The 51,557-nt window shown below is 41.2% G+C and overlaps 1 protein-coding gene and 2 long non-coding RNA genes across 4 annotated transcripts; 2 read left to right on the forward strand and 1 right to left on the reverse strand.

Annotated features, from left to right (window-relative positions):
• Positions 1 to 1,580: 1,580 nt before the first annotated feature.
• LOC117496089 lies at positions 1,581 to 6,201 on the forward strand. Its single transcript, XR_004557240.1, has 3 exons — positions 1,581 to 1,645; positions 5,657 to 5,781; positions 6,153 to 6,201. It is a non-coding gene; the product is annotated as an uncharacterized LOC117496089 (long non-coding RNA).
• A 6,996-nt stretch (positions 6,202 to 13,197) lies between these two features.
• LOC117495055 lies at positions 13,198 to 14,756 on the forward strand. Its single transcript, XR_004557149.1, has 3 exons — positions 13,198 to 13,253; positions 13,417 to 13,444; positions 13,544 to 14,756. It is a non-coding gene; the product is annotated as an uncharacterized LOC117495055 (long non-coding RNA).
• A 4,450-nt stretch (positions 14,757 to 19,206) lies between these two features.
• On the reverse strand, positions 19,207 to 49,965 carry rftn2 (raftlin family member 2). 2 transcript variants are annotated; one of them, XM_034146157.1, is made up of 9 exons: positions 49,570 to 49,965; positions 31,584 to 31,764; positions 27,855 to 27,963; positions 26,191 to 26,365; positions 24,402 to 24,620; positions 21,898 to 22,004; positions 20,713 to 20,816; positions 20,285 to 20,366; positions 19,207 to 19,837 (listed from the first exon to the last, which is right to left on the reverse strand). In XM_034146157.1, exons 1-9 carry the CDS (start codon positions 49,706 to 49,708, stop codon positions 19,628 to 19,630), a joined length of 1,326 nt encoding a protein of 441 aa, XP_034002048.1. In that variant the 5' UTR covers positions 49,709 to 49,965; the 3' UTR covers positions 19,207 to 19,627. The 2 variants fall into 2 exon arrangements, with proteins under 2 accessions (XP_034002048.1, XP_034002047.1); XM_034146156.1 differs by having other exon boundaries at positions 26,173 to 26,365.
• Between the last annotated feature and the right edge of the window lie 1,592 nt (positions 49,966 to 51,557).

Here is a 51,557-nt window from a genome sequence, read left to right on the forward strand (position 1 = left end):
AACACTATAGTCCCTAATATATTTGTAGAAAGGCAGGAAATGGAATTAAATTGAGAAAATATTTCATTGCGGAGGACCCCCTGTTTTGTGTCCCCCCCACTTCTCAAACCAAAGTTACACCCTTGAGCTCAAGGCATATATGCTCGAATGGGAGCTGCCTGGACGCTGCAATCATGTTGCGCGTACTATCCGTGCTGAGTGTGCTGACTTTTCGTACAATGTCCCACTGTCTGGCTACCTGCATAAAGTCAAGTGCTCGGCGCAGTTGTCGGCGAAATGTCATTGAAACAGCTCCTTATATCCGTTAGCGCAGCTAGCTAGCCCCAGATGCTAACAAAAACAACACGTAAGGTGTGCCTCGCTCGCGCAAGTCGCGCCACACATACACACTCCCTCCCGGTCCTCCCGATGGCCAGTCCGGGCCTGCCAGTGAGCGTGGAAGTGTGGTCTGCCACAAGCGGGCAGCAGGAGCGGGGCTGTCAGCATCAGCTTGTAGATGGTATTTTACACTCGATGCGCTCTGAAACTATGGCGGCCGAGGACAAAAAATACACTTGCGTTAATCGCGTTAAAATAATTAGTGGCGTTAATTTTTTTTTGCGTTAACGCGTTATTAACGCGTTAACTTGACAGCCCTAATATATATATATACAGGGTTGAGTGAAGTGTTTTGCCCAAAATACCCAAAATACCTCATCTGCACTTTTCCCCATAAAAATGAATTGTAATCAATACTTTTAGATGTAAATGGTTTATTGTATCATTACTATGGGTCTCTGAAACAATCAGACTTTTACCACACTGTTATCAGACTTTTAGCAGACCTTTAGCACTCTTTTCCCCGCAGAAACGACTTTAAACCATCAGTGTCACTATTTTGGGGATGTAGGAATGTACCTGTGTCTGGTGTGGAGCCTCCCTGCACTTTAAATCAATTGATTTGCCTTTTTACTTATCGTATTTTCTACTGTTAATGCACTGTGCTCATGTTGGGTGATGCGCTCCCTGGAGCCCTCCTGTGGGGAAACTTGGAACTGCACTTAAATCACTTGGTGCTTTTTAAGCCATTTAAAATAGTTTTCTCACTTTTAAAATACTTTCTGCCCTAGAAATGATGTTTAATCAGTATTACCATTATTTAGGGACTGCATGAACACGCATTTGAGCATCCCTGCACACTTTCCTCCTATTTAAAACACTTTTCAGTGAGGTGCTGCAGCCTGCTTCTCTCCTGTTTCTCTGCCCCTATTTAAAACACTTTTCCTCCTATTTAAAACACTTGCTAGAGGTGAAATCTCTATTTCAGCCCTGATTTTGGCACATCTTGTAAATTAGTTAAATGTAGCCTTGTGTTTTTATTGAAGTCGCTGTTCATTGTTTGTTATATAAAGCAGATTGAATTATATCCTATGGACGCTGATGTGTGGATGTTGTGTCCTTTTGATAACTTTGTTGAGCTTGTTTTTAGCTGCATGTCTTTTTCTATCTCACTGAACAGAGTGATGTATGTGAACTGGTTCAGCTGATAAGGCTGGTTATGAATCAGAAGGAGGAGCTGTAGACAGAGAGGGAAGTGAAAGTATTAAGTCAGACTTGTCAGACTGCCAGACGCCATTTTACAGCTCGACAGGAGGAGAACAACAGGGTGAGTGTTAACACCAGGGTCTGCTTTTTAACACATTTATTATTTACTCTGTCAAACTGGATGTCAGAAAATAACTTATTGGTTAACAATCTGGAGTCCAATGAGACTCCTGCAAGTGTTGTACACTTTTATTATTTCCTGTTTACTGATTCATCAGAGTTACATAACATGTGACAGCCCAGCGCAAAATGGAGAACGACCTGTCTGAAGTCTGTCTGACTGATTTCATGTATTTTAACCAAGTTTATTATTAAGATGGTTTTGTGTGTGTGTGTGTGTGTGTGTGTGTGTGTGTGTGTGTGTGTGTGTGTGTGTGTGTGTGTCTTACTGGGCATGTGTGTCTTACTGGGCGTGTGTGTGTCTTACTGGGCGTGTGTGTGTGTCTTACTGGGCGTGTGTGTGTCTTACTGGGCATGTGTGTCTTACTGGGCGTGTGTGTGTCTTACTGGGCATGTGTGTGTGTCTTACTGGGCATGTGTGTCTTACTGGGCATGTGTCTTACTGGGCGTGTGTGTGTCTTACTGGGCGTGTGTGTGTGTCTTACTGGGCGTGTGTGTGTCTTACTGGGCGTGTGTGTGTGTCTTACTGGGCGTTTAGACAGTAGCTGCCGGGCATGAGCTCAGCCCCCTCCTTTTTTATTTTACCAACTTCTTCTTTTTTTTAAAGCTCTATACCCCAAATCAGCACTTTTGAAACAGGAAGTGAAATAGAGGGATATGAGGCATGGCTAGAATGGGTGATCTGTTTGGTATTTTGAGCAAAACACTTCATACACATGTTTCTTATATATTTGTATATATCTGAGACCTATGCTATTGCCTAAAAATAGCATGATAGGTGACCTTTAAGGTACAAATATCTTTACTGCATCAAAGAGAGGACACATCTTTCTTAATCACTTCATAAAACAAAAACAAAAACATGTTTGAAAAAGTAAAATGTTTGGTCTCCATGCATAAATAATAGGATACATTATACAGTAATATAATTTAAAAAAAACATTGTGTGGTAGAGAAAAATAGGGAAATGATCATGTGGACGAGTAACGAAGGATTTCAGGGTTTTTAAAAAAGCCCTGAGAGACAAATGTGAACTAAAATATTCTTATGTCATTTTGACATCTGCTCTAAAAAAGTGTCTACACGTTCAACATTTTCACCTGTTTTATGTATGATTTTTTTTTTTACAAGTCGTTAACACAGGAGAGAAAGACCTAAGAAAATGGATCAGCAGAATTAAAATGTCTCACTTGTTTGTGATTGGACTGAGCCAGCCAGAGAAGCACTGCTGTGATTGGTTGTTTTTGCTGCCAGTCAAGAAATGACGCTTCGTGATTGGTCAGCACCCGACAGCGCAACATGTCCCAACTAGGGATGTTAAGATTCACCGATTCGCATCGGTGCACCGGCATAAACGTTCAAGATGCGAGTGCACCGGTTGAAAGAGTGCACATCGGCTACAGTTTGGGTTGAACTCGCGATGCATCGATTGTAGCGTCTTTGCATCGGTAAAAAAACGATTCATTCATATAATATCCCCTCATCTTGTCAGCACTCAGCAGAGACGATCTTTGATCTTTGCTTCGCCACTACGGAGGCCGAGAGTCTTAGTTATCAACACACATGGAAGTCGAGGAGAAAGAGAAACACAGCGCACCGAAAAATACCTACAAATCAAACGTTTGGCAACACTTCGAATTTTTCAAGAAAGACGGACAACTTGAAAAATCGCTCGCAAATTGTAAACGATGCCGTGCGGCTTTAAAGTACACAAGTAGTACGAGGAACTTAGCGACGCACATAGAGGCAGCATGGGGTCTGCGGCTGAAAAGAGAAACCTGAAAGTTAGACATATGAGTTCAATCACTCAGTGAGGTGTTCTGTCAGTGAGAGTGGTGTTTAGTTTACAACAGCCTGTGACTGCCAATAATAGTTTAAATGTCTTCCTTACAATTGTAAGCAGTTATGAAATACCTGTTTGTGAAAGGTTATTTTTCTTTATTGTTCCTATAGAAACCACTGCTTTCTGCTCACTGGTGAGTTAGCCTATGAATGAGTGTTAAGCACATCAGGCTGGCAGTTGTATGTGCATTGCACTATGGTAGTTGTTATTTGCACATTGTTAATCCTGGGCATCCTTAAATTGTTTAACTGTGAGGTGTTATAAAATTGAACTGTACTCTGGAGACAGAGAACACTACTACACTTGTGAAAAGGCCAGTTTGTGAAAGGTCCAAGTGTTTTTTTTTTTTTAAGGTAAAAAAGAAACAGCATGATGGGACGTGCAGTACTAGTAGAGAGAAGCAAATATGTGAAGCACTTTTTTGTTAATGTATGATTTGCTGCATATAAGGAATAAAACAAAATCCTCTGTCGTACCATATTGAATTGTATCATTATTTTGCATCGTGTTGAATCGCATCGTATCGCCCCGAATCGCATAATGTTGAATCAAATCGTATCGAACTGTATCGCAACAGGGGTGAATCGTATCGTATCGCATCGCCTGGTGTTTCAAAGGTATCGTTAATGTATCGTATCGTTGGTAGCGTATCGAGATGCGCATCGTATCGGCCTCAGTGATGGAGATGCACATCCCTAGTCCCAACACATCAACCGTTAGCTGTTAGCACTCAGAGCTCACTGCTCCTCATATCTGTTCAGAAACTGGACAAAAGTTAAACAAGTACAAACCACAGACTGTCTATGTCATGGCGAATACAGTCGCTGCTTTATTTATGTCTGTGTGACGCTGTTGTGAGTGTGGACGGAGCAGCTACAGGTTAGTTTAGCCTGATGGATCCGCCCCCTCTCCAGCACGTCTTGTTTGAATGACAGGAGTAAACACTGACAGCTGCGGTGAAACTCGAGCGATTAGAGCGATGCGAAAAAAACATGAATTAATGCTTTATTAATTCATGGTTTTTAAGGGGCTTATCTCCATGTAAATGCTATAGACTACCCAATATTCGCATCGCTCTAATCGCTCGAGTTTCACCGCGGCTGTCAGCTGTGTTTGCTCCTGTCATTCAAACAAGACGCGCTGGAGAGGGGGCGGGGCGTATCTCCATGTAAATCCTATGGGAGATACCAACTACAACAAAATGAACATATTGACCGTGATTTAATTGTAATACACGTTTCAAAGTGATGCCGAAGTAACTACATACTGATACCGGTTAGTAAAAACCATGAATTAATGCTTTGACAAGTCTGCAGACAAGACGGCAGGCGAAAAGCTTTTAAAATGCGTGTTTTCTGAATGGAATCGGATCCATCAGGCTAAGCTAACCTGTAGCTGCTCCGTCCACACTCACAACAACGTCATACAGACATAAATAAAGCAGCGACTGTATTCGCCATGACATAGACACTCTGTGGTTTGTACTTGTTTAACTTTTGTCCAGTTTCTGAACAGATATGAGGAGCTGTGAGCTCTGAGTGTGTGCTAACAGCTAACGGTTGATGTATTGGGACATGTTGCGCTGTCGGGTGCTGACCAATCACGAAGCGTCATTTCTTGACTAGCAGCTAAAACAACCAATCACAGCAGTGCTTCTCTGGCTGGCTCTGTCCAATCACAAACAAGAAGTGTTCTCCCTAGAGGAATACCCTTTCCGTCCAATGTGAAATGCTGTTGTGTTTTGTGAAATGCTGTGGTGTTTTGTGAAATGATGTGGTGTCTTGCACTTCCGGGCCACCGTACGAAACACTTCTCAAATAGAGTTTATCATATCAAAATCAAAGTAGTATCTCACCATGTTTGAACACACCAACACAATATTGCCAGAGAGCAATTACTAGTAAGATGTTCCTGTTATTTCCCCCAGAAATTTACTGTAAATAAGTAAGGCTAATATTCCATCACTAATGCATTGTACTAATAAGTGTGTGTGTGTGTGTGTGTGTGTGTGTGTGTGTGTGTGTGTGTGTGTGTGTGTGTGTGTGTGTGTGTGTGTGTGTGTGTGTGTGTGTGTGTGTGTGTGTGTGTGTGTGTGTGTGTGTGGAGAAGATGAGTGCTTTTAAAGATGAGGAAGAGGACAAATCTTCAGTCTCCAGCGGTCTGTCTCTGAAGAGTGAGCGGTCTATGGGTCTTCCTCCAGTCTTCAGTAATGAACCTGGACCCTCAGACACAAAGTAAGAGTTTCTCCTGTAAACTGACCTGAAGAGGATCCAGTTTGTTGGTATCTGATAATCTAAACTGTTTAATGAAACCCAGTATAGTACATTAACAAAGTTGAATTGATCTCTTGCTTCTTGTCATCATCAGAGATAGTAAATAATCTACTAGTGAAATCATCCTCACACTCTACATGTTGGACTTTGTGTTAAATTAAGCAAATAAAATACAAATATGTAAAACGTTTCACACTCGAATTAATTTTAACAACAGAAACCCACAATCACGACTCAACAACTCTAAACATCTTTAATAAGGTGAACAGTCATAGATCAAAAGCTGCTCTTTAAATAAACTAATGATGTTTAAACATGTGTTGTTTCCACAGACAGAGAGCAGGGTCTACGGTCTCCATGTGGTCTCTGAAGAGTGACCGGTCTAAACAGTGGCTTCCATACTTCAGTAATGAACCTGGACCCTCAGACACAAAGTAAGAGTCTCTCCTGTAAACTGACCTGAAGAGGATCCAGTTTTGATGTAATCTAATATATTAAACTGTTCTTTAATGATATCATGTGAGCAGTTTGTAAAGGGAAAACGCAGCAGAGTAAGCTAACATTATCTAAGGATATTTCAATATGCAATTATATTATCATTGTATCTGTGTATAAAATGGTTTTAAATAGCAACAATGTTGATAAATACTGATTTAAAAACTATATATATTGTCCAAAACATTATTTAACTACTTGGGCATATCTATGATATGTCTTTTTAAGATGTTTATTAATAATAGTGATAACCTGGTGAGCTGGTTGTGTTTAGCATTAGCAGGTAAAACAGTGTTTTGTGAAATCACATGTAGAGTCAATGCAAAGACCCAGATCCGTGCCTGGCAACACGAAGGAAGTGAAGATGTTAAATTCATATCACCTGCGTATTCGTGCAGCGTGACACATTTCAACTTGAGTGTAAAGTTAGTGACGCTCTGTTACAAAAACCTGTCAGTGTTGAGATTGTGCTCCTGTGGTCTCTGACGGTCTGAGGGGAATCAGAGAGGAGAACAGAGCTCTACAGCAGCTCATATTAAATCAGGGTTATTCATGTTCCTGTATAAACCAGAGACTGTCTGTGGTGCTAACAATATAGTGACTGCTGTACTTATGACTTCATGAAGTTACTCTGAGTGTTGATGGAGCAGCTAATGTTAGCCTAGCTTTCATCAAACCCATCTCTTCAGAAAAAAACATTTAAAACATGTTATGCTCGTTGTGTTGGAGACGGACCTGACAAAGCATTAACTCAGGCTTTTTACAAATCAGTATCATTCTGTTGTTATTTAGGCATCCTTTCCATATGTTTATTTCTATGAATTCACAGCAGATTCTATGCAAGTTGGGTTTATAGTGTACCAGGTTAATACAGCTGTGTGTGTAGATACAGGGAACATGTGCTCCTCTGGGTGATGAATCCAGACAGGAGGCTCTCTGGTTTTATGATCATGTGAATTGTAAGCTATCTACCTGATCACAAGGGTATATATTATATAGACCTTTTTTTAAATATCAAACTAGAATGTGCCCCCTTGTTGTACCTTTGGTGAGAATCAGCCCCTCTGAAGTAAAGTGCTATAAAGGATGTGTTCCTCTCCACAGAGGGAGGAGGAAGAGTGGTGTTCCTGTGGAGGAGCAGCTGTCCAGCTGTGCTCTGTGTCAGGACGTCCTGAAGGATCCAGTCTCTACCAGCTGTGGACACTGGTTCTGCAGACAGTGCATCACCTCATACTGGGAGCAGCGCCCTCCATCAGGAGACCCCTCCTGTCCCCAGTGTGGAGAAAGATCCAGAACCAGAGCTGGCCTGCAGACAGCCAGTCAGACCAGCTCTGTACGAGGTAAGAGGCCGAACTCATGCAGCGTCTTATTCCTCTTCCTGGTTCATTTGTTTTTTCTATTAGGTATTCTGTTGAAGAACATAGACATTAAAATGTTTATAAAACATTTAAACTCAGTCTGTTTTTATTAGTTTTATTGTTATATTCTCAAAAGCATTTTCTTATTCTCTCCTGTTTCCTTCTCTTCCAGCAGATAGTGGTCTGCAGGAGGTTTTAGATGAACATAGGCTCAGTCTGAGGAGGAGATGTGAACGTGTGACTGAAGGAACTGATCAAAGTGAAACCCTCCTCAACAGGATCTTCACTGAGCTCTACATCACACAAGGCCTCAGTGAAGAGGTTAATACCCAACATGAGGTGAGGCAGCTGGAGACAGCTTCCAAGAAGATGACCCTCCATGACACTCCAATCAAGTGCCAGGACATCTTTAAAGCCTTATCTGACCAACAGACTCACATCAGAGCGGTCCTGACCAACGGAGTCGCTGGAGTTGGAAAAACCTTCTCAGTGCAGAAGTTCACTCTGGACTGGGCCGAGGGTTTGGAAAACCAAGATGTCAGTCTGGTGATCCCGCTCTCCTTCAGGGAGCTGAACCTGATCAAAGGTGAGCAGTACAGTCTTCTCAGGCTGCTCCATGTTTTCCATCCAACCTTACAGAAGGTCACAGCAGAGCAGCTGGCTGTCTGCAAAGTGCTGCTCATCTTTGACGGCCTGGATGAAAGCAGACTTTCTCTGGACTTCAGAAACAAGAAGGTTGTGTCTGATGTCTCACAGAAGTCCTCAGTCAACGTGCTGCTGACAAACCTCATCAGGGGGAAGCTGCTTCCCTCGGCTCTCGTCTGGATAACTTCCAGACCTGCAGCGGCCAATCAGATCCCTCCTGAGTGTGTGGACAGGGTAACAGAAGTACGAGGCTTCACTGATGCCCAGAAGGAGGAGTACTTCAGGAGGAGATCGAGTGATGAAGAGCTGTCCAGCAGAATCATCTCTCACATCAAGAGCTCCAGGAGCCTCCACATCATGTGTCTGATCCCAGTCTTCTGCTGGATCACTGCTGCAGTTCTGGACCACATGTTGACTACAGACCAGAGAGGAGAGCTGCCCCAGACCCTCACTGACATGTACTCACACTTCCTGCTGGTCCAGACCAAGAGGAAGAAGCAGAAGTATGAAGAGGGACATGAGACGAGTCCACAGCAGCTGACGGAGGCTGACAGGGAGCTTCTTCTGAAGCTGGGGAGGCTGGCGTTTGAACATCTGGAGAAAAGAACCATCATGTTCTACCAAGAAGACTTGCAGCGTTGTGGTCTTGATGTCACCGAGGCCTTGGTGCACTCAGGAGTTTGTACAGAGATCTTCAAAAGAGAGAGCGTGATCTTCCAGAAAACAGTCTACTGCTTTGTTCATCTGAGCATTCAGGAGTTTCTGGCTGCAGTCTACTTGTTCCACTGTTACACCAACAGGAACACAGAGGTACTGAAGGACTTCCTGAAGAGAGACTGGGACTATGAGAACAGTAACCGCATAGATCAGGATTACCCATCCCTGGATGTCTTCCTAAAGGGAGCCATGAAGAAATCCCTCAGAAGTGAAAATGGCCACCTGGACCTGTTTGTCCGCTTTCTCCACGGCCTCTCTCTGGAGTCCAACCAGAGACTGTTAGGAGGCCTGCTGGGTCGCACAGACAACAGTCCAGAAATCATCCAGAGAGCCATCAGAGGCCAGCTGGGTCGCACAGACAACAGACCAACATTCATCCAGAGGCTCTTCAGATGGCTGCTGGGTCGCACAGACAACAGTCCAGAAATCATCCAGAGAGCCATCAAGAACCTGAAGAAGATGAGCAGTGATAAAATCTCTCCTGACAGGACCATCAACATCTTCCACTGTCTGACAGAGATGAAGGACCTCTCAGTACATCAGGAGATCACAGAGTTCCTGAAGTCAGAGAATAGATCAAAGAAGAAACTCTCTGTGATCCACTGCTCTGCTCTGGCCTACATGCTGCAGATGTCAGAGGAGGTTCTGGATGAGTTGGACCTGACTAAGTACAACACATCAGATGAGGGACGACGGAGACTGATTCCAGCTGTGAGGAACTGCAGGAAGTTCAAGTAAGTCCAGATGTGATTAACTTTATAAACTAATGTGGATCAGAAGTTTAATTATTCAAATAAACACTATGACATTTCTGCTGTTTAAATACTGAGAGCAAAATAAACCAACACTGTTCTTCTATTTATTTATAATAATAGTTAAACTGAAGCGTTTCTCTCTTCATATTGAGTGATGGAGGCGACATGTCAAACACATGAAGGACTTGAGAGGTTTCTCAGCATGTGATCACACCACACAGCAGGACTTACAGTTATCAGTTATTATTACTTTCTAGTAGTTTCTTTATCATTAAACACACACACGTTTTTATCACAATGTGTTAGAGTTTAAAATCAGATCTATATCATATCCCACCAATACCAGAGTTATGTCTTAATACTCATATAGTGAGATCATCTGATGGTATTCAGGTTAAAATATTGAAACTTTATTGGTTTGTTAACTGTGTTTGTGTGCACAATACATTTCCAGATGCTCAGAGAAGCCAAAACATCCATCATTCACATCTAAATATTAATTAACATTTAAATATGTACATCTCTAATATTGTCAAGTGATTTATTTAATTTCTGTTTCTTTGGTAACAGTCAGTGACAGCAGGAGCACAGACCTGTGATCAGATCACACTGACAATACATTACACTCTATTATCATATATTATTATATATAAAATGGACTAACAGCAAATCTCAATCAGAACATATGTCAAATATTTTTTTCATCAAATGCTTGAGGTCATTATGTTTCCTCTTTTTTAACACATGTTGTAATATATGTGTTATTATAGACTTACTTACTGTGGACTCTCAGAGACTCACTGTGAAGTCGTGGCCTCAGCTCTGAAGTCTGACCCCTCCAATCTGAGAGATCTGGACCTGAGTCAGAACCATCTGCAGGATTCAGGAGTGGAGCTGCTGAGTTCTGGACTAAAGAGTCCAAACTGCAGACTGGAGGATCTCAGGTCAGTTCACTGACTGAACTTCATCTGTTTGTATTTATCATTTTCTGAATTTGAAAAAAATACATTAAAATTATTTTTCCATTTTTGCTAATGACTGAATATTGATCAGAATAACAAAGAGAAGGTGAATGTGTGAGGGAGAGAGTTTGAGCTTCCACAGACTCACTCTGTGCTCCATGAGTCAGTGGAGATGCTGTCAGTACTGATGAGCTGTGAGGGAGATGAAGGAGTTGTTAAACATCTGATCAAAGTTAAAGTTCCAGATTATCAATGGATTGTTTCTACATCATCTCTGACATTAAAGGTCTCCTATCATGCAAAAGTCACTTCCTGATGTCTTTTCTTCATCACCATGTGTCCCCGGTGTCAGGAGACTTACAAAGTGTCAGGAAACAAAACCCTCTCTCTTTTCCTCCGTACACACATCTCTAAAAACGGGGGAACAGCTCCACCTCCTTTGTTTCTTTGTTCAAGCTCAGGACCCGAACCTGCTCTTCTCTAACAGCTGGAACAGAGGGATATGAGGGATTTCTAAAATGCATGATCTGTTTGGTATTTTGAGCAAAACACATCATAGACATGTTTTTATATATTTGTATATATCTGAGACCCATAATATATGCCTAAAAATAGCATGATAGGAGACCTTTAAAACCCTGTTTGACTCTGATCAGATTATTAAACCTGGAGTTATTTCAAACAGGAACATTGTTTTCTAAAGTTACATCATGTTTTCTTTATTCAGACTGGAGTTCTGCAGGTTGTCAGAGATCAGCTGTTCTGCTCTGATCTCAGCTCTGAAGTCCAACATCCATCTGAGAGTTCTGGACCTGAGTCTCAATGATCTGAAGAATTCAGATGTGAAGCTGCTGAGAGATCTTCTGGAGAGTCCAGACTGCAGACTGGAGGCTCTCGGGTCAGTTCACTGACTCTCTGTTACTGCTGGAGATCTCATGTTTCATTAGTTATTCAACCTGATTCTTCTACATAATTAACTTACATCTATAAAGTTGTAAATGTTCTTTTATTCATACTTTCATTTGTAGGTACTAAAGTAAGAACTGCAGAGATAAATGTTGACTGATTCTTAAAGGAACTGTAATAGATGTTAGTTGTTAAAAGTAAATCTATGTTTTTAATATTTAGTAAACGATAACGTCTGAATAAAGTTCATCTGAAGTAATATTAGTTTTACAGGATAAAGTTGACTTTCTGAAGAAGACATATGTTTTTGTTCCCATTCATTTCAATGTTGAGTAACACATCTGATTATAAACTGATTTGTATCCTCATCATGTTTTCTTTATTCAGACTGGAGAACTGCAGTTTGTCAGAGATCAGCTGTTCTGCTCTGGCCTCAACTCTGAAGTCCAACATCCATCTGAGAGAGCTGAACCTCAGAGGCAACGATCTGCAGGATTCAGAGAAGCTGCTGAGAGATCTTCTGGAGAGTCCAGACTGCAGACTGGAGACTCTCTGGTCAGTAAGGGGTCTCTGCTGGTTCAGCAGTATTGTATGAACCACAGGGAGGTGTTTCTCTCACTGGGGAAACAGATCAGTGATGTTACCCACTGACTGCAGGCTCTTTCATTCTTCCATCAACTATAGAAGGCCAGCTGAAAATGCAAAGCCACACTTTAGTAATCAACTCTCTAACAGACATATGGGGTTTTACAGAAGAGTGGGAAAGGTAGTCTGTTCTTATGGGATGTTTTCAGTTTCTAGCCCAGGGGTGTCCAAACTGCGGCCCGGGGGCCAAATGCGGCCCTCGGAATCGGCCCTCAGCAAATTCTGAAAGTATAATGAAATATGGCCCACACATGAAACTTCTGCTTGTCTTGTATTGTACTTCTTAAATATATATGTACACGTATATTACACAGTAGTATTCATGTGTTAATAAGAGCCCACCTTTAAAATAAATTCAGTCAATTAAAGCTGAAAACATTTTCTAACAAATCTAACTTGATAAGAAAAAAGCCCAATAACTTATTGTTATAACAAGCGTGAAATAAACCCTTCATATTTCCTGTAATTATAATCAATTTGAAGCTCCTGTTTAAAGGAATGAGCTGCTGACAGAATAAAGTAAACCCTCTGGAGAGCTGAGAGCTGTTTTGTTTCTTAAAGCATCTTCAAGTAACAAGCATCCTTTACCTTCATTTGATTGAGTTTCCTGACTTATAACTGAACTTATGAGGCAGTAAACCTCTAGAGAGCGGCCCAGACCTTTATATATGTTTCTGTATGCGGCCCTCGGTGAAAAAAGTTTGGACCCCCCTGTTCTAGACCAATGACCGGTTACTTCCTGTCATGCAGCTGAGAGCTGTGGCAGGCAGTCGTAGTGTTTGCAGAGAAGATATGATGGGATGTAAAGCATGAGATCAGGACTCTGAAGCTGACTCAAAGAACTAACACTTATTTTAAACTGGATCTTAAACTGTTGGATTGTGTTCATCTCGACAGGATCGGACAATATGGACAAGGAAAGACGATCAGAGCCAAGATCCAGAAGACCTGTGAGTACTGAAACCATATCCTCCATTCATCAAGATATGAAACTCTTTAATGGAGCATGACCTCAGAGGAAAACAACACTCTTCTTTCTGTCTCTTCATCATTATCTGTTTCTCTTAGTTTTATTATCATCATTATTCTCTCTCTCTCTCCTTCTCCTCTCAGGTGACAGGAAGTGAAGACACACAGAAAGGTGAGAGGTCGTACCGTGTGAAGTTTATTTATTGAGGTTTCAACACGTTTTTCTGGTGTTCCAGACAAATCTGCAAGCTCAGGTTTTATTTGTTCTCAGTTTATTCATCACGGGGCGAGTTTGAGACGTGAAGAGGAGCGTGGAGGCATTTTGGAAAATAAAGAAGAAGGCTGCAGCTGATGAGAGACTTCCTGTTAGCTCTCCTCAATATTAAATGAACAAAAACAATCAATTGTACTTAAAGCTTTTCTTAAGAAGAAAGATGTGTACACCTGCTGCTACCTACCACCACCTCCCACCCATCCCGGCACCAAAGAGGAGACTCCATCGACCCCAGATACCCCAACTCACTCTTCTTCAGGTTAGCTTGGAGCCCCGCCTTTACCTGCCCCAACATCTCACTTTGAACGATGTAGTCATCCGGATATCTGCATACTGAGAGTGGGACGCAGGACCCGGTCAATGAGCTGCTGGAAGGGGGTCCACTGGACTGGAGGGGCTCTTGGATCTGGTGATGCCTTGCTCTTCCTGAAAGGGGAGGACACCTATCTGCCATAGTTTCTCCACCTGACGACTGAGTTCAGCATCGGGGGTTCCAGTTGGGGTGAAGAGACTCTGGGGGGCATCCGATGGCTCCTGAATAGGGGGGGCCCTTGGAGTGTCCAACCTAATGATAAGAATAAGAATAATAAGAATGCATTTTATTTGTAAAGCACCTTTCATTGCTAAAAGTAATCTCAAAGTGCTACAAGGGGCATAATATACTTTTTAAAGAAACACAAGTTTAATAATAGTATTTAAAAGCACCCCATGGTGCGGAGTTTGGTCCTGGGGGGGAAAGCAGATGGTTGGTTGTAGAATGGAGGTTGCGTGTGGAGGTTTGTGAGGAGAGTAGTTCCTTGAGGTATGAAGGAGCGTTCCCGTGGATGCTCTGATGGGTGAGGAGTGAGATCTTGTAATTGAACCTAGCTGGAGGGCTATTGGTGCCCCCTGTGGACCCAAAGAGACTCTTTTGGTTGGGGTAATGAGGTGAGCGTTATCTGCACCTATTAGTAGGAGAGGCTGCACTTTGGAAAAGAGGGAAGGGGAAGGCCTTGTAGGCGGAGATAGTGTTTCTTGAGATCATCCACAGGATAACTCTAGTCCACAAGTGAAAGTCTGTCAGAGGTGAATGTGTCTTTGAGGAGGAATGTTTTCTTGGGATTGAAAGAGGGTGATATCTCAAAGGTCACTGAGGCTCCATTTCAGAATAATATATATGATATGTTTTATAATGATTGATCATTAAAGTGTTCTCAAAGCTGGTAAAGGTGCAGCTAGTTTGAATGACTTTGTATACTGCAGGGTAGTGTTGAGATCTCCATATTAGGTTGAATACTTAAAATGAAAGTGAATTATAATCAATTATATTCTTGTATAACCCAAAATGAAAATGCTTCATATTTTATGATTTTCTATATTTACAGTATAAACAAAACACAAGTGGTTTGTTAAATTGAGTGTGTAAGGCCTATTATGGTTTATGGGTGTCACTGATAAGAGAGGAGAGACAGTTTCTTCCCTCTTCCCTCACAGCAGTACACAGGGAGGGGGGCTCCTGACTTAAAGGTGGGGTAGGTAAATTTGAGAAACCGGCTCGAGATACAGTTTTTGTTATATTCCATGGAATGCTCTTAACATCCCGATCCAACAACAACAAACAAAAAATCCTTAAAAAAATGTCATCTGTGGAAGCCGTAGTACTGTAAAAAGTACGACCAATCATCTGAGCCGGCCCGGCTAAAATAACTGGATGGCCTACCTGCCTGTCAGCCTTCCATCTGTGCACAAACTTATCTCGTGCCCTCATTGGTCATGTGCGCGTTCGTGTGTGTTGGAGGAGGGGCTCTGTAAGGAAGTGGCAGATTTTCTCCGGTTGTGTATTTTCAAATTCTAGCGATCTCGAGCCGGTTTCTCAAACTTACCTACCCCACCTTTAAGGAGAAATACACTTTTAAATGTCACAACTGAATTGGGAAGTTGGAGTTACAATTTTGTGTAATAAATGTCTAAACTATGAATTAAGGTTTCAGATTAGAAAATGACCACCGCATGATATGTTTTATATTATTGTCATGTAACGAGAGAAGGTAAAAACCCTGTATAAGTGTGGACCAATTTTTCTTCAAATAAACTGATCCCACCTTTTGTATTGGGACAACTTAAAAGACATCTGTGCTCTCCTCTCCTGCTTGAAAGGTAAGATTGCACACTGCCACACTCACACTTAGGTAGGGCAACACCTCACTACTGATACCAAAATCCTTCGGGATCGCTTAAACAGATTTAGCGGGTCGTCTGAATTGAAACAGCAGTTAATTGAACCTGGTTCTTCAGGAGTTAATAGAGGTGAGATCTTGCTGACGTTGGTGGATCTGAGCCAAGCAGTAAATGTACATAGACTCAATAACTTCTGTTAGGTCAATTAGTAGGTCTGAGTAATTTGCCGGAATAAATTATCAGCTCTCCCGACTCCCAACAAAGGGGAGGACACCTATCTGCCATAGTTTTTCCACCTGACGACTGAGTTCGGCATCGGGGGTTCAAGTTGGGGTGAAGAGAATCTGGGGGGCATCCGATGGCTCCTGAATAGGGGGGGCCTTTGTAGTGTCCAACCTAATGATAATAAGAATAATGCATTTTATTTGTAAAGCACCTTTCATTGCTAAAAGTAATCTCAAAGTGCTACAAGGGGCATAATATACTTCTTTTTTTAAATAAACACCAGTTTAATAAAAGGCTTTAAAAAAAAAAGAAAGTTTTTAGGCCCTTCTTAAAGGAGCCAGTGGTCTGTGGAGTCCTCAGTTTGTCTGGGAGGGAATTCCACAGGTGAACAGAAAGCCCCCCCATGGTGCAGAGTTTGGTCCTGGGGGGGGAAGCAGATGGTTGGTTGTAGAATGGAGGTTGCGTGTGGAGGTTTGTGAGGAGAGTAGTTCCTTGAGGTATGAAGGAGTGTTCCAGTGGATGCACTGATGGGTGAGGAGTGAGATCTTGTATTTGAACCTAGCTGGAGGGCTATTGGTGCCCCCTGTGGACCCAAAGAGACTCTTTTGGTTGGGGTAATGAGGTGAAAGTTATCTGCACCTATTAGTAGGAGAGGCTGCACTTTGGAAAAGAGGGAAGGGGAAGGCCTTGTAGGCGGAGATAGTGTTTCTTGAGTTCATCCACAGGATAACTCTAGTCCACAAGTGAAAGTCTGTCAGAGGTGAATGTGTCTTTGAGGAGGAATGATTTCTTGGGATTGAAAGAGGGTGATATCTCAAAGGTCACTGAGGCTCCATTTCAGAATAATATATATGATATGTTTTATGATGATTGATCATGAAAGTGTTCTCAAAGCTGGTAAAGGTGCAGCTAGTTTGAATGACTTTGTATACTGCAGGGTAGCTTGTGAATTTACTCCAGGTGGAACTAAAGTCTGATTTAACACTTGATTATATTTCACATCATTCATCCACATCTGCCTTATATTGGCTACCTAGCTTACTTCGTGTTCTTCATCAGCCAGCATCCTTGGTATCTGTTGTTCACTGAGTTGATTCTCGCTAAGTAGCCAATATAAGGCTTAGTCATCTTGCCAAATAATATTATTATTATTATTATTAAATAGTGAGCCTGTGTTGATGTATGAAAACTATGTTAGAACTGGTTTATAAATGGTCCTTACTGATTAATAAAGTGTTTACAACCTAATCCTTAACCTAATTATAATTTAGCACTTTGAGTTTTGCTTACGCAAATGAAAAGTGCGCTTATAAATAAAATATATTATTATTATTATTATTATAAACCCTTTGTGAGTCCATAAGGGTAGTCTTATTGTAAAGTGGTACCGAAAGCTTTGAACGGTTGAACCTGTGAAACTCAACAGGATTAATAAGGACAGGAACGAGTCATAATGAACACTGTATACGATGCTGTTAATGACACGACTCTCAAACCATGGGAAATAAATGTTTAATACAATAAAAAGAGGGAGCAAAATGTACAAATCTGCAAAAGAAAATTAGATGAAAGGCTTGAATTTTAAAACTGAAATTTAGTAAATGCTGACACAGAATTTGAGAGTTTAATACATTTAAAACATGTATAAATGAGTGGTGTGTACATCACTGATATACCTGAACTAGTTGCATTTCATCTCTTTTCCCCGAAAAAGCAAAATAACATGCATCACATTTATCTGAAACCCAAATCTGCACAATGGATACTAACATCTAAATCAGAGTTCCCGTTAGCCGGTAATTACCGGACAATGACCGGTAAAATATGCTGAAGTCCGGCAAATCTAAATCTCTCCGGTCAAAATGTCCGGTCAAAATAATTTTCCCTTAGCGCAATACCGCATCAGTTGCGCCACTTATGTGACAGACAAGAATAGTATGTGACAGACAAAAGAGTATGTGACAGACAAAAATTGTCAATTCTAATGTCTAACACTTAATGTGGAGAAAGAGATGTCCTGTATGGGTTGATTGTGCGTTGATCTGTTGGTAATGCCTCGGGGTTCCGGTGGGCATGTAAACAAATGCATAATGCTGCGCTATACTTTGTGGCCTCATCCGGTTGCATAGCGACGCTTATTGTTTAGGTGTCTTTTAACAAGCAGGTAGTCATATCATTAGCTAGAACTAGCTAGATCTGATCGATATGGACATAAATGCGAGTAAAGTCTAATCTGACAGGAGAGAGAGATCGGCTGCTGCTGACGAGTCGACACGCAGCTCTGCATGATCCCCTGCAGCGGCGAGCAGAGCAAAACACACTTCAGGTTAGAAAATCACACGTAGCTATTTTAATTACCTCTCAAACTACCTAAACTAGTTATAGATATGTTTAGTTTTACTGTCGGGTCACTCATTACTGGATCCGCGAGCTGCATGATACTGACGGGCTGTCAGGAGAAGGAGAGAGCGCTCCGTTTATTATTCCCGCGTTTTTGTAAATTACTGTACACTTTTGAATAATGTAGTTAATCTACTATAATTAGTTTGTTTAATGTCGAATCATATCAATTTGTTTTAAAGCTCAATAAATAACAAAGAAGACCTTTAACCGGCACTTATCTAATTTTGTCCGGAAGATTTCAACTTTAACGGACATGTTGACCGGCAAAAAAATATTCTAACGGGAACTCTGATCTAAATATATATACAACAGCAATGTGTCCTCTTAAAAAAATCCCTTTCGTTGCTCTTATAGGACTCCACTTAACATAGTCCCTCCTATAACACTGTTCACATACCGTTTTATAAAAAAAAGTATAAAATTCATGATTGTGTTCCTATTCTAAACCTGTCGCCTACATTACCCACAATGCAACGGAACGACTTGTAGTCCTTAGAACAAACTGATGCTTTATACAAGTTACCCTTTAAGGAATTACATATGTTATTGTATTAATATAAGAAAAGTAGCAGGTGTATTTCCAGTACCATACAAGCTGCAAAACAGCACTTTGCACTAAAGGAAAACAATGCATATCATGGCTGATGAGATATGAAATAATACTTTAAATGTATGCATGATGAGACACAACCATTTCCAGAATGATTACGAAATGGCACGAATTAGGAGGGAGGTTAAAAACACTGATATGAATCCTCATAGCACCAGAACTGGAAAATACTTCAGACTTTCCTCAGAGAAATACTGTTATGTGTACAAATGTACTACTGTCAGTACCAAAGTACACAGGAATAAAGTGACCTGAATAACCTTCCTTTCATAGGAGAGGAGCTTTTATTTAGAAATACAAGGAGCGCATGTGAAGGTGTGGAAGAACATGTACACACATATATAATAATGGGAAAATAAAATGTGTTTAACTGTGAAGGAATTCAACTTTTAAGATGATGTGAGCTGGCGCCATTTTACCACATTTCACCACCAGTGTTTCCAAAAATGTGCAGAAATCTGTGCTTTAATGTGACAATTTCCCATGTGCACTTGAAGAACATAAAGTGTGTATGTGTTTCTTCCCTTAACATATCTTAAAGTCTGGACATAGATCTAAAAGTATACCTCATCCTCATTATGGCTTCATGAAAAACATTATTTTTATAAAAGTGCCGAGTTCTTCTACGTTAAAGTCTCTGTTAAATTAAAAAATGTCCGTGGATTTTCCTTCAGTAATCCTCCGTCTCACATGCAGGTGACCTCAGCTTTCCCCTCCTCCTGCTCGAAGCCCCCCTCCTCCAGGTGGGACAGGGAGCTGGGATACCCCCCACCCCCGAACACTGGGAAGCCCCCGATGCCCCCCGCGGTGGGAGAGGGATCCTCGGGGGGGGAGAGGGGGCTGCTGACCGACCGACTCACGGAGCGATTGGAAACCTCGCTGTGCACCGAGAGGGTCTGCAGGGGGAACAGGAGTTAGATACATGAGGGCAAAGTTATTCATATTTAACTGATTTTAGATTTTAGTAACAAAAACTGCCTGTCTTAGAGTCCTAGCTTCAAAGGAACTGACAGAACAAGTAGATATTTTACTCAATTAAAGCACTAATACACAGTGCAACAAGTAAAAGTCCTGCTTTCAAAATCTGCAGTGGGGAGAATGAACGCCGGAAGTGCAGTTTCAAGTTTGCTCAGCAGGGGGCAGTGTAGCCACATAGAAAGCTCCTCCCTGCAGCTCCACACTGACAGATGTTAAGATGGATTTATTTCGTTATACTATATACATAAATATTGATGCATACAAATGCCTCTATACTTTTTTGTATTTGTTTGTTTAATATCATGTAATTTTTGTGTCTTCTCTCTTAATGTTGTTTCAAATAAAGAGTAAATAAATACTATTACCGGGATCCTCTGTTGCCCCGCTGCCTGACCTCTGACCGGACGCTGCAGAAACACAACCTGCTTCGTGGCCAGATTCCCATCACTACACACACCACACACACACACACACACACACACACACACACACACACACACTACACACACACACACACACACACACACACACACACACACACACACACACACACACACACACACACACACACCACACACACACACACACACACACACACACACACACACACACACACACACACACACACACACACACACACACACACACACACACACACACACACACACACACACACACACACACACACACACACACACACACACACACACACACACACACACACGTTAGCTTGTTGTAATCTTATAGCAGCTTTAAAAAGGTGCAGATCAGACTGAGTTGGTGTTAGATCTACCTGTCGTGGCGGATGATGGGAGTGGGCAGCACGCAGGTGAGCAGCCAACCAAACTCAGCCAGCGTGTGAAGCAGGGGTCCGTAGTCCGTCTTCACATTAGAGCCCTGAGAGAAAACACAATAAATACATTTATATAAGAGCATCTTACAACAGTCGGGTGTTGAGGAAGGAGAATATATTGTATGTCCGTGGTTATAATTTGTATTCAGGATTGTGGGAAACGGTAATTCGATCTCTCTGTACACACAAACTGAAAGATTGACAATAAAGTTGACTTTGATAACATGTCTGCATTATAACATGTCATAAAGCTATGAACCTAATTACAGTTATTTAACTCGCCTAGCCTTGTCTCGTTTTTTGGGGGGAACTAGTTTAAAAAGAACAGTTTTCCCAGGGTAGCCCGGGGTGTAAATAGGCAGCCCTCTCATTGATTGGAGCATGAAAAGGAGCATGCTCAGTGATACAGCTAGCTAATAGTCTGGATTTACTGTGACGTCACCTGTTGGTTATAGTCGAGGATTTTGAGATTTGATTTTGGCATTTTGACCGTAGCCATCTTGGTTTCTTGGGACCAGAAATGACACAAGGAAGTGAGGAAAAGCAAAACCGAAGGCTCAAAAACTCCATTTGGAAAGAAATCAGTATCAGTAGAACAAGAAAAGACAAACCCAATGTAAGGATCAGGAAAAGTGAAATGGCTCTACATATAAAACAAATAACAACAGCTTACATAATAACAATCAACAAGACAATAAGATGTACTGCCCTCTCACCCTTAAACAAATCCTGTTTCCTGACTGATACTGCACTTTCATTTTGACATCAAGTAACTTCTGTCAGATTGAGGTCATGCACAATCATTATGACACACACACACACACACACACACACACACACACACACACACACACACACCACACACACACACACACACACACACACACACACACACACACACACACACACACACACACACACACACACACACACACACACACACACACACACACACACACACACACACACACACACACACACACACACACACACACACACACACACACACACACACACACACACACACACACACACACACACACACACACACACACACACACACACACACACACACACACACACACACACACACACACACACACACACACACACACACACACACACCTCGATGACGGTCCACTGCTCCACCACGATGGTGTCGTTGGCGGGAGGAGAGGTGCTCCTCTCTTCGTACACAAACAGTCCCTCCAGAGATCTGGGCACCGGCTCGCCTGGAATAAAACACACAAGAAGTCACTTTAAAAAGTATTGTCACGTTGTGTCATTGCATATAGTAACACACATTTATTACAGGTGGCAGATGATTAACAGCAAGTATTCTCAGTGGTGAAAACAAGGCAGAGGAAACAGAAAGAGGATGTCATTGGCTTGATATTGACCCAGTTTTTAGAAATAGGTTAAACTCTTGCTATGGAGGGATCTTGTTGCAGTGTGTGTGTGTGTGTGTGTGTGTGTGTGTGTGTGTGTGTGTGTGTGTGTGTGTGTGTGTGTGTGTGTGTGTGTGTGTGTGTGTGTTACAGTGTGTGTGTGAGAGTGTGTGTGTTACAGTATGCGAGTGTGTGAGTGTGTGTGTTACAGTATGTTCATGTGTGGTTGTGTGTGTGTTACAGTATGTGCGTGTGTGTGAGTGTGTGTTACAGTGTGTGTATGTGTGTGTGTGAGAGTGTGTGTGTTACAGTATGCGAGTGTGTGTGTGAGTGTGTGTGAGTGTGTGTGTTACAATGTGTGTATGTGTGAGTGTGTGTTACAATGTGAGTCTGTGTGTGTGTGTTACAGTATGTGTGTGTGTGTATTATGTCCATTTATTTCAGGCGTCTGAGGTCTCTGCCTGCTTCTCCGCAGAGGAACAGGAAGTGAGGTCGTCGAGGTCGGGGAGACTTCCAGATTTAGACCGTCAGCGGGAGAGAGGAGAGACCGCAGCCAAAACAGGAAGTGGCTGAGTCTGTGTGTTTGTGTGAATCACAGTTTTATGAGAAAAAATTATAATGGAAAAGGTAGAGGAAGGAAGGAAAGGAAAACACCAGTCGCTCTTAACCCTTTTAACCAAAAAATCCCAAATATTCTTCACTCCCTTAAAGGTACGGTAGGTAAGAATGGAGAAACCAGCTCCTCGAGTGCGCTAGAATTTGAAAGTACGCAGCCGAAAAAAATCTGCCCCTTCCTTCAGACTTCCTTACAGAGCCCCTCCTCCAACACACACGAACGCGCACATGACCAATGAGGGCACAAGATAAGTTTGTGCACGAGATGGAAGGCTGACAGGCAGGTAGGCCATCCAGTTATTTTACAGTATGCGAGTGTGAGTGAGTGTGTGTGTGTGAGTGTGTGTGTGTGTTACAGTATGTGAGTGTGTGTGTGTTACAGTATGTGAGTGTGTGTGTGTGTCTGTGTGTGTGTTACAGTATGTGAGTGTGTGTCTGTGTCTGTGTGTGTGTTACAGTATGTGAGTGTGTGTGTGTTACAGTATGTGAGTGTGTGTGTGTGTCTGTGTGTGTGTTACAGTATGTGAGTGTGTGTTACCAATGAGGGCACGAGATAAGTTTGTGCACAGATGGAAGGCTGACAGGCAGGTAGGCCATCCAGTTATTTTAGCCGGGCCGGCTCAGATGATTGGTCGTGTACCAGTACCACGGCTTCCATAGATGACATGTTTTTATGGATTTATTGTCAAAGCATTTCATGTATTCATTGCTATCGGGATGTTAAGAGCATTCCATGGAATATAACAAAAAGTGTTTCTGAAGTGAATGACCTACCCCACCTTTAACTTACAGATGGAAACACCTAACTAAAAACAATTCAAACTAGGAAATACAAACTGTCACATGCATTTACTTTTTAGAAATGTAACATTTACTACATTGACTATGCACTAGTATGCATTAAAGTACAATTTTGAGGTATTTTACTTGAGATTTTTTATTTTCTGCTACTCTTTACTTTTACTCCACTACATCTCATAGTTAAATCTACTTTTTACTGCCTTTATTTGACAGATTTAGGTTTTAGTTACATCAGAAACGTGTGATATGATGCAGTAACATGCTACCTGGTAGTTCACAAAGTATAGCCAAAACAATTAGATTATTAAAAGATAAATCGAATGACAGAAACATTATTGGCAAGCAACTATTTTGATCATCCATTTATCATAATTCAAGCAAAACAAAGAGAGATGAGAATATGTCCTGCTTCCTTTTGTATCTTATATCAATGTACAGTAAATACTTTGGTGTATTTAGACTTTTTGTTCGCCCAAAAGTGTCAAAGACTCAACAATTATCGATTATATAAAAAAATGATCATGAGATATTTAAAAAAGTCAAGTGTTAATTGACACAAATGACAAACTATACCAATAGAAACATCTCACTTTTCATTGGAGATCAAAACAGAATAATATGAAAAATCTTTGAGAGGGAATGTTGCTGATAATACTTTTGTACTTTCACTAAGCTTTCATTTTGAATTCAGTACTTTTACTTGTATTGGAGTATTATTAGACAGTGGTATTTCTACTTTTGCCTAATTAAAAATCAGAGTATCCCCCCCCCCTGCTGCCTGTATCTATCCAGGTTCAGTGATGTGAATCCGACATGAATCCAAACCTTTGGGCGTGTCCCAGTACACGAAGGAGTCCACCAGCGACCAGCCTTTTCGGTAGTAAGCGGCGGTGAGCTCCAGCCAATCAGCTTCCAGGGAGCTGACCACCTGACCCTTCCTGGAGACGCGCATGGAGAGCGCCCCCTGGTGGTACTGACAGGCCAGCGAGTCGAGAGGAGCGCAGCCCGGAGCCCAGCAGTGGAAGAACACCAGCAGCCTCAGGTCTGAAGGAGGGGCAGGAACACATGGACAGGTACTTCACTGGAGAACCTCCATTTTACACTTCTTTATACTCCTACTACTGCACTGCACTTCTGTGACAACACTACTTAAAGGGGACCTATCATGCAAAATGCACTTTTGTACGTCTTTTATACTGTAGATGAATATGTGTCCCCGGTGTTCCAGGGAACTCACCAAGTGTCAGAAAACACAACCCTCTCTATTTTCCTCCATACCCAAATCTCTAAAAAAGGGGCTGCAACGGATCTGATAAAAACTGATCCAGATTTGAACACTGTCCTGACGTCAGGACAGTGGCGCTACGGCTATTGGGCCAACTCCACCAATCAGGAGGAGACAGCCACGGCCATTGCCGTTCGAAAGCGCTGGAGACGCTGTAGTGCATATGCCAGGCCTCTAGATGGTGCTGTTCTCACTGAATCTGCCCTTGCTAAAACAGAGCTAGAAATTGTCAAATTGAGCAAAATGAGGCATGGCTAAAATGCATGATCTGTTTGGTATTTTGAAAAAAAAAAAGTATAAATGTGCCTTATATAGGTATGGTCCTACACTATATTATTCAAATATAGCATGATAGGTCCACTTTAACTTGGTAACTTGTGTGCTTTTATTCTATGATTTTATTGTGTATTGTGTTTTTAGCACTTCTTAACTCGTGGCTTGTGTGGTCTTTTAATCTTTTATGATTCGTATGATGTTTTAATGCTTTGTTGAGCACTTTGTGACGATGTCTGGGAAAAGTGCATTATAAATATATTGTACTTACTTACTACATTGCAGATTTTGATTATTAATAACAAATATATAAATCAATTCATAAATTATGTATTCTTATTGATTAAGCTACGGCACTTAATACATAAAGTAAATTAAATGAACTTTTTTCAGCTGCAACATCAAAGTGACGATGAATGCATCAATAATATTGAATGTATATATAGGATTCTGAAAAGGGCATAATGAGTACTTTTAGTTAAGTACATTTTGATGCTCATACATTTACACATACTTTACTAAGTCAAAGATCTGAGTACTTCTTCAACCACTGATAACTTATTATTGCAATATTAATTGTTAACCCTGTGATCGCTGAAACGAGCCGAGGACTGAAATAAATGTTGTTTTTTGATTAGCCAAAATTAAACCATACATCATAAGCAGAAACTGTAGAAACATAAATTATGAAAAAAATTGTTTTCATAAAAACCACTGCAATCTAGATATCTCATTTAGAAATGTGCCAGTTAACCAATTACATATTTGGTTTGGTTTATTTCAGTTATTTTAATTTGATTAATTAATATTTAATTTTTCTGTCACTTTGATTTGATCCCATGTCTTCTCACTGTTTTTAAATGTTGTTACGTGGTCAAGTGTGTAAAGTAAGTTATGTTAATAAACATGAATCACTGACTCATTTGAGCATGTGTCATTGTTGTATTGTCACCGCCTGTATTTGTGGAGAATATGTACTCAAATCAATAGGGATATTGTTTTCAATAAATGAATAATAATAACCAAAGAAGTACGAACTTGCAGGGAGGGTCTCACCAGGACTGTAGGTGTGCTCCTCCAGCTCTGCGTCTCCAGGTGGGGTTCGGGGGGGGGATCTCGGGGGGGAGCGGCAGCCCCTCTTTGGGCTGTGAACTCCACCGTTAGTGACCCCGCTCACCTGCTGGAGGACCGAGCCAACGAATCGAACGCCCCCACGAGCACTGCTGTTCACCTGCCAGACAAACAAAAAAAGAGAGTTAGTATTTCACTATATGTAACTCCTGAAATGTGAGAATATGCTATACTTTATTTATTTTTAGAATGCAAGAGGCTTGAAGAGGTAATTGATTATAATTGTTCACTGCTGTTCACCTGCCACACAGACAAAAAAACCCGGAGTCAAAGTGTTAGTATTTCACTTAAGCACATCTAACTCCTGAAAATGTGAGAATAGTCTATACTTTATTTATTTTAAGAATGCAAGAAGCTTGAAGAGGTAATTGATTCAAATTGTTTTAGGGATTTTAAGTCTAAAAAAAGTATTTTAGAATCATGAAAAGCTATACAAATATCCACATGTGACTCGTTGTTTAGTCATGAAAAGAAGTACAATGGTCCAGTATGTCACTTCTTTTAGGGATTTTTTATACTTAAAGTGGACCTATCATGCTATATTTTAATAATGTAGTGTAGGACCATACCTATATAAGGCATATTTATACTTTTTCTTTTCTAAATACCAAACAGATCATGCATTTTAGCCATGCCAAATGTTAGCTCTGTTTTTGCAAGGGCTGATTATGTGAGAACAGCACCATCTACAGGCCTGGCATATGTACTACAGCGTCTCCAGCGCTTTCGAACGGCAATGGCCGTGGCTGTCTCCTCCTGATTGGTGGAGTTGGCCCAATAGCCGTAGCGCCACTGTCCTGACGTCAGGACAGTGTTCAAATCTGGATCAGTTTTTATCAGGTCCGTTGCAGCCCCTTTTTTAGAGATTTGGGTATGGAGGAAAATAGAGAGGGTTGTGTTTTCTGACACTTGGTGAGTTCCCTGGAACACCGGGGACACATATTCATGTAGAAAAGACGTACAAAAGTGCATTTTGCATGATAGGTCCCCTTTAAAGTATACTGAAAAGCAGGGTTTTTCTAAAAAGATTATAGTATGAGGGCAACACTGTGGCGCTGATCTTGTATATAAGATATATCAATTCTCGCGAGAACATGACGCCCGTATACAAGATGGCGCTGCAGACGTAAACAACAACGTGACGTCGGAGCTCGTGATGATATCTAATATTTTACAATTGACATGTTTTTATTTGAGTCTCCCCTAAAAAGGGAGAAAGTCAGTATATCAGTAAGTATTCCTTTAAGCATCTTAAGAACCCTGAAATGATAAATGTATTTAACATTGTATACTTAATGAGAGTCTTTAAAGTCATGAAAATGTGAAAATATTATGTAGCGATTATTACAAACCTGAAAATATTACATCATCCAGTATTTATTTAAAGGCCTAAGGGATAAAAACGACATAGAATTGTTTCTTTAAAGCATAAATCTATCATCTGGTGGCCCCTCTTATTTAAATGTTTGGGCAGCTAACACACAGGGTGGGAACCACAGGCCTGGAGTAACATTTGAAATACAGCTCCCTCGTGTATTTATAGATACTTTTATGGCGTCTAAGGTGCAGTAAATCTAATTCTCACTGACCCTGTCGATGAGCGCTCGGACCGTGTCGCTCGTCAGCGAATCTCCAGGTAACGGCCACTCCTCCACCTTCAACATCGGCACGCTGTAACACATGGACGCCATCTGCTTACTGCAACACACACACACACACACACACACACACACACACACCACACACACACACACACACACACACACACACACACACACACACACACACACACACACAACACACACACACACACACACACACACACACACACACACACACACACACACACACACACACACACACACACACACACCCCACACACACACACACACACACACACACACACACACACACACACACACACACACACACACACACACACACACACACACACACACACACACACACACACACACACACACACACACACACACACACACACACACACACACACACACTACACACACACACACACACACACACACACACACACACACACACACACACACACACACACACACACACACACACACACACACACACACACACACACACACACACACACACATTAATTCAGCAAAATTCAGCAAAATCAATCAAATGTAGGTCAATTATGCTTTGACTATGATTTAAGAAACATCCCAGCTCTCCAGAGGGTTTCAGTTATCCTGTTGCAGCTCTTCCCTTAAAACAGAAGCCTCAGATTGCTTATAATAAGGGGAAATATGAAGGGTATATTTAAAGCTTGTTATGGAAATCAAACTAAGATTTGTTAGAACATGTTCTAAGCTCTAATTGACTTAATGTATTTGAAAAGTGGGCTTATTAACAAATGAAAACTAATGTGTAATATAGGCTCACATATTGATTTAAGAAGTTCAATATATATAAGACAAGCATGAGTTTCAGGTGGGGGCCATATTCCATTATACTTTAAGAATTAGCTGAGGGCCAATTAGAAATGGACAAAGGGCCGTATTTGGCCCCCGGGCCGTAGTTTGGACACCCCTGTATTAGACAGAAGAAGATGAGCAGTGACAGTGCAGATGTCTTTGGGGAGTTTCTGGATTATAGCCCAGCTGGAGGGTTCAGAGTTCACTTGTTTTTGTCACAGAGCTGCAGACACCCACACATCAATGATTCACGCTCAGCAGGGGGCGGCTGCCACCTACTGTCTGAGCAATTAACTCAAAGGGTAAACAACCATTTAGGCAACTGAAGTGATGACAAGTCATACACAACATACTGCATTTTCAACATGAAGGTAGAAACACAGAACTTGATAGGGCTTTGAGTCGACTTGCAAAGACAGTATGCAAAAGTACAAGAAAATGTCCTTAAGAAATTAAACTAAAGAAATCTTAGTTGCCCAACTCTCATCATGTCCACTAATTGATTAGTTGATTTAATTGAAATATTTAAAAAACATCCACAAAGAATTATGCACAAATTCAAACTCATTTACTAAAGATATCTCAGTAGACCAACACTCATAATTGTTGACTAATTGATTAGATGATTAAATCAATCTGTAAAACTTAGATTCTTAAGTTCAGTACAGAGTTTTTCCCTGGGGTTCATTTTTTTATAAAAACCTCATCATTACCATTATTAATTCACCTCTACTTCCATTTTATGAAATAAAAATCCTCATCATAGTAACAGTATCTTATCCTATCAAACCTCAGCGCTGATAAATACTTCATCCCCATTGGCTGCTGAGGGACCCCTGTTGTCGGGTGGATTTCCAGCCAATAGAAATCAGGGTAGACATTAAGTAAAACCAAAACAAAGTCTACAGCAGGCACGACAGTCTGACCTCCTACCAGAGCTCTGCATTAAATATGCAGCTGACTTCATCCATCATTCATCTATTTACTAGACAGTATGGAGGTGAACATGTGGGGCACAGTGGGAAGGCATGAGAGGAAGGGGAGTCACACACAGCATGTATAGGGATTATATGTATGTATATGTATATGTATCATTACTTAAAAAACGAAAGTCTTAAGGTTGAAATGACTATCATATTAGTAGAAGTTACATTTGCAATCAGAAATGGCGTTCCACAGGGATCTAGTCTTGGGCCGCTTCAATTTTGAATATACAGAAACAACATTATTTGTCATATTTGGTACTTCGATTTTTTGTTTTTATTCAGATGATGCACTTAAGTATGTTATTTATTATTTAATCGTTTATTTGGTAAGGACATTGCACATTAATGAACACTTGAAACAATAAATGTGCCAAGCGTAAATATGCTGGATTTAGCTTTGAGCTACTTTCCATCCGCAGTCCCTCACATAAAACATTTAAGAAAATTAAATTTACAAACATAGCAAATACAAATACATGAATGTCGCTGTTGTGTGATATTCAAAAAGGGTCATCTTAAGTCTGACTTTAATGTTAATAAGCCAATATTTCCTTTTCTCAAATGGATTACTTCTAGGATTTTTTAAAAGGTAAAAGAAACTAAAACAATATCTCACCTATTTTAAGGATTGCTGTACATCTCAAATGTAGACAAATCCAATATTTCCCTTTGTTTAAGGACTTTGGAGTTCGACAGATGAATATATTTAGTATTTTACTTTTTTTTAAGGATATTATAGTCCCGATGAATATTTAATATTTTTGAAGGATTTTACAGGAGTCCTGGAGGTACTAAATATTCAATATTTCTGTTAATTAGGGATTATTTATATTTCAAAAGGTGGAATTAGCCCATATTTTTCTATCAGAGTGATACAAAAGTAAAACTATTCAGTATTTAATCTCCGAATGTATCCAGTATTTGACATTTTGAGAGATGTAGTTGCTGAACATTGTGAAGGTAGGATTTTAGTTAGTCAGTGTTCAGATTATTGACATTTTGTTTATGCATATGACAACATTTTATATCTCCCAGGCTCCACTTAACCGTAACTCATGTTCTTCTTCACAACTGCATATGAAGAAAAGTTTAGAACTATGGTTATCTGCACTTACACTCATAAAAAAAAGATTATTTTTAAAAGAAAGGGTAATTTCAAAGCAGCAAGTATTAAAACCACTTAATTTTTGGTTTAAGGATTAAAGACTGTTGGGAAAATATCTGAATGTACTCTTCCACTATGAGAGTACCATGATAACAAAGGTATCCCAACTGTAGCTGTGTACATGACAGGATGTATGATTACCTAGAAGAGCATCAGGACTGTTTGAGGCATATGATAGCTATGTGATTAACATGATGATTCAGCCTATATGGAGATAGACATATGACAAGCATGATCATTTCTGACGTGGAGCTAATCTGAAGTAAACATTGAATACTGCTTTATATTCCTCCATCTTGTGACTGTGTAACTCCCTCTCTTGGATATCAGCATGTGAAGGACACTGTTCAGGAACTAAAGTGCACTGCAGTCAGCATGTCGTTGTGTCCCTGGGCAAGACACTTCATCCCAAATTGCTCCTGTGGGCATTGCCCACAGTATTGAGTATGTAAGTCGCTTTGGATAAAAGCGTCTAACAAGTAACATGTAATGTAATGTAACTAGTTGACGGTGATGAGTGATTATTATTAATTTTAAGTATTCTGAAAAAGTCCGAATTTTGAGATTTTTTTGAGGAACTAGTTGGACCAAATGCTCTGTATGTGATGACTACTTCCATTCTTGAGAGGATCATAAATACATGGATCCTGATATTGAAGCTCAAGCCGGTGACGAGTGATATTTTTCTAACAAAGAGGGTTAGTTTGTGTGTACCTGGACCTGGGTCGGGCCATGATGGCGCGGTACAGCAGGCTGAAGGGCAGCGAGCGGCTCCGGCCCACAGACAGTATTATGGGATGCAGGGCGGTCAGGACGTAGCCCTGAGTGTAGTATGGCTGCAGAGCCTGGGGCAGCTCGGAGAGCGAAGACACGTACTGCACCGTGGGGCGGCTGCCTGCAGGGACAGAGACAGAATGGGTAGGGAAACATGTCAGTAAAATGCAGCTGGTTTATAAAGTGTGACAAGCATTTCAGACCTTTAATGTGGGGAAATATCTTAATGCTCATAGGTTGTAGAAGGTCCAAAATCTTGAATACGTTCTTCCTACAAACACCAAAATTGGTCATGTCAGTAAAATCCAGCTGCAGCTAAATATCCGTTTAAGGTCACAGCGGTTCTCTCCTCTTGCTCAGATATTTTCGCCGCAAAATATTGTACAGTAACAACAAACTTTACTGTAACATTACAGTATTGCTGTAATATTACAGTATGGTTTTAAAGTGCTGTATAAATGTCCCGCCTAAGGATAATATTCCCACAATGCAGCATAATGTACAGTATCACACTGTATCACAAATTCAAAGTAAATGACTGTGGGTAATACAGTCATTTACTGCCTACATTACAGAAATGTGTTACAGTGTGGTTTATTCAATTCAAGGCTTCATTGTCATTAGCACATTAGCTACAGTGTAGATATGGCAATGAAAAACTTAGGTCACAGGCTCATCCAACAGTGCAACATATATATAGAACATAAAACAAATAAAACAGATACAATGGAAGTGTGTAAAGTGCTACAAGCATTTCATCCCATAACCCCTTTAATGAGGGAACATATCTTAATGCTCAGGTTGTAGAAGGTCCAAAATCTTAAATATGTTCTTCCCCAAAACACCAAAATTGGACATGACAAGCTTTATGTGGTGATTCTTCTTTAACGGACAGCTATGACTACCACGTGATTTAAAATATGCAATTTTTAAAGCAACACTGCCACATTTCCCCCTGTAACACCTTCTGAAATTATTACATGTTACTTGCTTTTATCCAAAGCGACTTACATACTCAATACTGTGGACAATCCCCACAGGAGCAATTTGGGGTGAAGTGTCTCAGGGACACAACGACATGCTGACTGCAGTGGGGTTTGAACCTGTGACCCCCTGATCCGAACACCTACACACAACCCACTGCGCCACACATCGCCGTCGTGATGGGAGGATTTGTTGCTTTCTTCTTATATATGATAGTTGCCGGGATGTCCCTCAGTGTTGGACTGTTGGTCGTACAAATCAAGACATACCATTGGACTCTGGGATGTTTTGCAAGATAAATAATCCATTGGAGTGATTTACTAACATCCACACACCAGGACCATTTACTCCATTCACAACACAACACAAGGCCAGTGTTTTTAAAATGTATCTACCACAATGATAGCTCAGTGATCAACAGCGTAAAAAGCGTCAGTACCATGAGTGAAAGCCTAAAATGGAGAGAAAAGGATGTGTTTTCATACTGTCTGTATTATTTGTCTGCCTCTATAATGACTTAAACATCACTTTTCCACGGTTGCTACACAAAAACACAATGTCTGCCATAGAGAAATACAGATGTTAATAATGTAGCTTCCCATTTACTTCCAATTTAAGTTATTCCAGTGGCAGAGAAGTTGCTATTTTTAGTACGTTTACACATATGGAACCACTTGGTAAACTACCCACATACTTCCATAATACATTATGAATACAGGGAGGGATATTGACAGCACGCACTTCTTTACATCCAGCCTCCTGACGTGAATATGAAGACGTCGTGGATCTGGAAACTAAAAAAAGTGTCTTCTAGGCCTGAGAGAGTTTTAATATCTTGAGTCCAGCTGTGTCTCAAAGCTTCAAACACAGATGACGGCCGTTAAAACACCACCGGCATGTTGAGGGAAACACCACATCACCACGCTCTTACGTAAGGTTATATAAATATATATAAATGTATGTATACAGAGCGCACTCACACAGACTGTATGCATATTTTTAGAGCGGCTCCTCCAGCTGTGGTGGTTATGATGGTTTGATTACGATAGGTGTGGCTCTAAGACTGGTTCGAACACAAACAATGTAAGAGAATAATCTTCATGTTGCTGTGATATCATTTAGGTTATTGTAGGGTTACAACTTATGATTGTTTCCTTATACATTCAATTATCATTAAGTCTAATACATTTCTAACCTTGTTCACTTCTCAAACACCACAGACTTTGTTCATTTGTTCAGAAATTAAGCAAAAATACCAGGCTAGAAAATCAAAGAAACTAGTTGAAAATGCTCTTTACAGTTCCCTAAAACTGATATTTTAAACAGACAAAAAAAAAAAATGAAAAAGAAAGCGTGTACATTAGGCCTAAATGCTTTTGAAAAATGTCCAATCGCAATTATTTTGACTGATATTTCAATTGAGATATGATTTGCCATATGAGATTGATTGAGTGATTAATTGAAGCTCATATTTAAAAGATTAAGGTGTGGTTTCAGGAGGATCTGAAACAGTCTCAAGTCTGTAGAATAGGATGCACTGACTCTGGCATCCCTGCAGCATGACAATATATTTTATTGTCATACGCCACGCCTCGCCTCGCCACGCCTCGCCACGCCTCGCCTCGCCTCGCCTCGCCACGCCTCGCCTCGCCGAATTTTAAAAACACATTTCACATTAAAGGTGGGGTAGGTAAGTTTGAGAAACCGGCTCGAGATCGCTAGAATTAGAAAATACACAACCGGAGAAAATCTGCCACTTCCTTACAGAGCCCCTCCTCCAACACACACGAACGCGCACATGACCAATGAGGGCACGAGATAAGTTTGTGCACAGATGGAAGGCTGACAGGCAGGTAGGCCATCCAGTTATTTTAGCCGGGCCGGCTAAAATGATTGGTCGTGCTTTTTACAGTATTACGGCTTCCACAGATGACATTTTTTTATGGATTTTTTGTCAAAGCACTTCAGATATTCATTGCTATCGGGATGTTAAGAGCATTCCATGGAATATAACAAAAAGTGTATCTCGAGCCGGTTTCTCAAACTTACCTACCCCACCTTTAAATAAAATATGCTATCAATACTTCAAAACCCTATTACCGCCCTTCAAAAGTTCAATTGAGCAATATCAATTGCTTTCACCTAGGGACATAAATATATTCATTTGTTTCTGAAGACTTTTGATCAAGACTTGAATTGATTTTGCAAAAATGAATTATTTTACAGTGCTGTAGTGACTGGACTAATGAAATCCTAACAAATCCACATAACCGTCTATCACTGTGTCTCTTTTGTTTATATATGCATTTTTTAAAGTCTTTAAATACATTCTTGGAGGTTAATGAACAGGTTTGGAGGACAGCACATGCTTAAAAGGAAGCATACATTCTCACTCTTTATTTAACTTTGACTTCTTACATTTTGAACCCAAATACCTGTACTTTCTACTTCTTACATTTTGAACACAAATACCTGTACTTTCTACTTCTTACATGTTGAACACAAATACCTGTACTTTCTACTTCTTACATGTTGAACACAAATACCTGTACTTTCTACTTCTTACATTTTGAACCCAAATACCTGTACTTTCTACTTCTTACATTTTGAACTCAAATACCTGTACTTTCTACTTCTTACATGTTGAACACAAATACCTGTACTTTCTACTTCTTACATGTTGAACACAAATACCTGTACTTTCTACTTCTTACATGTTGAACACAAATACCTGTACTTTCTACTTCTTACATTTTGAACCCAAATACCTGTACTTTCTACTTCTTACATTTTGAACCCAAATACCTGTACTTTCTACTTCTTACATTTTGAACACAAATACCTGTACTTTCTACTTCTTACATGTTGAACACAAATACCTGTACTTTCTACTTCTTACATGTTGAACACAAATACCTGTACTTTCTACTTCTTACATTTTGAACCCAAATACCTGTACTTTCTACTTCTTACATTTTGAACTCAAATACCTGTACTTTCTACTTCTTACATTTTGAACCCAAATACCTGTACTTTCTACTTCTCACATTTTGAACCCAAATACCTGTACTTTCTACTTCTTACATTTTGAACTCAAATACCTGTACTTTCTACTTCTTACATTTTGAACCCAAATACCTGTACTTTCTACTTCTTACATTTTGAACCCAAATACCTGTACTTTCTACTTCTTACATTTTGAACCCAAATACCTGTACTTTCTACTTCTTACATTTTGAACTCAAATACCTGTACTTTCTACTTCTTACATGTTGAACACAAATACCTGTACTTTCTACTTCTTACATGTTGAACCCAAATACCTGTACTTTCTACTTCTTACATTTTGAACCCAAATACCTGTACTTTCTACTTCTCACATTTTGAACACAAATACCTGTACTTTCTACTTCTTACATGTTGAACACAAATACCTGTACTTTCTACTTCTCACATGTTGAACACAAATACCTGTACTTTCTACTTCTTACATGTTGAACACAAATACCTGTACTTTCTACTTCTCACATTTTCCAAACAGGCTGGTTCCTTTAGTTTGAATGTGTGTTTGGTGGCGTGATCATTATTATTTAGAGTCATTGCGTGCCTATTGATTTGAACACGATCCGTGTATCCATCATTTCCTGGTCTTCTCTAAAGAAGAGGGACCAATGAAAACGTTGTCATGTTGCCGTTGTTCAGCATGGAAACATTCATTAGCTAACAATGACATTATTGTTCTATTAATATAAAGGGAGCTCAGGTACTCTTTAAAACAGCTGCTAGTTATGGGTACTTTTTACTGAAGTACATTTCAAAGCCCTCTTTACTTTTACTTGAGTAAAGAAGTTTAGTCAGTACTTCTACTTTCCCCATTTTCAAACACGAGTATCTGTACTTCTACTTGAGTAAAGGATGTGTGTACTTTTGCCATCTCTGTTCATCTCTCATTTCTGTCCTGATGTGATCCATTTCCTCACCAGTCGGAGGTTTAAAGAATTCACAGTCAGTGTGGAGGAGCTGTTTCTTTTTCTTGAACAACTTGGAAATCCCTGTGACCATCACCATACTTCCTGTGTCCACAAAGAGTGGCTGTTCACAGATGGGCTTGGCTGTGTGCCCCCATGAAAACACACACATACAACACATTTCAACTTGAGTGTGTGTGTGTGTGTGTGTGTGTGTGTGTGTGTGTGTGTGTGTGTGTGTGTGTGTGTGTGTGTGTGTGTGTGTGTGTGTGTGCACGTGCGTGCGTGCGTGCGTGTGTGCGTGTGTGTGTGAGAGAGAGAGAGAGAGCATTCCTCACTACAACCCCCCACATTCTCACGGACAAACACCCCAGAGGGAGAGCGGTCCTCAGCTGAGATCACTGCAGCCTCTCAATGGTTTGTGTAGTGAGCTCCATTATAAGACTAAAGACCACCACCACCTCAAAAACTGAAGCAGGGGCCGGGCAACCAGCTACAGTTTACTGGCATTCCTGTGGGTCTAAACCCCGCTGCAAAACACTTTAATTTAGAGAGGAGAGAGAGGCTCAGTGCACGTTTAGGATGACATGTCGTACTTGATTTGAGCCTTTTGTATGCATGCTAGGTAACATTAAGCTGTCTTTGGCTCTTTTCTGCTGTAACAATGCCAATGTCCCCTCTGTGGGACTAATGAAGGTATTCTGATATCAGCCAGTTTCTTATTTCCACATTAACTTGTTATAAGACCCCGTTTACACGAGGACGATACGGGTTGTATCCGCATAGTTTCTCTTGCGTATAGCCCTTTCATTTACACGAGGCCGTAACAAAACGATAGAAACGGACCCCGCAAACGATAACGGGTCCCAAGGTGGGTAGATCTGCAAACGGAACGCTCTGGGGGGGCAAACGGCTACGTGTGTACGCCCTATACGATCATTTCCTGATAACGATGAAATAGCCCCGCCTCCCTCTCCCCACCTCTCCTGCTCAGAGATCAGCTGCTGGGCTGTCAGAAGAGGGGGAGGAAAAGAGAGGCTCCGTGTATTATTCTTATATGATTATATAGAGTCGTTATCAATTTGTTTTAAAGCTCAATAAATAACAAAGAAGACCTCTGACCGGCACTTTTCTAATTTTGTCCGGAAGATTTCAACTTTAACGGACATGTTGACCAGCGGAAAAAAAATGTTAACGGAAACTCTGCCGCACGGTCCCCTCGTCCCTTGGAAGAGGCGGAGAGGTGGGTGTTTCTCATCTGCTGGTGGACTACCGGAGAGCAGCAGGAGCACACGCCGTCCACCGCGGAGAATAAACAGAAGGGCAACCATGGCAACCATGCTCCGGGGTCTTCTTCGCTGCTTTTGGTGTATTTTGTGGCGGCAGCAGCGCCACTTACAGGCCCGGCATATGTACTACAGCGTTTCCAGCGGGTCGAGCGGTCTCGTGTGAACGGACACGTTAATTGAGCCGAATGCGTGTGAACGGAAGACTTTTTAAAAAACGCATACGGTGCGTAAACGCAAACGTTCCCGTGTAAATGGGGTCTCAGTGTATCAGTAGAGTTGTGTCAATATGATATTTACAGTCTTTTAGCTCCGTTTGGTCTCCAAATCCTGAGAAAAATGTCTGTCTCTTTAGCTGCTAAATGCTCCACTTTGTTAACGTTTCTGCATGCTGTTGAGCAGGTAGAGTGCAGTGGGTTTTTACAGCTTTTTCTCTAAACACAACACTCCGAATTCCTTTTAATGGATTAAAACTTGCTGCAAAACACTTTAGTTTAGAGAGGAGACAGAGGCTCAGTGTACTTTTAGGATGTTGTAGTTGATATCAGCCAGGTTTTTATTTACACATCAACTTGTTATAAGTGTATCAGTAGAGTTGTGTCAATCTGATATTTACAGTCTTTTAGCTCCGTTTGGTCTCCGAATCCTGAGAAAAACGTCTGTCTCTTTAGCTGCTAAATGCTCCACTTTGTTTACCAGCTTCTTAACGTGTCTGTTTGCTGTTGAGCAGGTAGAGTGCAGTGAGTTAATACTCTTAACGCTTTTTCTCTAAACACAACACGCAGAGAGAGGTGAGAGTGCCTTAAAACTTGCTGCAAAACCCTTTAATTGAGATGTAACACGGGCATGCATGTTGCAGCTGCAGGACGGAGTTGTTGCTTCACTTTCTGTTCCATTCACAGAAGTTGCAGAACATGCTGCAGATAATGGAGGTCCATGATGTCATGCACACACACACACCTCCATCCCAGGCTTTTGTTGAACCCTTTTTTTAAACGTCTCCTCCCCTGCTTTCAGTCCTTACACCCCCCCCCCAACCCCCCCTCCCATCCTGCTGCCGTCACCCCGCACACTGAGGCCTCTGTTCAGCTCTGTGTGGGAGAATAAGTGACGGGTGGACTAGCAAAGAGGGAGAAGAAGTAGAGGTGGCAGGATGAAAGGGGGGAGGGGGAGGGAGGGTGAGGAGTTGCGCAACAACTGAGGGCACAGAGAGGGGTGACTCTGGGGGGAGGAGGGAGGGAGGAAGGAGCCAGACAGCGGTTACAAGATGGATTTTATGAGTTGGTTTGTGAATGGGAGAGAGAAGGTGTGAAAAGGAGAAAAAAGCTGCCCGGCAACAAGGAGCGGAGAAAACAAGAGAGACACGAGAAGGAAAAACAAGCAGCTCAGAGAGGCTGGGTTAGCTAAATGCTAACGTTAGCATGCTCACAACAACAAGTTTAGCAGGTATAATGACATGAGTTACATTAACGCAACTTTTGTGTCCTTTGTCCTTTGAGGGGGGGGGGGGGGGGGGGGGGGGGGGGGGGGGGGGATGGTGGATGCGTGGGCCGCCCGAATAGGTTAAGGGGCCTTTGGCTTTTCTTGCCGGGGGGAATTTGATTCTGGGGGGAAACACTGAAGCTTGTTAATGAAACAACGGGAAATCTGGAGTGAACTTTCACCGTAACCCTCAGTGAAAGATGGGATACTTTAAAATGGACAAATCCTACTCATTCTACCTTGAAATAATGTGGCGGTTCACCTGTTCTTCGCCATTTGTGTAGAGATTGCATAATTCGTTTTATGCCTCATTTAGTGATATTAATATCACTAAATGAGGCATAAACCAGCCTGTTTGGATTAAAAGATAAACGTGATAAATGTAAAGTTAAGCCTGCAGCAAAAACAACTAGAGATATGTTGATATGTCGAACAAACAATTGCCTATTTCCAGCAGTTCTAGAAAGTGGATGTCTTTTAGCTCTGTTTTAGTCTCCAAATCCTTAGACACAACGTCTGTGTCTTTCGCAGCTAAATGCTTCACTATGTTTACCATGTTGTAAAGGCTTCTGTTTGCTGATGAGCAGGTGGAGGGGAGTGGCTTTTTCCAGCTTTCTATTTGAACACAACACACCAAGAGAAGTGACAGTAAACTAAAACATTAAGTTGGTGGGATGGACTGCTAAGAAACGAGCTGTAACTCAAACTGACCCTCCGAGTGATGATTAGAGAAGACTCACTAATGTGGCCTTCTCTGCTCTATATTACCCATGTTATGCAAATCAAGACTCCTGAAGAGAATAGTTCACGGGTTGCAGGTTGCCAGGTTGGTAACGCAATGCACTGCCCTTCAAATCCCCTCTAAATCTAATAATGAAAGCACTGCCTTTTAATCTGAAATAATCCAGCATTTGCTATTGGATTCCCAGATTAGACGGAGATTACAGAAAACTGCACTCATCCCTGGAAATAATGACGAGGACTGGCGGGATGATAGATTCCCTCTTACAGTACAATCAGGACAGGCAATCGATGCGTAGGTAGGTCAGAACAAATCAGTCGCCATCTCTCCACGGATTGGAAGAAAATTGCAAATGAAAGTCACATTTCTTCAACGCTTCAGCCGAGTTCATCCACCCGGCGATGAAAGCATGTCACTTCAGGTTAAGCCATCTCTCCACCCTCAAATCCCTTTGTGTCGTCCCATTTGTTCATCTACTCCTGACCTGCCATCGCTGTGCAGCACATCATCCTCTTATCCTTTATTCCCCTCAGAGACACTTCCAGTCTCTGACACAGGGAGGTTCAGACCCTCGGTCAGCCCCAGGCTCCGTGCAGGAAGTCGTTTAGAGCAAGAGGAAACACAGCATTTCTGTTGTCTTTACAGGGGAAAGCTATTTCAGGATAACATAGGATAGAACTTGATTTAACCCCCAGGGAAACTGTTGCGCAACAGCAGCAGTAAAAATAAGGAAATTGTTCAAATATAACAATATCAGATTGTTTTGATGACAAGACTATGGCCATGCTAGCGGCCTTTTAAGTTTTAAAGATAGGTTTAGGGGGTGCATACTAACACGCTCTAAATAAATTGCTGACACTAACCGCGTTCATGATTGCTATCTTGTAACAGAAGTTTACCAACCGGCCATGGTTGAGGTTTCTCCGGAAAACACAGCAGCATACTATCGCCGAAAAGAAGCCACTGTTAAATGAATAGGGTAAATTGAGCAGTCTCCAATCATTTGTTACCACAAATGATCATTGCTAGCTAACAGCGGCTATCATCATTTCAATTAGGGCACAGCAGACACATGTGATTCAAGCCAAAACGACACAGTCCGCAGCACAAGTGTGTTAGCATGCTTAGTGTATGCAATTATATTTAAACAAAGTAAGCTGAGGCTTCAGGACTTCAATGAAAACAGGACTTCATTGAGGTATCCTGAAGAATTTGGGTACTAAATGCCTATTTGATTGACTGAAAAATACACTGCGTTCAATAGGACTTTTCGAATCAACAGATAGTCCTTTACAACATAAGCCATTCACCCATTCATTCACACACATTCACACACTACCATGCAAAGAACCAGCCTGCTCATCAATAAGGGGGTTGGGGGTTCAGTGTCTTGCTCAAGGACACTTTAACTCTCTCTGTAGGAGACAGGAATCAAACCAGAAACTGGCCAATTCCTAGACAACAGAGGCTTCTTCCTGGACTGAGCTTTGAAAGTAAGGAACACAATAATAAAAAGATCAATATCTATATAAAGACCTCTTCTGAGTGCACATGGTTTCTCGCTCTCACATGTACACAGCTACCAGTAATGAGCTCAGGGAAGAATTAACGTTAGGAACTCTGATGTTCTGCCTCTGGCTCCACGTCCAGCAGTCTCCTCTCGAATAAACCAGGCCAAGCTGAGGGGAGCTACTGGAGATTCACTGGGGTGTGTGTGTGTGTGTGTGTGTGTGTGTGTGTGTGTGTGTGCGTGTGTGTGTGTGTGTGTGTGTGTGTGTGTGTGTGTGCAAGTGTGTGTGTGAGAGAGAGGATAAATTGAGAGTTGTGACAGCAGCTCAGAGTGTGTCCCAGAAACGCTTCATCGCTTCAAGGAGAATCAAGGCCAGAGAAGGGTGGAGATAATTCTCATAACAGCATCCTATGAACTCAACAGTGATCTTTGCACGCTATATAAATATATCTGCACATTTTGAGGTGAAGCAGGGAGGTGAAAACTTGCCTGAACAGAAACCATTAGAGGAAAGCAGTTCAACAAGATATGCAACATGAAGATGCATGGAGAGAGCCAGCTGTTAGCCAGGTGCAGGAATGTGAATGTTCACAGATGTGTTATTTTAAAATACACGCTGTATCAAATCAAATCAAATCAAATCGAGTTTTATTTATAAAGCACATTTAAAAGCTATGTTTGGTCGAGCCAAAGTGCTGTACATGTAATAAAAAACACTTATAATCACAATAAAAGACAATAATTTACAACAGAAATATAAAAAACTAAAACACAGGGAAAAGTCAGGAGTCGTGCTCCGCTCTGACTAGAAGGCCAGAGAGAAGAAGTGAGTCTTTAGTGGGGATGCTCCGATCGATCGGTCACCGATCGAGATCTGCCGATACTCACTCTCTACCGATCGATCGGTGCTCTCTTAACATGCCGATCGCGAGGGCCGATCGCATGACGTAAAACACATGACACTTTTCTCTGTACGCGGCAAAACAAGCTCGCCAAAATGGCTTCACCAGTCTGGCATTATTTTAAGGTGTCCGAAAAAGACAGTAAAATAGCGGTATGCAACGTGTGTGAAGCAGAAATCCTGCAGCTCCACCCGCTGTGACGGACCGGTGAGCGGAGCAGAACACACAAGAGTTAGACCTAACACACTTAGCTATTTGATCTACCTCTGGAACAAGCTAAACTAGTTATGAATATGTTTATTCTTCACTGTCGGCCTCACACATTACTGGATCAGCGAGCTGCATGAGACGATACTGACGGGCTGTCAGGAGAGGGAGAGAGAGGGGGAGAGAGAGAGGGAGAGAGGGGGAGAGAGAGGAAAAGAGAGCGCTTGCTAATTTCTCCCGTGGTATTATCCAAAGTGAATGTAAACTTGAATAATATACATAATTTGAATGTAATAATTAAGTTGATTGTTGTTTGTGGAAGCTCCAGTGAATGAGCCCCATTAACTGAGTTTTAAACATCACTTTAAATGGAAGATTTAAAGTGATGTTTAAATCTTCCATTTAGGCCCCGCCCACTCGATCGGATCGGCGATCGGTATCGGCAGATACTGATTCCGGCGATCGGCGATCGGCCCCAAAATTGGCGATCGGAGCATCCCTAGTCTTTAGTGTAGATTTAAAAAACCCTAGGGTCTGGGCCAACCTCACATGGAGGGGCAGAGTGTTCCAGAGCCTGGGGCCAGCTGCTGCGAAGGCTCGGTGCCCACGGGTTTTAAGCCTGGTCTTGGGCACTACCAGCAGCAGCTGCTCAGCAGACCTTAAAGCTCTGGCTGGGGTGTAGCGCTGGAGGAGTTCAGCTATATAGGCCGGAGCCAGCCCATTTAGTGCTTTAAAAACAAATAAAAGGATTTTAAAATCAATTCTGAACCGAACTGGAAGCCAGTGTAGTGAGGCCAGAATAAGGGTGATGTGGTCACGCTTTTTGTGGCCAGTCAGAAGACGTGCAGCTGCGTTCTGGACTAGCTGCAGGCGTTTAATTGAGGCCTGGTCCATACCCACATACAGAGCGTTGCAGTAATCCAGTCTTGAAGTTACAAAGGCGTTAATAACCCTTTCTAGGTCTTTTAAGGCCCTGACACACCAGGCAGTCACCAGAGAACTCGCCGACACCCGACACCGACAGTTCCATCGGCGAGTTCTCCTGCGTATTGGCCGTGTGTCGCACTGGAACACACCGCAAAGACTTCAGCCGAGCACGTACGAACTGCGCATGCGTGAGTGGCAATAACTCTCCTTACCAGCAGGCGGCGGTAGTGTGTATTCGTCATTCAAAATAGGCAACAACCGGAAGACAGAGAAGAAGAACAGACTGATATAAACAAACAAATAGCGTGTGAGTTCCATTTTCACTCTCGTCCATCGAAAACATGTTTTAGAATATACAAATACATGAATGATGAAATGAGCACATAAAGTGCAGACATACTATAAACTCACAGTTAATAGACCTGCATCTGATGATCGCAGTGTTCTGGCGGGTGTGTAGTTTATTGAGTCAGCAATGTAGTAATGGCCACTTCTTGCTAAATTTACGATGAGATGAAAAACCGGACTTGACCAAACAAATCACGGAGCTCTCAGCAGAGGACAGCCGGGGACGCTCCCGCCGATATCAGAGATGTCCCTGCTATGTGTGGGAGGTAAGAGAGGACATTTAAGGGCTATGTTTGATGTCTTTAAGTATCACCTGCTGGGGTTTAGCTGCTGTCCTGTGCCTTCTTAAATCCTTTGTTTACGTCCCTCACTTCCGTTTCGCTTCTCATTTGCTAGCTGAACAGCTGATCAGAGTGCTTTCTTGGCCCGATAGCTTGTGTCCGACACCCGGCCGATTCAACATGTTGAATCGGCCGGGTGTCGACCGTGAAAGGCCAAATAAGGCGTGTCACGGCCGAGGGTTCGGGACACACCAAATTGACTTTGGGCGACAAGGAACCCGTTTTCGCCCAACAACGCAAGACGGCCGATATCGGCCTGGTGTGTAGGGGCCTTAAAAGATAAAAACGACTTGGTCTTGGCCAATAGTCTTATTTAAAAAAAACAGGATTTGACTACGGTGCTGACCTGCTTGTTGAATTTAAAAGTGCTATTGAAGGTCACTCCAAGGTTCATGACAGAGGGGAGGATGTTTTTATTGAGAGAGCCCAGAATATCAACCGGAGAGGCTGGAGGTTGGGGTCCAAAAAAGATGACCTCGGTCTTACTCTCGTTGAGGTTAAGGAAGTTTGTACACATACACGACTACTGACTCTTCACACCTTCTTCTAAAACAAACTATTGGAGCCCATTAAAGATGGAAAGACAATGTGTGGTTGCTTATCTTTTACATTGTTTGAATTCATTCTTATGTGCACTTGCTGTTACTGTTAAGCTTACACTGTATGGATCAATACATCGTCAATGACTGGGCGCTCACATAGGACGTAAACCCCTAACCCACGCCTTGTTTGTCCCTTTGTTAATGCCAATAAAGTTTATTTAAACAACATGGCTACGTCCTCAATGTTGACTAAAATAGAGTCAAGTATTACTTAATACAAAAAACAGAAAGACAGAAGGGTATGCAGCTTTATGTAATGTTTTATTTATAAATTGTCACAAAATAGTGAAAAATTTCTACCCCAATTTCTCATGGTCCAAAGTCGTGTCTTCATGACTTGTTTTGTCAGTCCAAAATCTAAAGACATTTAATCTAATGTGATATAAAAGAGAGGAGAGTAAGCAATCTTCATATTTCATAGGCTAAAAACGGCATTTTCTGACAATTATGCATTAAAAATCACTTAGTCAATTAGTTGGCTAATGTTTCTGTCCATTGACGGATCGTTGCACCTTTTACAAAGAAGGCATTCGATTAGCTCATCATGCCTTGACATTACATTACACAGGGTTAAAGAATTAAAATATTGCTGTGTGTTGAAAATGTTCAGCACCGTTTTTGTGTAGATTTTCACTTTTTAGCTCACTCTGCTTTTTCTCGGAGGTGAGAATAACACCTCGAGTGGGTGTTGGATCAAATCTGATGTTGTGTATCGTGAGAGGAGAGTGAACCCAGCAGAGTCTCAAGAGGAGTGAGAATTCAGTCTGGTGTAAAGCCAGGAAAACAAACATTTAGCGGCACATCTTGGCTTTTTGCAAGTCGGTTCAGCTTTCATTTGGCAAAAACAAACTCCACTCACTGCGTCAAGACATTTTAAGATAGTGCCACTTATTGTTTTTTAAACTAAACCACAAAATCAGTAACAAAGGTCTAACAGAGATATAGACAATTGAGGGTTTTGTGTGGGGATGCCAGCCATCACAGGACTGCACATGACTCCTAGAGATGTGATTCACTCCCAGTTTATCTTTAGCTCTGCCAATTAATGAGACTTCACACTTTGAGAGAGACGCAAACTGACACATTTCAAGACAGGGATAATTATGCAAATCTAGGAAGACAGCCGGCAACATTAAACCTGCATTTTAACCATTTACTTACGTGGTTAAACTGCATTTAGTGTACTATATTCCTCACACAACACATCTGTATACTGATACTATATACAGATGCAATGCTTCTAGCTACACGTGGAAGTACTTGTGGATGCAAATGAACACATTTAGGATAGTGCGTGCTTGTTTGATCATTTACAGGTGAAAAAGTATTGCATTTGCATACGGAACATCTGGATACAGTTGAACTCGGACAAGATTTTTAAGTTAGCATCCCGAAAATACAGCTTCAGCAACGTCTGATGACAAAGAGAGGGCTGTACCGTGATTACTGGTGTTTGTTTAAGGTGGATCCAGACACAATGTATGACACACACACACACACACACACACACACACACACACACACACACACACACACACACACACACACACACACAGTCTGAAGTACTGTATTAATAAATCTGTCTGAGAGCAGAACCCATGACTCTCTGCTGATGAAAAGCACGAAGAATCGAAACGCTAGCGAAAAAATATACAAAAAAACTACTTCAAATGAGAAGAATCTAATAAAATGTTGCGTGTTTTTGGCTCCTGATCCTAATCCAAGTCCTTTCATACGGAGTATCTGTCAAACTGATGCTAATATTTACCCAATATTGATTAAATATGTATCTGAAAGCATTAAAACAACTACTTAAATCTGACATATCTTGTTGTTCATAAGCTATTTAATAAAACAGATGGTCCTGGTAAAGAAATTAACGTTTATAAGGTCTGAATTATTCATATGACTTTATGAGTTTTATATAAAGCACCAATTAGACTTTACCAATCCACATTTAAGTGTCGTTATCAACATCATTAAATTCTCGTAGCTATCGGTTACAATAAGTCGTGGAGGGCAGCCAACTTTGTAAAAAGTAAAATAATCTTGTTCTAGCTCGTCTTAAAACCAAAACAAACATTTGGACTGTAGAGCCAATTATAAATATGATTAGTCTGTTGGTGTGCTACCTGTCAATCACAAGCATACGCTGCTTTATGGTTTGTTTTAATATAAATGACACCGTAAATTACAAAATGAACATCATGCTGCACCGAAGAAGGCTTGAAACCAGGGAGTGAGACCGTATACTCATCGGGAAAATGTGGTAGTAAATCCAAGTGAGATTAGGGTCAGTTTTTCATAGACTTCTATACAATCTGATTTATTTAAAAAAAAACAGTGGACTTGTCTCCTTCTGGTCATTAGAAACAATGCAGGTTTTAAGCTCTATAACATAGTCTATTATGAATCTAATGGAAGTATGTTGGGTTGGGACTATCGGGTCTCACAAAGAAGAAGTTTGAAGACTTAACACTCAGGAAATAACAGCCATTTTTCACCGTTTCCTCACACATTAGTCAACAATGAAAATCCTCGTGAGTCTCCATGATGGGATCCAAGCCGAGTGTTGGCCAATCCTGAAATCATTATTTCCCTGAACTTCCCTAATTTGGAAAGCTCCACTTTTCCTCCATGATTCATTATCGTGCCCCGGCTCTCTGTTTACGCGCTCGCTCTCCCATTCAGAACTTAATCACCATTTCCTTCCAAATAGGTCACAGCCACAACAGCCAGTCCCAGGACCAGATGACGGGATAATCCCTGAAATAAATGGCAGACCCCATCGGCCATCTGAGATTATCACACATGTTCAAATTAGATTTCATATCCCAGCAGGTGGGTTCCTCTTTATGCACATGGAAAGGCGTGTGTGTGTGTGTGTGTGTGTGTGTGTGTGTGTGTGTGTGTGTGTGTGTGTGTGTGTGTGTGTGTGTGTGTGTGTGTGTGTGTGTGTGTGTGTGTGTGTGTGTGTGTGTGTGTGTGTGTGTGTGTGTGTGTGTGTGTGTGTGTGTCCATATGTGTGGGTTGGAAAAAAAACCTAGTGTGACCTATTTCTTATACGCTGTGAAAAAAAATGACCGTCCTGTTGCTAGGAAAAGTCCACAGTTAGCCTAGATGCTGTTATGTTCGGCAGTGGCTCAGTAGGGGCTGGGACTGCGAGCTGTAGGGTCGCCGGTTCAAGTCCCCAAACAGACCTAAATATGTGTATATGAGTGTGGACTACTACTTGGAGAGGTCCCAGTTCACCTCCTGCCCTGCCGTGGTGCCCTTGAGCAAGGCACCGGACACCCCCCTTCCCCCATTGCTCCCCGGGCGCTGTACAATAGCTGCCCACTGCTCCTAGTACTAGGCTCCTAGTACTAGACTCCTGGTACTAGGATGGGTTAAAAGCAGAGAACACATTTCACTGTGTGCTGGGGGCTCTGCATGTGTGACCATTAAAGAGGGTTTCATCCCTCCGATTCTCTATCTATGTTACACACGTGTAGTTTTTAAAGGGCATTAAAATAACATTTTAAAAGCATTTACAGGAAAATACAGCCCTTGTGTGAATAATAAAGTTATACTATGTTCCAATAAAACTACCTTTAACAGGGGTCTGCTATTTAAGACCATTTTAAAGAGCCAAATAAACAACAAAATAGGAGTCTTGAAGTCAAAAGAAGTAACAGTAGTGTCATTTGAATACACTTTAAACGCTGTAAAGGCTTACTATCTTAATATTTATTAAAAGGGAGCAACTAAAAGGTGAATAATTAGTTCATTTAGTTCCTTTAAGACGACATCAGTGACAATAGTCTTCTCTAAGAGTAAGATGAATAAATGCATTGAGTTGTTGATTGTTTTTCTGATAAACTGATTGATTGATTGCTTCGTAAATTGGCTTCACAATGTCCCAGAGTCCAAAGGTGACATCTTGAAATGTGTTGTTTTTGTCCCACTAAAAGCCTCAAAATCCATAGACAAACACACAATGATATACTGTATTTACACTGGAGAAGCTTGGACCAACACTTGGTTGGGGTTTTAGATATAAAATGAAACAAAATATAGGTTCAAAAACTGGACGATTACTTTCCAATCGACATTTTGAATAATTTTAGGTTGAATGAAATGTCAGAAAAGTTCCCAGGACTGTGACAGCTTCTGCTACAGTATGAACTCAAATATATTACATTTAATGCCATTTATGACCGAGAAAAGCATCAAATCCTCCCCTTTTTAAACATGACAGGAACCAGATAAAATATGGCATTTGTATTGTTGCAATTGCTTTGCCTTACCAACCTAGATATAATCAATTTGAATAAATATAAACACACAAAAACAGCTAGAACTACGTAAATTAAAGCCTCTCTGTTTGATTGATTTATCCAATATGTTGCTAATTAACTTTTTGTCCCTTGAGTAATTAATTGATTATTGTTTCAGCAGTTTGTATGCACTTTGCCTCCAGAGGACACTTGCTGTCTTGTTAAAAGAGCTTTATCTGTGTAAGTAGAAACATTCATTGATTGATGTCTTGTTAAACACATCATTGGAGTTTTATCTGTATTGGTAGACATATTGATTGATTGGTTTTGCTCAAAACATGGTGGTCTAATGCATGATCTCCCCTTACCTTCCAGGCTGAAGTCCAGCAGCACATACTCGTACACAGTCTCAGTTTTTGTCTCCACTTGAGGTCTCTTCAGGGTGGAGTAGATCTTCCCGGGGCTGCTGTCCTCCGGGTCTTCCAGCTTCCTCAAGCCGCAGCCCATGGCCTCTGAGGCGGGGAGCAGCAGCAGGCTGACCGGGGTGGGAGAACCGGAGGTATTTTTTTTTTCAGCCTTCAACTTTTACCGAGACCCCTCCATCACATCCTCCCCGGTAATCCTTCTGAGTGCTCACAGATAAATACAAAATAAAGACACTGTAAAAGCAGAAAACAGCCGGTAACCGGAGGAAAGGAGGCGGCTGTTTGTGGGGAAAGTGTCCGGCTGATGTGGACTCAGGTCGGACGCGTGGAGAGGAGGAGCCGCTCTCTCTCTCTCTCTCTCTCTGGAAGAAAAGTTTCCTCCACAATCAAGTCTGCAAAGGATAACACAACTTCCGGGCTACCTTTCAAAATAAGATGCAGGAATAAACAACCATAACAGTAGGGGAGGCAGTGGCCGTGCTGAAAAAGTATCATTTACCTACTAGTAAATACAAGTGTCATACAAATGTTGTGAGGTAAAAAGTACTATATTTCCCTCACAATTTTGCACATTTCTGCATAATACTTCCACTAAAAAACTGCATACCTCTTCCTTTCAAAATAAGATACTGGAATAGACAAACAAATCAGTGATGGAGGAAGTGTTGGCAGATGCTCTACAGAAATAAAAGTACTTTATACCACTAATAGCATAATAATAGCATATCATAATTGATATTTTCTTTTATTCAATTTCAATTTACGGGTATGTCTATATGTCCTCAATACTCCATTTAAATGTTGCTATATTTTAATGTCATTTTAATTCATTCTTAAAGGTGGGGTAGGTAATTTTGGAGAAACCAGCTCGAGATCGCTAGAATTTGAAAATACACAGCCGGAAAAAATCTGCCACTTCCTCACAGAGCCCCTCCTCCAACACACACGAACGCGCACATGACCAATGAGGGCACGAGATAAGTTTGTGCCCCGATGGAAGGCTGACAGGCAGGTAGGCCATTCAGTTATTTTAGCCGGCCGGCTAAAATGATTGGTCGTACTTTTTACAGTACTACGGCTTCCACAGATGACATTTTTTTATGGATTTTTTGTCAAAGCACTTCAGATATTCATTGCTATCAGGATGTTAAGAGCATTCCATGGAATATAACAAAAAGTGTATCTCGAGCCGGTTTCTCAAACTTACCTACCCCACCTTTAATCCTTGTGTTGTGTTCGAAAGCTGTTACCGTTCATGGTGTTCGCGGGTCAATTTTGACCCATGATTTATTTCAGTCCAAAACACAACAAAAAAATGACTATCATCCAATATTGTTTTAACTACATCATAACTAACTTATTATGCATTCATAACCGTACAATCCTGTTGTTATTGTATTGTATGGCCCCACCACATATTGCACATGTGCATGTGTGTGTTCAGGTTCAAGTGTTAGTGTACCTCCTGAGACCCAGAAAGAAAAAGGTTTCAAATTTCCTTTTTTTTTAGATCACACAAGTCTTTAGGGTGGTATTAACATAATGACTAACAAAAACTAAAAAAAAATATTTTTATTTTTGTTTTATTGTGTGTCCTCTGTTGAGGACATTGGGTGTTAGTTATGCGAAGCATAGCATACAAACAACATTATCATACAAGTACATTTAGAGAACATTAGAGCACAACAACTCAATGCAACAAATACTGAGCCCTCATTTGTAGTACTCCATCCTTTTTTGAAATGCAGAGATACATCTGACACTTGAGGCACTTGATGTTTTCCCACTGCATCCGTCTGCCATGAACCCTACAGAAACCTACGTGTTAGTTTTGGCCCATAGTGGACTCCATTTGTGTTGTGTAAAATGGGGGGAAATAAAAAGTTAGCAAAAAATGAATGGGTGGCTCTCAGGAGGATATTCTTTGTGAC

The sequence above is a fragment of the Trematomus bernacchii genome, unplaced genomic scaffold (assembly GCF_902827165.1).
Source record: "Trematomus bernacchii unplaced genomic scaffold, fTreBer1.1, whole genome shotgun sequence".
Lineage (NCBI taxonomy): Eukaryota > Metazoa > Chordata > Actinopteri > Perciformes > Nototheniidae > Trematomus > Trematomus bernacchii.

Excerpts from the sequence above, each read along its gene's own strand:
- rftn2 (XM_034146156.1), bottom strand. The coding sequence starts at position 49,708 with ATGGGCTGCGGCTTGAGGAAGCTGGAAGACCCGGAGGACAGCAGCCCC. Across the intron at positions 24,621-26,172 it reads TGGTGAGACCCTCCCTGCAA|ACCTGAGGCTGCTGGTGTTC; the intron begins GTTCGTACTTCT and ends CCCCTCCTTCAG. Across the intron at positions 20,367-20,712 it reads CCCATCATCCGCCACGACAG|TGATGGGAATCTGGCCACGA; the intron begins GTAGATCTAACA and ends TGGTGTGTGTAG.